This window comes from Eptatretus burgeri, chromosome 2 (assembly GCF_056783735.1).
Source record: "Eptatretus burgeri isolate ZD-2024b chromosome 2, Ebu_testis_v1, whole genome shotgun sequence".
NCBI lineage: Eukaryota > Metazoa > Chordata > Myxini > Myxiniformes > Myxinidae > Eptatretus > Eptatretus burgeri.
The window spans coordinates 58,485,184-58,557,272 of NC_140962.1; the positions used below are offsets into that span (position 1 = coordinate 58,485,184).

General features: G+C 41.3%; 1 long non-coding RNA gene and 1 pseudogene across 2 annotated transcripts; both read left to right on the plus strand.

Annotated features, from left to right (window-relative positions):
- Positions 1-11,030: 11,030 nt before the first annotated feature.
- Positions 11,031-58,956, plus strand: LOC147032118 (geranylgeranyl pyrophosphate synthase-like; annotated as a pseudogene). The gene is made up of 5 exons (XR_015055040.1): positions 11,031-11,237; positions 52,896-52,966; positions 53,169-53,468; positions 57,960-58,205; positions 58,304-58,956. The product of XR_015055040.1 is annotated as a geranylgeranyl pyrophosphate synthase-like (transcript).
- A 7,675-nt stretch (positions 58,957-66,631) lies between these two features.
- LOC147032119 (uncharacterized) lies at positions 66,632-67,743 on the plus strand. Its single transcript, XR_015051966.1, has 3 exons — positions 66,632-66,972; positions 67,224-67,281; positions 67,571-67,743. It is a non-coding gene; the product is annotated as an uncharacterized LOC147032119 (long non-coding RNA).
- The last annotated feature ends 4,346 nt before the right edge of the window (positions 67,744-72,089 follow it).

The following is a 72,089-nucleotide window of genomic DNA, read 5'->3' on the forward strand; positions in this document are numbered from 1 at the left end:
TTAAGGATTGTACGGACATTATTTATGGAAATGTTCTGAAACAAGCTCACTTACAAGTTCACTCGTATAGCACAGAAGCTGTTATGCACAATGTACTGACAAGGGCAAAATCGAGAGAGTGCAGAATGAGTTCCAAAGACAAGGATGCTCAAAAGAAGCAAGTACTTCTGCAGATACTGGTAAACGTTCCATGCCAGGTCGCAAATCTGTCACGCTGATGGACTGGAATCAGTGTCTGTTCGGTCAAATGTCTTCACAGAAACAGAGGATCATTTCTGTAATGGCGTTGAAGAAGAGCCAGGAGATTCTGCAGGTTGCAGGATCTGATCGAAATCTGTCTGTTCGTCTTGCAGGTGTGAACGATCTCATAGCAGCTGAAGGCAAATATCACTTAGCTTGTTACAGTGGTTTCTCAAAGTCAGTAGCTAAAGCTAAAAAGGTAGCAAAGACATTGTTGCGAATTCTCGCCCACCGGCGTGCGGATGGCCACGTCACTCGAATCGCGACCGCGTCGCCCACCGGACAGACAATTCAGTCGTGACCCTCCGGGAACTATCGCCCGGAGCCAGTCACGGGTGGGCCTTTCGACCTCACCACAAACGTGCCAATCGGCCACTCGGGTAGGATTGGGTTGTTCGCCAAACTCGACCTACCTAAGTACCCACGCGGATGGTAAACCGGGCAATCGTACCTCGCCGCAGTTCGACTCTGGACACGAACCGCTGAAGCGGTCCATTCCGTGCTACAGTGATAACTGAGCGGTGTTATCGTCAACCTCGACGGTTCAGATTATTTACTGGGAGTTTTGCACCCACTACGAACCCTTTAAGTGAAGCAGGATGGAGGGTCAATGAAGAAAAGACGAAGCGAAATGGGAAAACAGTTTACACAAAGCACATTTATTTCCCGGCACACGGAAAGCACACATATACAGCCATACACAATCAAAAATGCACATATAGCAATTAAAACAAAAGCAACGACGACGCAGAGTTACTACCGACTACGCGCACACACGGCAACACTTATACAGTTCTACTTTACAGACGGCGCCAACACACATTTACTCAAAAGCAAAGGAAAGAAGCCACCCTCATAGACAAGGGGGCAGATGGGCCTGTAGGCCAATATGCGCGCGTGACCTGAAGGAGCGGCCAGGCCCGTGAGACCGGGGGGGGTCCTACCCGCGTCCTCGTGACATGTTGGCAGACGAGCCGCAGATGTGGCCGCGTGGCTGTGCCCCGACTCCGTGCTCCTTGGCGGGTTTCGTTGGCATGACGTTTGGAGTGTGGTGGGAACGGGCCTTGTTGCACTATCTCAGCGTGGGGGAAAGGGGGAATTGTTGATGCCCTGGGGGAGGGAGAATGGCTGGCTGGCTTGGGTCCCGCGACGAGCGATCCCACACCACGACCTCGTCGCCGACCGCCGTCCTTCTCGCCTCGGACCCGAGCTCCTTGCCTCTTCTCGCAACTCTTCTCAGCCGACTCCAGAACCCAACTCAATGACACACCGATGACTTCACCACTCGACTCGACTCGACTCATTCTTTCTGCCCTGATTCGCCTTGCGCTCGCCATTTTATAGGCTGACAGGAGCAGCTAATATGCAAATATCCGGATCACGATGACCTCGGGGGCGGAGCCACGCTCTCCAATTGGTCGGAGGAAAGGGGGCGTGAATCTCCCCTGATCCTAGAATCTGCATATATTGATTTCCTACAGACGCGCCTGGAGGCGGGGCCAAGCCGCTCCGCGCTTGCTAATTGGACGGAGAAAAAGTGGGCGTGTAGCGTTCCTCATCGGAATTTTCCTCGAAAAGGCCGCTATTTGCACTCGCGGCTCGGTGTGTATCGCTGAACGGGCCCAAGACAGCCCGACGCTCAGTGTTCACAGGTGGTGCGGGAATGGCCGTAGAAGGAGAGAGGTGAGGGTGGTGGAGGGTTTTCGGTGGTGGTTTGATGGTTATGGTACCATTTGGGAATGGCGGTGATGCGATGATGTGGGATTGAGTTGTGAAGGTAAAGGTCGTGGCTGTTGGCGTTGTTGTTGTTGTCCGAGGGTTGGAGCGTGGTTGGTTCAAAATAAAGATAGAACAGAAAAACGGCTATCTCAAAGCGTCACAGCCCGAATTAATCACATAAATTCCCTCTATACAACAGGTTTGGGGCTAACTACACATGTACTGAGAGATATCTCACCTACGGGCCCTGAATGGTGGTTTGCGAATTTCCACAGCCGTAACAACATTGATATCACCATTGCATGGCTGTGCAACGAGTTGCAACATTTCCCTCCCAAAGGATGTGTTCTCGAACTAGCTAAAGTTTGGGATCGTTACTGCATATTAGTTGGGGAAGCTAATGTCACCATCCCCCAATCATATGTAAGTCGTCGATCTTCCTTCAAGGAAAGTCTTATTGCCCGTACAGGAGATGTGTTTGACTTCATCGTTTTGCCAGATCTAACAGTGACAAATGACAGATGTCTACTTTTCCCTTCCAAGTACAAGCATGCACCTTTATCAGAAATGCCTGTTGCGGAATCGGATGATGACTTGTTGAAAATACCTGTATTCAAACCCGAGAGTGATATTTTCATGTCATTGGTGCATGTGGCATTGAAACTCCGTGGAGATATCTTGGCGCACCCAGGAAATACAGGTTTTGATATCAGTGACGAGAAGGCTGCAGATTGTGTTCCCGACTCACTGTATATGTTCCTGAGACTGCTGTATGAAGGTCCTTCGGTACTGGACAGCGAACCAGACAGCATCGATATTATTCCAGTAATAATCAAGGTGCTCAGTGTTGGTCAAGATATGGTGTTCGGTGTCAGTGGCGGAAAGAAGTGGACACCAAAACATATTGGACTAGGCAGTATGCTGCATCAGGCAACCAGATCAAATGAACTTCTTCAACTTTTCCATAGTGCTGGACACACCATAAGTTATGAATCAGTTTTGAAGTTAGACACATCTCTTGCTGAAAGTACACTCTTAACTATGCATCCTCAGACTGGTGCTGTCATTCCACCTAACTTGCTGAGAGATGAGTTTGTGCATTTCACAGCAGATAATATTGATATAAACGATGCTACACTGGATGGGAAGAAAACTTTTCGTGCGACGCAAGCTGCAGCATGGCAGAGAGGGCCGGCTCCTGACTTACTGTTAAGCAATCTCAAGCCATCCAATAAAACCAAGCTTGATGTCCCCACAGTTATGGATGAGTTGATTCCTGTCAGCATCATTGAAGGACATGCAGATGTTGCATTCCAAGAAGCTGTACAGAAAGATTGGTACACTGTCACCGAGGGTAAAAGTGATGCCGCTATCAGAGCACGAGCAACTGATATGGCCTTTGTCATTGAAAGGCAGGACAAAGCTACCAAACCTGGTTGGAGCGTGTTCAATCAAGCAAACAGCTCTGATGTTCATGAAGTGACTTCCATAGGTTACATGCCAATAATACAAGCACCTGCCCATGAACTGGACACACTCAATACTGTTGTTCAGAGATTTATTAATGTATCTTCATCACTTGGACAGAAACATATTGTGCTGACCGTAGACCAGGCACTGTAATGTAAACTGAATGCTTGACAATCACATCTGAAAACGAAGAATATGTTGCTGAATAAATTTCTTCCAATCATTGTATTCCTTGAATATATAATTTTAGAAATATATACCGTACATCGGTTTCTTTGCCCGGGAAGTAAACATACAATAAACCACACTCTTAGGTTCAAGATATTTTTTACATTTTTTTATGGTGATCAAATATGGGTGGAGAGGCATAGGACGATTACCAGATATTCATCACTACTTCTATACTATTTTGCGTTTACATGCATAGCAACGAACAATGATATGACATCAGATATCTCAAAAATCCAAATCATGATCCGATCGAAATAGCGGCTATCTTGATTCGCATTTTTCATGCCTTCACACGCAAATTTCAGACTGGTAACGTATTTTTTCGGTCTCCTCATACCTCAAATAAGTTAAAAACTCATGTTACCAACTTTCCCCTCAAAATGCCTACAGGAGTCTTAAAAAGAGACTTTTTCGATTTTCCGTCTCGTCTAATTGACCGTATCTTTGCTCTCCGTATCCTCACCGAATGCAGAGGTGAGTTTCGGCAGGAGCTGCTCACTGCCTTTGTTGATGTCTGCAAAGCGTTCGATTCAGTGAATCGGAATGCCCTCTGGAGGATTCTTGGTCTTTGTGAGGTGCCACCAAAACTGATCAATCGGATGTCTAAACTCTACTCTGGTACTGAGAGTGCTGTGAGGTGTAGTGATACCATCTCTGACTTATTTCCAGCTGTTACTGAAGGTCATCAGGGGTGTGTATTGGCCCCCACACTTTTCAGTGCTTGTAAGGACTAGATTCTGGGGAGGATGTCAGAGAGATCAAGCTGCAATGCATCATTTGGGAAAGTCAAGATCTCTGATCTTGATTTCGCAGATGATTCAGTCATCTTCGCAGAGACTCTGGATATCCTTTTCGGGGTCCCTCAAGGCACTAAATGAAGAGTCAGAGCCATTGGAATTATGGGTTTCCTGTGTCAAACCTCGATCCAGGCTTTCAATGACATCTTGGAAACTGCTATCTTGTCTGTACCGATTGGTGGTGAGGATATCTAGGTCATGCAGAGATTCACTTACCTTGGTAGTGATAGTCATGTCTCTACATGTTGCGAGTCAGAGGTCAACAGACGTCTGGGTCAGCCCTGGGGAGTCCTGGATTCACTGGATCATAGGGTGTGTCACTGTTGGTACCTTTGCAGGAGGATGAAAGCCTGAGTCTTTAAGTCCTTGGTGCTTCCAGTCTTTACTCTGCAGATGTGAGACTTGGACTCTAACCAAGTACCTGAGATTGAGACTGAACCCCTTTGGGACCAGGTCTCTTCGGAGAATACTTGGCAATCGCTGGTCAGACTTTGTGTCTCACGAGCAGTTGCTCAGAGAAGCTCAGATGAGATTTGTTACTTGTTTTGTCCATGACCATCAGCTGCAGCTGTATGATCATGTGGCTCCTTTTCCTGACGCTGATCCTACTCACCAGATTCTCTCAGCAAGGGAGCCTCGTGAGTGGAAGAAGCCATCAGGGCGACCATGTTCCTCGTGGTTGCAGCAGTTTGATCGGCATCTCAAGGAGATAAGGATGGGCCAGGCATCTGCCTGGGGATGGCCAGATGGAGGCCCCTGGGGTACCAGTGGAAAGTGGACACAGCGATGCGCTTCTCCGGCGCATGTTCCCACACCTGACCTGACCTGACATGGGTGAGGATGGTTTTGACCTTGAGGATGATGAAGATCTTCATCTTCCATTTTCTTGACTCGTTTTCATTCTGTGATTCTGATAAACCAAAGAAGATTAGGTTGTTTTTTCCATATATCCTTCTCTTCCAAGTCTTCTAAAAATGCAACCGTTCTTTGGTTACTTGCTCATCAAACTTCACCAATGGTTCAATGAGCTCTTGAAGTGCATCTTATAGCAAATATGTCTTTATCTCTCCAAACTTAACATGGACAAACAGGCCAGGTCCTGAGACAACACCCCATATTTCTCAAATCTTGCTTTTAAACTTTCAATAGTTGTGTCTAATATCCTGGTACGCACACCCACTTCAAAGTCTTTTCAAACCTCAGCAATTTGTTCATTTCGCAAACTTTCGCAAAGTTTGCAAATTCGCAAACTTCAGGGATCCATTTTCTCTTGCGGTCTTTTCTCCAGAAAGAACTGCAAGACAATGCGTGTCCAGAGTACCAATCATGTACTTTTATCAGATCAATTCTGTTTGCACGTATTGAGATAAAGGTGTTGTTCATTTGAAGATTATGCTTATTTCTTAAACGCAGTCATGCTTATTTCATACTTGAACCCTAAAAGTGTGTCTTTGTGATTTCTAGCTTGTGCTCACAATTCAGTTTTTTCTGATTCTTCAATCATGCCTTGGGAGAGAATCACATCAACATACATGGAACTTTGTGGATTTTCCAATGAACCAAATATTTCAGTCAGTGCTACATCCTTTGTCGACCCTCTTTCGCCAATGGTTTGTAGTCGGTGTTCACTGCTTTTTGACTGATCTGATCTCGTACATCTGTTCCATGATATAGTTCTCTTTAAAAAAAAAGCAATCCAATTCAACAGAGAAAAGAGTGAGGTCACCGCAATGGGTGATAGAGTTGCATCAATAATCACAAGATTTAATATACGCTCATACGAGCGAAGAACCCTTCCTGAGGGATGGGATAATTCCCCCAGAATTAAGGACGGGATGACTTTTAATATTTACAGTCCATATTTACTAGGAGTAGTGGCATCACATGTCCCAAAAATTTCTGCATTCCTTCTTCAACTTTCTGCATTCTGTCACTTCCTGTGTGTTTCTTCAACTCACATAATCTGCACACCTCTAATTTGGCATTCAACATTGTGAACCTATACTCATGCATTACATTTCATTTTTGCACAGTTTCTGCTTTATGTTTTAAAGTTAAATCAATCCTGTCTGATTGGGCTTATTCTGATGCGTTGCAACAATAAATAAATAAAAAACATCATTAAGTAATATCTCTCTTTTGGGCACAGACAGACAGCTTTATGAGGAAACGGACACATTACATTTCACACACAATGGGCATGGGTTCGGTGTGCTGCGCTCGGTGGAAACAAAATGGTGTCAAATTGCCAGTTATGCTACGAGGGGGACAGTAGATAATATTCGGACTCGAGTAATACTCAATCACTCAATCAAGCACGATTTACAAGCACATGCATGTTTTCTCCAGAATCTGTTCTGCCCCTGTTTCCCAGCCCTTCTCTTCTCCCCCTGCTTTCCAGCCATTCTCTTCGCCCAATGGGTCCTGGCCCTTCTCTTCTCTTCTCCCCCTGCGTACTGTTACGGATTTGGAAGCCATTTACACACAAACAGACAGCAGTCCCCAAGTTTAGTTATCTCGATAAGTATGTGTTTATAGTTAGGATCCCCGACCTGTGTCTCATGGGAATTGCATGTGTGCGCTGCGAGTTACTTTTTTAAGTCAGGGTTTTTGCAATACAAATCGAGCCTCCAGCCAACCTAAACCATCACTTCGCACATCGCGCCATTACACACGCGTGTCCAGCCACGTCGCCATCGAGATTTCCATCGCCTCAGATCGCGACTCCGCCCAGAAAGGCAGGGGTGTGCCCCTTGTCCAATCATGCACAGAGGGTGACTTTCCCATGACACCCCGGCCAATGAGGGTTGAGATTCCTACAGAGAGCGACTTTCCCATGACACCCCGGCCAATGAGGGTTGAGATTGCCACAGAGAGCGAACTTCCCACAACAATCGGCCAATGAGGGTGGAGATTGCGACATAGAGCGACTTTCCCACGACACCCCGACCAATGAGGGTGGAGATCGCCTCAGATGGCGATTTTCTCACCCCGGACAAGAAAGGAATAAAGGAACGCCAGGCTGGGGAGCGTTGGTCGTCTTGGGGGTCGCGGGTCTTGGTGCTGGCTGGTTCGTCTGGTCCTGGGTCATCATCCTCTCTGGTCTTCTCCTTGGTCTTGGTTCGTTGGTGCATGGCTGGTTGGAGAGCGCGGTCCCTGGTGCTTGGTGCGGCGACGAAGGTGTGGGTTCGAGTCCCCCCCCCACCCCCCCGAACCAGCTCCTCTCGACCAGACCGCACGAGGCGGAAAGGTGCCCGACCGAATTCTTACCCTCAGCTCGCCTTCCCTCCCAAGCTGAAGGGTCAAATAAAGGCCGTGGCCACCATTTCTTTTGGGTGTGTGCGTGTGTGTCTGTGGGCCCAGTCTATAAGTAGCAGTTGTCTAAGTGCCTTGTACATTGTAAATTGCATTTCTGATAGTCGGTTTAACTCAGATCTTTTTGTGCTCCCCTGCCCCATTATAAATAAACCCCCAATTGTTCAATGTACCAGCTCGTTGTTGTGCTTTCTATTATTGACCCAGCACGGTTCATGCTTGAGAACCAGTAAGCCGTTGGTGCCGTAAGTTGTCATTGGGACTGGCGCGGCTCTAGTCACTCCGCTCAGTTACGCCGGATCCGAGTCGGTACCTGCGACTCGGTTCGGACAGAGTCGGCCGAGGGTGTGATTTCCCCGGTAATTTGATGACATGGGTATTTAGGTATATTGAAATTTGGCTATTGTCCCTATCCCACGCCGTCAGAGAATTGGCGATCACGGTCCGCGAAGGGACCCGTGAACTCTCGGACTTATCCGAGAGTCACAACCTAAATTCCGGGTGTTCGGTGGGAGACGGCTCTCCTGCTCCACCTGGCGGCCCTTCCTCGCCACCGACCCACGGCCCACAACAGTACCAGCCCTTCTCTTCTCCCCATGCTTTCCAGCCCTTAACTTCTCTTCTCCACCGGCGTCCCAGTCCTTCTCTTCTCCCCATGTTTCCCGGCCCTTCTCTTCTCCCCATGCTTCCAAGCCCTTCTCTTCTCCCACTGCGTCCCGACCCTTGTCTTCTCTTCTCCCACTGCGTCCCGGCTCTTCTCTTCTCTTCTCCCACTGCGTCCCGGCCCTTCTCTTCTCCCCCTGCGTCCCGGCTCTTCTCTTCTCTTCTCCCACTGCGTCCCGGCTCTTCTCTTCTCTTCTCCCACTGCGTCCCGGCCCTTCTCTTCTCCCACTGCGTCCCGGCCCTTCTCTTCTCCCCATGTTTCCCGGCCCTTCTCTTCTCCCCATGCTTCCCAGCCCTTCTCTTCTCCCAATGCGTCCCGACCCTTGTCTTCTCTTCTCCCACTGCGTCCCGGCCCTTCTCTTCTCCCCCTGCGTCCCGGCTCTTCTCTTCTCTTCTCCCACTGCGTCCCGGCCCTTCTCTTCTCCCACTGCGTCCCGGCCCTTCTCTTCTCCCACTGCGTCCCGGCCCTTCTCTTCTCCCCCTGCGTCCCGGCTCTTCTCTTCTCTTCTCCCACTGCGTCCCGGCCCTTCTCTTCTCCCACTGCGTCCCGGCCCTTCTCTTCTCCCACTGCGTCCCGGCCCTTCTCTTCTCCCACTGCGTCCCGGCTCTTCTCTTCTCTTCTCCCACTGCGTCCCGGTCCTTCTCTTCTCCCCATGTTTCCCGGCCCTTCTCTTCTCCCCATGCTTCCCAGCCCTTCTCTTCTCCCACTGCGTCCCGACCCTTGTCTTCTCTTCTCCCACTGCGTCCCGGCTCTTCTCTTCTCTTCTCCCACTGCGTCCCGGCCCTTCTCTTCTCCCCTTGCGTCCCGGCTCTTCTCTTCTCTTCTCCCACTGCGTCCCGGCCCTTCTCTTCTCCAACTGCGTCCCGGCCCTTCTCTTCTCCCACTGCGTCCCGGCCCTTCTCTTCTCCCACTGCGTCCCGGCTCTTCTCTTCTCCCACTGCGTCCCGGCTCTTCTCTTCTCTTCTCCCACTGCGTCCTGGCCCTTCTCTTCTCCCACTGCGTCCCGGCCCTTCTCTTCTCCCACTGCGTCCCGGCCCTTCTCTTCTCCCACTGCGTCCCGGCTCTTCTCTTCTCCCACTGCGTCCCGGCTCTTCTCTTCTCTTCTCCCACTGCGTCCTGGCCCTTATCTTCTCCCCCTGCGTCTCGGCCTTTTTCTTCCCCCCCTGCGTCTTGGCCTTTTTCTTCTCCCCCTGTGTCTCGGCCTTTTTCTTCTCCCCCTGCATCCCGGCCCTTATCTTCTCTTCTCCAACGGCGTTCTGGTCCTTCTCTTCTCTTCTCTCACTGCGTCTCGGCCTTTTTATTCTCCCCTGCATCCCGGCCCTTCTCTTCTCCCCCTTATGAATCCTGGTGGACAGGTTGGATGTGTGACGAGAATGAATCGATTCGATTTTGGTGAAGATCTGGATCCGCATCGGGATACGAGAATTTTTATTTATTTTTAAAGTGATTCTTCGATCACCATGGAGAGGAGAGATCTAGCCATGGGCCCAAAAGCCATGGGATACCAAATGTAAACTGTTCAACCAGGTGGAGGTATGCGCTCTCCCGAGTGCCGTTGTACAGTGGTAACTATCCTGGAATTCCTTTGACTCGTGAACAGTACACGTCCATAGTTTAATGGGTTAAATTAGGTAAAACTTGGTGTCCGATTTCGACGAGGTAAATGGTCAGACATTGTCATTGTGACGCAATTTCGGTTTGCAATGACCTGTTTGTTTGTTTGTTTGTTATTTTCCCATCGTTTTCATTTCCCTATTAAACGTCCTGTTGATCCCCAAAATGTTCTCACTTTTTTGGAGGTTTTTGCAGAGGTTGCCAAATCGAGGAACGCACACTCGCATCGAAGCGATATAGCTTGGGTTCGAATCCCGACGCAGCTATAAACTGTCATTCCGGCGTTTCACAGGCAGGGTGATTCATCAATGAGTGCACCTTCCCTCGGACGGACGTTAAGCCGGTTGTCCCGTCTGCCGGAATGAGTTGGTGGACATTATAGATCCCACAGTGTCCTTCGCGAAGAGTATCGGAAAGCTCTCGCCGGCGCCATGAAAAAAAATACAATTTCCTGCTACAACCTATAGAGGGCACTGCTTCAGCGGCACAGTCTTGATCCAGCAATGATGCCAAAGAGCAGCCACAGGAACGTGAGGCCACCCAGTCGGGTGGATCCTCACTTCCGGCAACACTTCAACGTGAAGGATTTCACGGAACCTTTCACACCGAAACGCTCCAGGATTCCGAACAAAAACAACAACAACACCTTGGGCTCACTGACAGCACGTGCTGTTAATTAAAAAAAAAAAATTATGATTAAAGCACAGCGGAGATAAGTGGCATATATAGATCGATTTGAAAATATAAAAACCAAACTAAACCTCGGCCAACTCAAGTTTCATTTCTTCGTATAACACCTTTTTTTTTTACTGAACGGTGAAAACACCTGAGTTTTTGGAGGTGGTGCGCATGCGAAGTTGAGCTGAACCTGCGTTCCAAAACAACAACAACAACAACAACAACAACAACAACAACAACAACAACAACAACAACAACAACAACAACAACAACAACAACAACAACCGAAGAACGACGAGCGGTTCCGTATTTAATTAATTAATTAATTAATTTTTTTTACGTAACGACAGATCTGCCCAGAGATCAAATGGCGGAGAACGATTTGTCGTGGGATGAAGAAGCCTTGGCTGCAGGAGGGGAACGATCGGAAGTGCTGGAGGAACCTGCGAGTGACGATCCCATGGAGAGAGTCTTACTTGAGCCGTACAACTACTTATTACAGCTACCCGGTAAAATTACACGCTGTCATATCTACCATTGAGTTGGCTGCTTTGAGTGAAAAACTACCATTGAGCGGCGGCTTTGAGTGAAAAACCACCAATGAGTGGCTGATTTGAGTGAAAAACTACCTTTGAGTGAAAACTACCATTGAGTGGCTGCTTTGAGTAAAAACTACCATTGAGTGGCTGCTTTGAGTAAAAACTACCATTGAGTGGCTGCTTTGAGTAAAAACTACCATTGAGTGGCTGCTTTGAGTAAAAACTACCATTGAGTGGCTGCTTTGAGTGAAAACTACCATTGAGCGGCTGATTTGAGTTAAAACTACCATTGAGCGGCTGATTTGAGTGAAAACTACCATTGAGCGGCTGATTTGAGTGAAAACTACCATTGAGCGGCTGATTTGAGTGAAAACTACCATTGAGTGGCTGCTTTGAGTGAAAAACTACCATTGAGTGAAAACTACCATTGAGCGGCTGATTTGAGTGAAAAATTACCATTGAGTGAAAACTACCATTGAGCGGCTGATTTGAGTGAAAAGCTACCATTGAGTGAAAACTACCATTGAGCGGCTGATTTGAGTGAAAAACTACCATTGAGTGGCTGCTTTGAGTGAAAACTACCATTGAGCGGCTGCTTTGAGTAAAAAACCAACATTGAGCGGCTGATTTGAGTGAAAACTACCAATGAGCGGCTGATTTGAGTGAAAAACTACCATTGAGTGGCTGCTTTGAGTGAAAACTGCCATTGAGCGGCTGATTTGAGTGAAAACTACCATTGAGTGGCTGCTTTGAGTGAAAACTACCATTGAGTGGCTGCTTTGAGTGAAAACTACCATTGAGTGGCTGCTTTGAGTGAAAACTACCATTGAGTGGCTGCTTTGAGTGAAAACTACCATTGAGTGGCTGCTTTGAGTGAAAACTACCATTGAGTGGCTGCTTTGAGTGAAAACTACCATTGAGTGGCTGCTTTGAGTGAAAACTACCATTGAGTGGCTGCTTTGAGTGAAAACTACCATTGAGCGGCTGCTTTGAGTGAAAACTACCATTGAGCGGCTGCTTTGAGTGAAAACTACCATTGAGCGGCTGCTTTGAATGAAAAACCACCATTGAGCGGCGGCTTTGAGTGAAAAACCACCAATGAGTGGCTGATTTGAGTGAAAAACTACCATTGAGTGGCTGCTTTGAGTAAAAACTACCATTGAGTGGCTGCTTTGAGTAAAAACTACCATTGAGTGGCTGCTTTGAGTAAAAACTACCATTGAGTGGCTGCTTTGAGTAAAAACTACCATTGAGTGGCTGCTTTGAGTAAAAACTACCATTGAGTGGCTGCTTTGAGTGAAAACCACCATTGAGCGGCTGCTTTGAGTGAAAACTACCATTTAGCGGCTGCTTTGAGTGAAACTACCATTTAGCGGCTGCTTTGAGTGAAAACTGCCATTGAGTGGCTGCTTTGAGTGAAAATTACCATTGAGTGGCTGCTTTGAGTGAAAACTACTATTGAGTGGCTGCTTTGAGTGAAAACTACCATTGAGTGGCTGCCTTGAGAGAGAACTGCCATTCAGTGGCTGCTTTGAGTGGAAAATAACTTGGTTTACACAAGTTGGATCAGTATACCAAAGGTGAATCTTTAATTTCGTATATCCAGAGGAAGAACTTTGAATGATTCACTGCATCTGATGCATCACTGCATCAGCGGCATAGCCGCGTCCCAACCAATGATGCAACCAGCAGCCACAGGCTGCACTGGAGAGAGAGAAAGACTGAGAGAGAGAGACTGAAACAGAAGCCCGAAGCAATTCTTCTTCTACACAACTTGACATTCCAAAGAATGGGAGGGTGAGACATTTGGCAATTCAACTACAGGAATAGCTGATAAGCATTCGGCGAAAGAACTCAGAAATGCGAAAACATGTCCACTTTGGGTGGAGGGAGAGAATGACATAATCATGGCAAAAGTTGTAGTGTTGTCAACTAGGTCACAGTGTTTCATAGTAAGACATTCCTTTTGTCAATATGAAGGTCAAAAGACTCTTGGGTAAAGGGAAACATTGCTGACAGCCAATTTGACTATTGCACAAAAATTAAATATATAAAGTACCAGCAACAATTATAATTGAGAGTACTTGAATATTATTATTTTTCTTCCAAATCCCCCCTGCCCCCTTTTCTTTCCATATCAGGAAAAATTTGAAAAATCATATTACACCTGATCAACATACCCCGTTCCTTGAGAAGAAAAGATATCTGTTCCACAAGTTCAATCAATAATGGAAGGGAGTGCTCATAGGAAAAGAATGCTGGATGACAGCCATTTCAATCGTGTCCCAGCCAGGTTAGTGAGTGCGTTTCCATTTAAGAGTGAATTTTTATAAGATAGGCCCAAAATGGTAACATTTGAACATTGATGTCTTCAGGTATTTTAACATTTTTTATCCCAGGTTGTGTGTGGTCTAAAACTCAGCAAGGCAAATTTTTGATGTAATTGACCCATTCCCCGTCGTTTGGGCCACACCCAAAGTTTGGAGATTTTGACACCTTTGAAATTTTTTTCCATTTTCAAAGTGAATTATTTCGAATAACCATCAGTTGCCCAAGGAAATTCCTTTACAAACTTATTTTATGGTTTGGGCACTAAAATATTTTGAACAAAAATCTTTCGGTTCTGGATGGTTATGGATAATTGTGCCACCGATAATCCCTTTCGTCAAACATTCACTTCAGACTTTCTCTGGCCATATTTTTAATAACCATCAAGGTCCCATGGATTTTATTAGTGCATAAGATAGTACACGTACTGTATTATCCTCTGAAAGTGAAACATTCATGGGACCTTGGTGGTTATGGCAGTCAGAGGGGTCTCAAGACCACTTTGGGCTATATGAAGCCCTTTTTCGAGCCACACCCACTCCCATAACCATCCTAATATTTTGAAACTAATATTATCAAATGAAAGTTCCATATCTACAATTACAAAACCAATAGTGAAATCCATGGGACTTTTTAAAAACAAAGAATAAAACAGGTCCATAGTTGCCTTGTTTGACAGATAATGTACATTGCGATGTACATATAATGTACAGGTATATGTACACGACATGTACATGGTCTGCCTCTATCACCAATTTCCATCACTGACTACAGAAGTCCACTATATTCCATTGCTGATTCTATTTGAAACTGTAAAATATGTATGTATCATGAAATAAATGCTGTTTTGAGCTAATTTTGTCTTTTGTATACATTTTTTATCTTGAAACCACATAATTATGAGATGCAAGGTGATTTCTTTCATTTGTATTTGCCACCTTACATGCCTTTTTTCCCATCATGCCATTTATAATTTCCTTTTCTTGTCTTGGCAAGATGAAAGAATATGTAACAAATGAAAGCTGAATTTATACCCCCCCAATCCTTATATATCATACCTGGTAAGTTACAATTTCCCACATTTGTCTGCTTATAAATTGGTAAAAGTTTATCTGGGATTAGCAGTTTTGAAATCCAGCATCAATTCAATCCAAGATACCATGTGTTTACTGTCTGTTCCTATGTGAAATCAGCATAGTTCTATCATTAGGCATTATGAATGTTGGTCATACTAATGCCATGGTGTCAGGGATAGCATGACTGAGTCGAGTTCATGTTTAGTTGATTTATTTATATTTTGGCTTGTTGAATGAAAGCCAGTAAAAAATGGGGTGATTTGAACATTGCTTCCTGCTGTTCATGTTCAGTCCATTCTGAAAAAACAGGCTAAATAAAAGGTTTCATTCCTTCATTTGTGTGGAAAGGAATTATTCATTTGGCCCAGTGCACCAGAGATCGAAGAACACCCAATTTCAACAGTTCTGTGCAAGATGCATCCGCCAACGGTTATCAACAATCGATGCCAGCTGATCTTCCAAAAGAAAGATAATGAAGATGCCAAGGCGTACATCAAACGTTTAGCATAGAAAAAATGTGGACAGATTCCCATGGACCATCCTAAAAATACTCTGTTTCTTATAAACCATCCCACCCAAGAGTTACAAAAATTGTATCTAAATATTTCATAGATTTTCTTCAAAGTTTTCAGGTAAATAAAAGATTCACATCGAGAAAACATTTTTCTACCTATACTATCTCGGCCACATTCAAAACAGCATGGGGTTAAAGGAAACAAACAGATTTTTAGTATGGATGGCCCAAAAACAGATGACATTTAGTGAAAGTACTTTACTCTTGAATCAGCAATGGAATATAGTGGACTTCTGTAGCAAGTGATGGAATTTGGTGACAGAAGCAGACCATGTACATGTCGTGTACATATACCTGTACATTATATGTACATCGATATGTACATTATCTGTCAAACAAGGCAACTTTGTACCTGTTTTATTCTTTGTTTTTAAAAGGTCCCATGGATTTTACGATTGGTTTTGTTATTGTAGATATGGAGCTTTCATTTGATAATATTAGTTTCAAAATATTAGGATGGTTATGGGAGTGGGTGTGGCTCGAAAAAGGGCTTCGTATAGCCCGAAGTGGTCTTGAGACCCCCTGTACTGCCATAACCACCAAGGTCCCGTGAATGTTTTACTTTTGGAGGATAGTACCGTACTTGTCCTATCTTATGCACTAATAAAATCCATGGGACCTTGATGGTTATTAAAAATATAGCCAGAGAAAATCTGAAGTGAATGTTTGCCGAAAGGGATGAGAGGTGGCGCCCACTCTCCATAACCATCCAGATCCCATGATTTTTGAACAAAATATTTTAGTACCCAAATCATATGATAAGTTTGTAAAGGAATTTCCTTGGGCAACTGATGGTTATTCTAAATAATTCACTTTGAAAATGGAAAAAAATTTCAAGGGTGTTAAAATCTCCAAACTTTGGGTGTGGCTCAAATGGTGGGGAATGGGTCAATCACATCAAGAATTTGGCTTTCTGAGTTTTAGACCATACACAACCGAGGATAAAAATTTGAAAAATATCTGAATACATCAATGTTCATGGGTGGGCCTATCTTGTAAAAATTCACTCTTAATTTATGACCTGTTCATTATCTGGTGTCACAAATCGAAAAGACGTGCTACCCGAGGCCAAAAGATAAGCAGGTCAGGGTGTAGATAGAGCTGCAACCAACGGGAAACACAGTTTTGACACTCCTTGAGCTGCAGAGAAGGTAGATCTTGGCAGGTACGAGCTTGGGCCTGACACTGGGTTGAAGGAGACTAAAAGGACTCAAGATGTGACTCAGAGATCCAGCCCCAGCAGAGTTTGGGGCCTCGTAGCAGCAGTTCGTGCAATCGGGTTTAATTCACCAAGCGAGCTGTGCACATTGGAGGCAGCCACGATGGCTGCACGAGCCCCACCCGCACCATTGTACACGTGTTGCAGATGACTCGCCGTGTGGACCTTCAGGGCCTTCGTTGTGTATTATGTGACCACAGCAAGTTCACGATGTATCTGCAGAGCAGCAATTTGCGAGTGTGGTTGGGGACATTCCTCTAGGCATGCAACGGCGACGTTAAGTCTTTGCCTTGCTCTGGTTTGGCTTGTCCAACCTTCTCTTCAGTCGGTTTTTTTTCTTTTTTTCTCTCTTTCTTTAACATGCTCATCTTATCACCTCAGGAAAGGGGACGTGTCATGATCACGTGTTGAATGGCCAATCACTCAAATGTGGGTTCTCCCCATCGTCCAATCTTTCGGTGGAAGTTCTTCCAAAGCTTCATTGGACGAAATCGTACGCTGCATAATTCAACTGCTCTCAACACTCCGAAACAAACAAAAATCAAGGTTAAGCATCTAACGTACATTTCTTGTTATATCAAAATTTTACCCTTTCCTTTCCTTACCCCCCCCCAACCTAAACGACATGCTAAAACATATGTATATATATATATATATATATATATATATATATATATATATATATATACATATATATATATATACATATATATATATATATATCTCAGTTGTATGTACACTCAAAAACATTCATCTCATTTGCTATTTCCATGTAGAAAGGGCAGCAGTATTTATCATGGTTCCAATTTGCAATCAAGAATTATTTTCACCATCCTTCAAAAATCCCTTCTTGTCAAGAAAAATATTCCATCATCTGTACAATAATTATGAAAGTTAGCTCCTTCTTCTACAATTTTCATTCACAAGCAGTTCCAGAGCTACTATCATTATTTATTTATTTATTTCCAGCTAACTTAGCACTTCTGTGCTAATGAAAGATGGTCAAGTCAGTGTTAGAAATACCTCAACTTACTGAAGTAAATGTGCAAGAAGTACCACTTAATCAAAAACCATGCACCTGTCCAATTAATCAGGAAACAAATAAAATGGATAATATTTTAATTGGCTTGTGGCATCATCACAGTATTTTCAACTCGAGGGGGAGCACTCAGGAGAGTGCAAAACCTCCGCCGCCAATACTGCTGGGTCACTCAAGTGAACCTTATATCTTATTCATTAAATATGATGTCAATAGTGCTGACAGAGTTATAGTTCTTTTCTCCAACATTTTTTTTTTGGGGGGGGGGGGGGTTTGGAAATCACTTAAAACATGTAGAAATGCAAAAACAAGAAATCGAAATTTTGTTGAAAAAAGTTTCAAAAAATTTTTTTTTTCTCTAACAATTTTTTTGGGGGGGGGGTTGGTAATCACTTAAAACGTGTAGAAATGCAAAAAAAAAAATTTCTCTAAATTTTCTTTTTGGGGAGGGGGTGAGAAATCACTTAAAACATGTAGAAAAGCAAAAAAAATTTTTCTCTAACAATTTTTTTTTTTGGGGGGGGTGTAACAACTTTTTGGGGGGGGTTGGAAATCACTTAAAACGTAGAAATGCAAAAAAAAAATTCTTTTTTTGGGGGGAGGGTAACAATTTTTTGGGGGGGGTTGGAAATCACTTAAAACATGTAGAAATGCCAAAAAAAAATTTTCTCCAACAATTTTTTTTTGGGGGGGGGGTCCAAGTCCAAAATTTAATGGCATGATCCTTGGACCATACCTAACCCCCCCCCCCCACCAAGTTTCGTCGAAATCCGTCGAGGAGTTTTTCCGTAATCCTGTTCACAAACAAACAAACAAACTAGCCAGAATTTCGTTCATAGAACGAAAAATCTTGCCGAACAGAAGCACGTGAAGCGCAAACTGAAACAAATACTTGTGACACATTGATCAGAGTCTATCGCTCGGCCTATAGAGACTTGTGGAAAGTCTATTGATAATGATCTAAAGATTAATCTTAAGATTGAAAAACTACCAATAATATATGGATGCTAGAGAACGTTCTGTTATCGCAGGAAGCATTTTTGGTTCCTTGACAAATTACAGATCTGGAAAGCGCTCATCAAGGGCTTTCATATGAAGTATTACTCGATATGGTACCTAACAATTGAAAAATTGACCTTGGGGTCAAAACATTTCGACCTCAGGAGCTAACCATGAAGGTCAAGGCCGATCTCCACCAAAAACTTATCAGCTGAGCACTAAACCATATGCTACATTCCTACAAAGATTTGAGAAGATGCGATCAAAATTACTCCCAAAATTAGGGTTTCGTTGAACTCCATGATTTACCACAAAGTGACCTTGACCTTGACGATTATGTGTGCTGAAGGGTATTCCAATAATACTATGATATGTGTAACCACAAGAGATTTCAATGAGAATTGTCTAAGAACTGAGGAAATAAAATGTTCATGAAAAATCCGTTTTTTCGTCATGACGTCATCAAATGACGTCATAGCGTCAACCTTGTTACAGATCTGGAAAGCGCTCATCAAGGGCTTTCATATGAGGTATTACTCGATTATGGTAACTAAGATTTGAAAAATTGACCTTGGGGTCAAAACATTTCGACCTCAGGCGCTAACCATGAAGGTCAAGGCCGATCTCCACCAAAAACTTATCAGCTGAGCGCTAAACCATATGCTACATTCCTACAAAGTTTTGAGAAGATTCAATCAAAATTACTCCCAAAATTAGGGTTTCGTTGAACTCCATGATTTACCACAAAGTGACCTTGACCTTGACCTTGACCATTATGTGTGCTGAAGGGTATTCCAATAATACTATGATATGTGTAACCACAAGAAATTTCAATGAGAATTGCGCTCTACAGAGTGATTTAAAGGCGAAAAATAGGCGACGACAAACACTTTTATGAAACAAGGTGACAAACAAACAAATAAATAAACAAACAAACTAACTTACCGACCGATACAATCTTTCCGAAAATTTCGGCAAGATTAACAAACAGAAAGGGGTGAAAACAGTAACCTCCATCCATCTTCGAAGATGGCGGAGGTTAATAATATAATTCTTACACTCTGATCAATTTAACATTCATTTCACATTCTCATGCCTTCTGTACTCGGCATGATTCTTGTTTATCCTTTTTTCTTTTCTGTTTTTTGTCTTTCCACAAAATATGGAGGCATTTACAATACATGGTACAATCCCTAATTCCATTAAATACCATGCTGATTTCCTCATATATTGATTTTCCATTTCAGTTAACTTATGATTCCTAATATATAATGTTGACCAATCTGTCGATCAATTTAATAACAGAGACCCTCTTTCAATATTACGTTTCAGTACCTCAACTTAATATATTATCTTGATTCAATTTCCAGCAACTTTTTTCTCCCCTCAATTAATAGATCAACAAGGTCCATAGCTGCAGTGATTAATAATATATCAATCAATCAATACAAGTTCTCAATAACCAATGGTGTACCTTACTTTGATATAACCAATCATTCACATGTGTCCCAAGTTACTGGTTTTTAATCATATTGCTGTTCCAAAAGTGCATACACTACGAGACTGATTTGATAAAGGTTTCTCAATTTGTAATTCCAAAACAAAACTTGATACTAATCATAACCAAAAGAAACATGATGGTTCGAATACCATTATGAATTGTAATGGAGAAAAAGACACAATGAACACAAAAATCTTGTGCCTTCAGTGCTCTCAATGAGTTCCTTTTCTTTTTCTTTTTTTATGAGATGAGTCTGAAAGTAATTAACGAAGTTACCATGCACAACTTCCATTGGTTACAAACTGTTCCCCATGTTAATGCATGTGACAACAAACCCAGTGCATGCAAACATTATCACGAGTATCACTTGTTGGTCCTATTGACCATAAGAGTATCCCCATCATTACTATGCAGGTCAAAGCACACTGGTAATTCAAAGCGAGGTTGTTATAATTACATTAATTAACAGGAGTAATTAAAAAAGTAGCATGGCTATCATTGTAGTCATAGGGTGATTCTTTTGGAAGTCTTTCTCGGGCTCTCAGCTCTGCAAACTCCCTCATAGTAAGAGTTCCACGCTGCTCAGCCTTGACATCGAGTTGCCGAGCTGCGGACCACACTTTGGCTGCAGGGTGTCCATTTGGAAACATTTGGGAACAAAACTTGCCAATATGGTTAAGAAATACAAAATTTCTCCAAACAGTTTAAACACTATCAAATGCTAATATTGTTTCATCGATCTGATGAGCATCCATTTCTTTCATGGTCAATGGAGCTGAAGAATCTCAAAAAAAAAAACCTGCAACCAACGTTTCTCATCATTATTCTGAATTCCATTAACATTTTAAATCTCTGACATTGTCCATCTTTTATTCTTTTCTTTCTCACCAATACAGTAAAATGCTGTGATATCACAACACACATACTCTAGCCATCTTCTCACTTGCTCTGACCTTTTTAAATACAAATCCATTCCTTTATCAAAACAAATAAATACAGTTTAAACCTCTGTTTTTAAACAGGTGTACAAAAATTGTCAAATAATTTGTCAAGGTTGAGTCACCAGGTGAATGGCACTCCAAATTGCCTCTCAAAACACTCCATCCATACATGTAGCTATCTTGGTGGAACCTTCACCATCTTTTCCCCAAATAATGTTTAACCTTGCTGTGGGGAAAGCATGGCAGGATTTCAACCTGCTGTTAGCACCCAAGTCATGACACCTGCTGTTAGCACTCAACTGGTCCCTCTTTTCCTGATTGGCTACTCCAGATGACCATTATGTTCAAACTCCACTTTTGGAGTGCATTATTTATCCAATTTCGCTTAAACAGCTTTATGGTTTATCAGTGTGACAATAAACAAAATTGTTGTCCAATTAAGTCTGATCCATGAATTAACCTTGTGAATAGAGGCACATATAAAGCCACCAGAGATGTTTTTCTTTCTACTCTTCGTGCAGGCAATTGACCTTGGCAGAAAAGCTTGCAGATCAAAAGGCTTTTTTTATTTTGCTAAGTGTGCAGCTTAGTAGTATAGGGTGAATATACTGATTCTGGCTCACTTTCCCCCATGTTAATGAATGGGGGATTCTCAGCGATTCATATTTTTTTCCCAACCTGTTGAATTCTCTGCTGTTGAAATATCTAAAACATGTAAGTGAATGGAGATTTTTCAAAGAAAAAGAAGCACTTTTTTCAAATAACCAATGCATATTATTTAGCTCACTCATTGAACCTATAAAGATTTGTTCATTTTCAAATTCCTTCAATAGTTTACTTTTCTTTGCACAATAATCCCCATCTAAAATATTTAAAAATAAAACATTTGAATCTTTATATTTTTCAAGATACCCCTTTTGTGTCATTATGAAATGATATACTTCTCTTAATGCTCTCATCTGACTACCTCCTGAGTTGCATATAATTTTGAGATTGTAGTAAATTATTTTTCCATTGTTCAATTGATAACCATCAAAGTTTTCAGTCCATTAAAGGATTTTTTTTCTTTACATCCTCTAACTTACTAGTTTTTTCTTGATGAAAATTTCGTTTAATTCATATGTGAATCTGTGCTTAAAACCATTTTATCCTCCAACTTTTTTCACTTAATAAATACAATGTTTCAAGACACAAAAGACAAGTTTCAATCAATCTCTTCATTTGTTAAAGATACTGAGAAATATGTCAAGGATGTAAAATTAAACAAAGATAAATATAACAACTATTGGATAAAAACAATTATGGCGAATAATATGAGTTCTTCAATTTCCTTCAGTGGAAGGGCTTTTTTAGTATACCTGGAAGAACCTCAATTAAAGTATCTCTAACAAAAGTTTCTCCTCTCCTTCTGGCAATATATTCAAAACTAGAAAAAGCAATGAAACAAGAAAAAGTTTCAAAAAATAAAAACCTTATGGATGAAGCTTTAGAAAGAAAAGATAAGACCATCTGTAATATGCAAGGAGAAATTTGTATTTTTATCAACAACCCTAAAGATGTAAATCCTGATGAAATAAAGGATGTTAATATTCAGGTGAAATGGCATTTCGTTCAATAGTAGTTAAGGATCATTTTTAAATTACCTTTAATATAAAAAAATGTTGTAGTTGAATCTGGTAATGAAAAAAAAGTATATAGATATCACTGGTAATGTTGTTTCTACGAATTCAATATGAGTCAATATTGAACTGAAGATTATGAGAGTGATTTATGATAGTTATGAAAGTAATTTTATAGATGATTCCGAAGATGAATTTTAGTTTGAGTAAAGTTTTACTTTATAAATATGCTAGATTTTGAGCCTCTTGAATTCTCTGATTCTCCATATGACAAATTTGAGAATTGTCCTGCATGTGATAGAGTGGGATTAAACACAGAGTCAAAAGCCTATAAACAATGTTTATTCTGTGATTATCTTGTAATTAACGATAATATAAAAATATAAAAAGGAAAATAATTCTTTTAGATTTACACCAAAAATGAATTACTTTACAAGACTGATTAGAGAAATGAATGTAAAGTATGAGGGCGATCACACACCTTTGCTTACAAGGGAAGAAATTGAACGCATGAAAGAAATGTTCAAAGGATTGTTGTTATATATTATTCACGATTGTCATTTTCAGGGAAATATCAACACAAGATATTGCATAAATAAAATAATGGATTATCTTGAAATTAAAACTGAACTTAGGATAAAATATAGAGTTTCTAAAAAAGCCAATATTAAATTAAATAACCTGTTTTCCAAATATATAAATGAATCATTTTTTACCCATTTGGGAAAATAAGATAAAATTTAACAACCATCAAAATCTTCCAAATTCATTAAGATGTCTCATAGTTGGTTCAAGCAGATGTGGAAAAACGTGCTTACTTTTAAAGATGCTCCTGACTCCCAACTTTTTAGATTATGATAATTTAATAATTTTCACAAAGTCGAGTTTTCAACCAGAGTATCAACTACTCTTTCAAGGTTTTAATGCTCGTCTTCAAAAAGAAGATATAATCGATTTATTTAAACTTCAAAAAAACCTAAATGATAATAACATTGAAGATATAATACAACTATTTTGTGATACACAGAGATGTAAAAAGAAATCAAAACCGATAACTTGTATTCTTAGTGATAATACGGATGATATACCGTCTGACCAAGATTTGGATAAATCAAAAAAGAACGTCATTATCTTTGATGATTGTGTTAATGAGAGAAACCAAACGGTAATGGACAGCTACTACACAAGAGGGAGACATTCTTTTTGTAATTGTATTTATCTTAGTCAATCATACTTTCAACTTCCTCGTCGTTCCATCAGAAACAATGCTAATACTTTTATTTTATTCAAGTTAAATTCAATAGATATAAACAATTTTTTGAGAGATAATTGTTCTACATTATGTAGTAAAAAGGAATTTGGGGATTACATGACGCACACGACTGAAAAATATAAATATATTGTTGTGAAACAAGATGAGATATTAAATGATATTTTCCAATAAATAAATGGATGTGAAAGAAAGAGCAAGAAGATTTAAGGAACATCAAGAGTTGGTTTCAAAAGTTGTAAAACAACAGGAAGACTTCTTCTTCCTCTTTCGGCTTGCTCCCGTTTGGGGTCGCCACAGCGGATCAACCGTCTCCATTTCGCTCTATCCTCCACATCTTCCATTGACACTCCAACCACCTGCATGTCCGCCCTCACCATATCCATGAACCTCTTCTTTGGACTTCCTCTTCTCCTCCTGCCTGGCGGCTCCATCTTCAACATCCTTCTCCCGATATACTCCGCTTCCCTCCTGTGCACATGTCCAAACCATCTCAATCTCGCCTCTCTCACTTTGTCTCCAAACCGTCCTACCAGCGCTGTCCCTCTAATGTACTCATTTCTTATCCTATCCATCCTCGTCACTTCCAACGAGAATCGCAGCATCTTTAACTCTGCCACCTCCAGCTCTGCTTCCTGTCTTTTTGTTAGTGCCACCGCCTCCAAACCATACAACATAGCTGGTCTCACTACCGTCTTATATACTTTCCCCTTCACTCTTGCAGCTATCCTTCTGTCACAAATCACTGCTGCAACTCTTCTCCACCCACTCCATCCTGCCTGCACTCTCTTTTTCACTTCTCTCCCACACTCTCCGTTACTTTGGACAGTTGATCCCAAGTATTTAAACCCATCCACCTTCCCCACCTCAACTCCTTGCAATCGCACCATACCACCACCCTCCCTCTCATTTACGCACATGTACTCCGTCTTACTCCGACTGACTATCATTCCCCTTCTCTCCAGTGCGTACCTCCACCGCTTGAGGCTCGCCTCAGCCTGCTCCCTACTCTCCCTACAGATCATGATGTCATCCGCGAACATCATAGTCCATGGGGACTCCAGTCTGATCTCGTCCGTCAACCTGTCCATCACCATTGCAAACAGGAAAGGGCTCAGAGTCGATCCTTGGTGCAATCCCACTTTTACCTTAAACCGGTCCGTCATTCCTACCACACACCTCACCGCTGTCACACTGTCCTCATACATATCCTGCACAATCCTCACATACTTCTCCACCACTCCCGACTTCCTCATACAATGCCACAACTCCTTTCTTGGCACCCTATCATAAGCTTTCTCTAAATCCACAAACACACAATGTAACTCCTTCTGGCCTTCCCTATACTTCTCCATCAACATTCTCAAAGCAAACATTGCATCAGTAGTGCTCTTTCCTGGCATAAACCCATATTTCTGCTCACAGATCGTCACCTCTCCTCTCAACCTAGCTTCCACTACTCTTTCCCACAACTTCATGGTGTGGCTTAACAACTTTATCCCTCTATAATTTCCACAGCTCTGCACATCACCCTTATTCTTGAAAATCGGAACCAGTACATTTAATCTCCACTCCTCCGGCATCCTCTCACTTTCCAAGACTTTATTAAACAATCTGGTTAACAACCCCACTGCCATCTCTCCTAAGCACTTCCATGCCTCCACTGGTATACCATCTGGGCCAACCGCCTTTCCACTTTTCATCTTCTTCATAGCAGTCCTCACTTCATCCTTACTGATCCACCCCACTTCCAGATTCACTATCTCCACCTCTTCCAACCTTCTCTCTCTCTCATTTTCTTCATTCATCAGCTCCTCAAAGTACTCCATCCACCTCCTCAACACACTCTCCTCGCTCGTCAGCACATTCCCATTTGCGTCCTTTATCACCCTAACCTGCAGCACATCCTTCCCAGCTCGGTCCCTCTGTCTTGCCAATCGGTATAAATCCTTTTCCCCTTCTTTTGTATCCAACTTCTCATACAGCTCGTCATATGCCTTTTCCTTGGCCTTTGCCACCTCTTTTTTTTTGCCTTTCGCCGCCACTCCTTGTACTTCTGCCTACTTTCTTCATCTCTCTGACTATCTCACTTCTTTTTCGCCAACCCCTTCTTCCTTATACTTTCCTGTACTTCCTCATTCCACCACCAAGTCTCCTTATCTTCCTTCCTCTGTCCAGATGTCACACCAAGTACCTTCCTAGCTATCTCCCTCACAACTTCTGCTGTCGTTGCCCAATCATCCCACCCATCTTTACCACCATCCAACGCCTGTCTCACCTCCTCCCTAAATTTCACGCAACAGTCTTCCTCCTTCAGCTTCCACCATCTGGTCCTTGGTTCAGCCCTCACTCTCTTCCTCAACCTCACCTCTAAAGTCATCCTACAGACCACCAATCGATGCTGTCGAGCTACACTCTCCCCTGCCACCACCTTACAGTCACTAATCTCTTTCAGGTTACATCTCCTGCTTAAGATGTAATTCACCTGTGTGCACTTTCCTCCACTCTTGTATGTCACCCTGTGTTCCTCCTTCTTCTTGAAATACGTATTTACCACTGCCATTTCCATTCTTTTTGCAAACTCTACCACCATTTGCCCTTCCACATTTCTCTTGTTGAGACCGTACCTACCTATCACCTCCTCATCCTCTTTATTCCCTTCCCCAACAAACAACAGGAAGATTACAACAGAATGTAAAACAACAGGAAGACATCAAGAAGAAACGCAGACAGAAACTAACGGGTGAAGAAGCATTTGAAAGAAAACTAGAAATTTTTTAAACCACTTTTAAAAACTTCCAAAGAAAAAATTATAGATGTTTCCACAGTTCCCACAATACTTCTAAGAAACTTCAAATGATAAAAGATTTCAGTCAAATGAGGGAGGAAGAATTAGAGCATATAGGAGAATTAGAATATGATGATGAAGGATTATTTCAACAACTGGAAGAGATTAATCGACCCCCTGATTATATTGTGAATGCTCTTTAAAACAATGAATATTCAGTGGAATCAAAATCCAAAGCAGGACTCATTCCAACAGAACAACCAGCAATATTTCATCTTGTTCAAGAAAAGGTATTGATATTTAATGATGAATTAAGGTTCTTAGGGTCTGCTCAACCCCCTGTTAAAATAACTCTGAGATTAATGTTTCTTCTCACAAAAGATGGAAGACAAACTTCAACTGTGAGGGATGAATCAAAGTATTTTGATAAACCATTGGATATGAAAAATATTGATGATAGAGTATATATTGATCTGCTGAACTCTGTTAATTATAGGGTTAGTCTTTCTGGTAAATGTAGCAAGAATGAGAAGGAGAAACACATTATTCAGGCTTCAAGTAGGCTTGGTTTTCTTCCAAATGACCCATCACAATTAGTTAATAGACTGCTATTGTTGTTAGGTAGTAAGAAGGCTGGAAATAACAATTGTTTTAATGAAGCATCAGCCATTTTAGATCAGTTGATGAACATGAAAATAAGTAATAAATATCAATATAAAGACATTTATCTCATATTAAATAAGATGAGAAGCACAATCCTGAGTTTTAATTTCACAACAAGCGACCACACATCTTCATTCCCATACCCACTACAACTTGACCCAACAAAAGAATATGAGACATCTTTATTGTCCATGGAAACTTATAATACCTTATTTAATATAACTGAGAAAAATGACAAGGTTAGTTATAATCCGGGAAGTGGATACAAAACGATAAGTTTCACCCGGAGCATATGAGATTTCCCAAATATCTTCCGAAATTGCTCGTCTTATGAAAGAACAGGGTGATGAACCAAAAAATATTGTCATAGATATTCAAAAACATATTTCAAAATCAACGATTAAACTTAAAAATAACTGCAAGGTTGATTTCACAATTGACAATTCATTTAGAGAGTTATTGGGTTTCTCCTCAAAAAAGATTGAAACTAATGGGACGTTTTGCAGTGATAATGTCATTCAAATATCCTCAGGAATAAATTCGGTATAACTTCACTGTGATTTGATTGATGGTGCTTATAATGATGGAATAAAAACAAATACAATATTTTCATTCAGCGCAAACTCAACCCCAATTGGTTACAAATTCAATATGGAACCCAAAAAATTTGGTTTATCTCCCTGTGTCAGGAAAAACCATACACAGAGTAAATTTTAGGATAACCGACCAAGATAATCGTATGACTTATCTTAATGGAGAAGTTCTATCCATCAGAATTCACCTACGTGAAGTTTTCCAATAAATAAATACGATGATTGTGAGTAAACATGAGTTGGGAAAATATAAAATAATTACAGGTGATGGGATGTTCCTTTCCCCATACTACAAGGGTGAAGGTATGTATCTTGGTAGAGGATACTATAAACCTAAGAGACAAAGGGGTGTCGGACATCAATTAGAGGAGATGGGATAATTGATACTCTAATGGGTATCGGTTCAACTATTCTTAAACATAAAGACCTAATTGGTTCAACTGCTTCTGCTGTTGGAAATGTAGCAGGTGCTGTAAAGAGCATAAAAGATGCCCAAAAGGAATCTCATAAATTACAAGCAATAAAAGAAATTAAGAAAGGCAAAACTCATTTGTCTCCCCAAGAACGACATAAAATAATTCAAATACTTGGGTCAGGGTTTCAAAAGTTTTAACATCTTTTTTCCAAAATAAATTCAAGTATGGAAGCAATTGATAGTATCTATGATTTGGATGATACTATTATCATCTCAAACTCCACCAAAAAGAAGATTTCTTCAAGGTAAATGCAATAACTGGAACAGACTGGAATGCAAATGGTACAAAACGTTTTGAAATAAATAATCAACAAACCTATTTGAATCTATCCGAAAGTTTCTTGTTGTGTAAATTTAAATTCACGAAGGCTGGGAATAACACAAACGCTACACTAGTAAATGATTTCTTCTGGAAAATGTTTGATAGTGTTCGTTTGTACATTGGAACACAAGAAGTTGAAGTGGTTGATTATGTCTCTGCTGTATCTGAAATGATGAAATTTACACGATATACATTCAGTGATAGAATGGTAAAGGGGGCTGTCGAAGGTTTTATTCCTGATATGTCAACGGGAACAACTACAGACCCTGGATATACTCAAAGGAAAGGAACGTATACTGATGATACAAAAGCAGTTAATAGTTTTACTGTGGCAGTTCCTCTTAAAGGTATATTTGGATTCTGTGATCATGATAAAGTTCTGTATGGTCTTAAAATTATATTTCAACTACAAAGGAATGATAATGAAAATAGATTACTTTTTGGTGTTGGTAGTACTTTTGGTGATCAGAATAAATTTGTAATTGATGAAATGAGTTGGTATATTAGTGAATATACTCCGAATCTTAAAACAGGAGAGATGTTGAATAGAAGACTTAGCTCAAAGAAACCACTCAGTGTATCATACCTCAAAAGAAGATGTCAACACATTAAAATAAACCAAACCACTTACACGTAGAATTTGGGTGTTCTGGAAGGAAAGCCACGATATCTGTGGATCATTTTTTTAAAAACCAGATGGTGATACTGCGACTGATAAGAATAATGCATTGAGTGATAATGCTAAGGTGAAACAACTTCGTGTTTCTCTGGATGGAGCATTTTATCCATGAGATAGATTGGAAATTAATTGGGAAAAAATGATTATGCTGAAGCATGCAAGTCTTACCAAAAGGTGTGTGAAAGTAATGGAAATAAAGAACCTATTTTGGATATGACAGCATTTAAAAGTTTGTATACAATCTTTGCGTTTGTCCTGAGTGCTCAAAAGGAAACTATAAAGTCTAATCGAGTGTATACTTCCCTATATATTGAAAGAGGAGAGAGTGAAGAAGTTGATGCATATTGTTTGCTTTTGGAAGAAACAGAATTGCAGATTAATACAGATAATGGTGTGATGATTAGTCTCACATAATTTTTTGTTAAATAAATGAGTGGCAAAGTATCAACTGGGGTATATGTTAATCAAATAAATCTTCATAAACAATCATCTTGTGTTCAAAATCAAAAGCCTTGTACGATTAACGTTAATACAATTCAGAGAAAAGGAGCATTAAGAATTGATGTTTTGTTCACAAGAGAACAGGTTAAAATCTTGAACGATACTGACTCACTTAAAATTAAAATGACAAAACCAATGTTGAAAAAAATATTCAATAAGAGAGACGAGTGGAGGATTTCTCCCATTTCTAATTCCTTTATTTGCTGGTTTAAGTGCGGTTGGAGCATTGACGGGTGGTATTTCAACAGCGGTGAAAACTGCCAATGAAAGGAAGGCTCAAATCCGGGCTCAAAAAGAATTGGAAAGATATAACCAAGAGTTGGAGAAACAAATTAGTGGAAGTGATGTAATTGTAGATTTTGCTGAAAAACTTGAAAGTCTGCCTGATAAAGTGAGATTGTTAGTTTGAGATATGCTTTCTTCTTTTGCACAAGCAGGTGTAAAATTAACTAAAAGGAGTAATGGATTATATCTTTCTAATAAATAAATGGGCATTGATGAGTGGTTGAAGGAATTTGGAAAGAATACAACATCAAATTTACAACTTATCAAATATTGTAAGAAATTAAAAATTCATAATGTGGTTATATGTATGAGAGATGAATTAACAAATGTGCCTAAACATTCAAAGAATATTATTATGAACTTAGTAGATAATAATGCGAACGGTTCTCATTGGGTTTGTATTTTTAATAGTCAAGACAAATATTATTTTGATAGTTTTGGTCTTCTACCACCTGTTGAAGTCATAAAATTCTTTCAGAATGGTGTTTATCAAATATTTCAAGTCCAATAATTAAATTCCAAGTGTTGTGGTCAATTATGTCTGTATGTGTTATTTCAACTCAACAAAAATAAAAAAATTATGACATTTTAATATAATATAAATGACTTATGTTGGTAAAGATGGTTCTATTTTTGGTGTATCCCATGAACTGTATATTGATTTATCAAATTATTACACAAAGGCACAGGCTGAACGACAGAAATATAGTATAACAAAAAATATTAATATGAAAAACGCTTATAAATTAAAAAATTATCCAAGCCCAACTCACGCAAATGACTTGGTGGGATTAAGCGATTTATCACAATATGTATCCTCAAATATAACGGCTGTGTATTCCAAAGATACAGGTGTTGATTTTATTTCCAGCTCATACAGAATTCACAGTTTGAATTAAAATAAATTTTTATAAAGAAGGGTGTATCGTTTGTATGAGAATAGAACAATGGGGGTATGATATGAATGATTTAGGGTATAATTGGTCATTTAAAATTGACCCAGAAGACCTGGAACAATTAAATCAGTCTCCTAAGGAGGAATATTATCCACTTGGTATAGAGAATGAGTTTTGTGGAAGCAAGATTAGTAAACAACAAATAAAAGAATTTAATAAGGGTAAATATAATAATGGTTTTGCCTTAGTTTATATCATGAAAACAGAAAAAACAGGATTATCTATATTATTTCGGCATGCCCCTTTCTTTGTTCCACCATCAGATTTTTGTTACTGCATTAAATGAAACAAGATTTGGCACATATACTAATGATATTATTGTCTTCCTTAAGAGGCCACTCAAAATTCGTTTTGATGCATTTTCACAAACTCCAACGGATTCCATTCAAATTCGGTACGATTATGGCTTTTGGTCCAACTTAGGTCATTGGCGATAAATTTTTTCAATAACACTTCCGATATTCGAAAAAAATCGATAAATCGATATCCCTTATGGGATTTTCCATTCAAATCCACTCAAGTTTAAGGCCTACGGGGGACGCAAATTTCCACTTTGCCCTGGGCACTGTTTACCTCCGCTACGCCAAGCTGTTAGGGTTTGGGTTAGGGTTAGCTACCCTAACCCTAACGCTAACCCGAACCGCTAACCCTAACCTTAACTGCAACCCTAACCCTAACCGCTAACCCCTAACCGCTAACAGCTATTCAGGAAATTTGCAAGAAAGCCCGGGCAACACCGGGCTTTATTGCTAGCCCGAGCAACGCCGGGCATTACTACTAGTATATAATAAGTAAGGAAATACAAAATGATTTAACTATGGGAAGATGGGGAGGTGTTTCGTGTCATAATATTATTCTGTCATATATTTCTAATACATTAGCCTGGTGTTGGCGCAGTGGTTCGGGCAGCGGCTTGGGATCCAAAAGGTCCTGAGTTCAAGCCCCGTTGGGCCACTGAATTAATACACCAGGGGGTTGACTCAGCCTGTCATCCTTCCGAGGTCGGCGAAATGAGTACCAGTATACTGGGCCGGTGTATACCCCGGTTAAAATAGGTGTACCATATCCCTGTGTCGTAAGAGGCGACCAGGGTTGCATCAGAAAGGGCATCCGGCGTAAAACATGTGCCAAATCATTATGCGGATCATAACGGATGATCCGCTGTGGCGACCCCTAACGGGAGCAGGCGAAAGAAGAAGAAGAAGATATTTCTAATACATAAATGACAGCAAGAAGGCTTCAAGAAAATTATCATTTCTGCGTCCAAGCATACCTTCAAGAAAAAGGGTATTAGGTATTTTAATAAATATGTTCTACAACATAAGAATGAGGTATTTTCAATAAAAGATTGGCATTATACTGATGTTGATAAACCGACACTTTGGATATAATTAAAATGTTAAATAATGAAAAAATTATAAAGTTAAGAAAACGTAAGGCTCTTTTAGAAATTCAGAAGAAATTTCATTGGTTTCCTGTTGTAAAAAAAATGATTTTGGATACAGGAATAACAAGAAATCCCGATGAATATATGTATGATATTCTATGGGGTGTAAGCTATTCACGGATAGTAATGGAAGAGGGAGAAGAGAGAGAAGGAGGAGAGGGAGGAAAGAGCGAGAATGAATAAATATGGAAACCAGTGAGATTAAAAAAAGATTGGGGGTATTGCAGAAAATAAATGAATCTCAACGCACCAAGGAGGAAAACAAAGAATTGACAAGTCTATTTGCAATATTTTCGACAAGACTATTATCGCTTTCAAGGGGAAGATATTGACGATAGAAGGCATTTCTAAGGATTCTTTATGTTTTAAAAATTAAGATTCAAATGTGGTGTTGGAAACTAAAAAGGTTTTCGCACTCTAGGAATTTTTCTCATAAATAAATGAGTTATTGTCTCAAATGTAAAAAGAAAACTAATACTAAAAATATTTCATATTTTAAAAGTAAAAATAATAGGGTTATACAAAAAGGTATATGTTCGGTGTGTGGTTCAAAAAAAAATCAATTTATCTCCAAACACAAACGAGGAGGAGATATACAAAAGTTTTTATCAGGAAGTAAATTTACAACTACTGGAATACCAGGGGAATTACATCTACCAGGGTACTCTTTCTGTGGTCCAGGCACAAACTTGGATAAAAGATTAGATGAGGCAGACAATCCTAAACCATGGAGTAAACCCATCAATAGGGTTGATGAAGTGTGCATGAGATACGATATTGATTATGGGAATACCACAACGTTGGAAGAAAAACATGAAGCCGATAGAGAAATGTTGTATAATTTGTCTCTGATACAAAATCCAACCTTGAGAGAAAAAGTTGATAGGTTCATCATGAAGAAGATTATCAGTGCTAAATTGAAACTTGGACTTGGAAATTCAAAAAACTTATAGACTCTAATGATGTCATTAAGATTGAAAAGCAATTAGCTGATGAATTACATAAACCAATATTCACAAAGTTTCAGAGAAGGAAAGTTTATTCCAAGTAAGTTGATTATATCTGGTCCGCTGATTTGATTGAACTCAATAATGATAAGGGGTACAAGTATGCTTTAACCGTTATTGATTTGAGGAGTAGATATGCGTGGGTTGTCCCTTTAAAAAACAAAACAGGTAATACTCTTATGTTAGCCTTTCAACAGATATTTAATAAAAGTAAGAGAAAACCTAAAAAATTTTGGACTGATGAGGGTAGAGTTTTATAACAAGACATTCATGAATTTTCTAAAAAAATAACAGTATTACATTATACAGTACTTTTAATGAAGGAAAAGCTGTTGTTATTGAACGTTTTAATCGTACCTTAAAAGAGAGACTATATAAAAAATTCACACAACTCGGTTCTCAACAATGGTCATCTTTTATTCAAGATATTGTGGATAAGTATAATGACACAATTCACACGTCAACTCATATGAAACCATCAGAAACATTTACAAAATTAAAATATGAAAAAGAGATTAATGTCAAAAAGCCCAAGTTCAAAGTTGGTGATATAGTCAGAAATATAGATGGAAATTTCATTTTGAAAAGGGTTATACAAAGCGGTGGACAAATGGGCTTTTTAAAATTGTTGATGACATAGATACAGTTCCTTGGACTTATAAGGTATATGATTTTGAAGGGGAAGAGATTTTAGGTTCATTTTATTCACAGGAATTACAAAAGACAAAACTAAGCAAATAATACTCATGGGAGCAATAGGTTGGCGCTTCACTCCCCTCTACTATACACCATTATGGACACTCGAGGACCAAGTCCGAGGTGTATAACAGGGTTAAATTAAAAAAATATATATAATGTGTGTCAAGGGGGACGTTCTTAGATCTGTGAACCCCAAACACAGAATCCTCAACTACATAGTCAAGGCTTAACATTTGTTTGTTGGTGTGTGTGTGCAGTGGGAGACGTTCTTAGATCTGTGAACCCCAAACACAGAATCCTCAACTGAATAGTCAAGGCTTAACGTATGTGTGTGTGTGTGTGTGTGTGTGTGTGTGTGTGTGTGTGTGTGTGTGTGTGTGTGTGTGTGTGTGTGTGTGTGTGTGTGTGTGTGTGTGTGTGTGTGTGTGTGTGTGTGTGTGTGTGTGTGTGTGTGTGTGTGTGAGAGATATATATAACAGGGAGCATAATCAACCCCAACCCTCACATTCAAAATCTCAACCTCAACGCAAACCCGCACTTTCAAAATCTCAACCCCAACCCTCACATTGAAAATCTCAACCCCAACGCAACCCTCGCCCAACACAATGTCTTTTTTAAAATACGTATTTTAACAATATATATTTTTTATGTTTTTTTCTCTTCTTCCAATTCTGTCTTTTAAAGCTTTCAGGTTTGATGAAGTAGAAAGGGGAAGTAAGAACCTTCCTGCATCTTCTTCCCAGAACTAACAATATATATTTTTTATGTTTTTTTCTCTTCTTCCAATTCTGTCTTTAAGGCTTTCAGGTTTGATAAAGTAGAAAGGGGGAGTAAGAACTTTCCTGCACTGCACTTTCTTCCCAGAACTTTCTTGATATTGCTCTCCTCAAGCACCATCCAACAAAGAACCACATCGATAGGTTGAGATCCCCAAGAGTCTTGGGAGAAACCACATTTCAAGTCTCCAAAATAAACCCAACTTTCCAAGTCTCCAAGGTATAACCACATTCCTGTTGAGTTTCCAAGATATGTATCACATTGTGAGTTATCAAGCCAGAACCCACATTTCAAGTCTCCAAAAATATAACCATCTATCCAAGACTCCAAGGTAGAACCACAATTTCCAGAAATATTGTGGGTTTCAGTGATAGATCTCACATAGTATAACTGTGGATCATCAAGGAAAACTCCATTTTTCGAATTTTTATGGGTTTCAGTAATAGATCTCACATAGTATAACTGTGGATCATCAAGGAAATCTCCATTTTTCCAATTTTTATGGGTTTTAGTAATAGATCTCACATAATATAACTGTGGATCGTCAAGGAAATCTCCATTTTTCAAAATGTCTGAAATTTGTGAGTCTCCAAGGTAGGTTCCATATTTAGAACCATCTTGGCAGAACCCTTTTCCCAAGTCTGCAAGGTAGTTATTTAAACCATCAAGGCAGAACTCATTTACTGATTTTTTTTCAAAATTTGTGAGTCTTCAAGGTAAAACTTGTATTCTGGCTCATCAAGGTATAACTTGTTCAGTGGGTATTGTCTTGATAACTCGCAATGAGTACTATTGTTGTAAAACTTTTTTTCAGGATTTTGCTGGTCTCCAAGGTATAACTCTTTGGTTGGGTCATCAAGGACGAGCTCATTCTGAGAGCTTGGTTGCTCACAAGGTCTTCAACCAAACCGACAATTTCGTCCCAAGTTGTGGCAAAAGCAGTATTTTCATTTTGTATTTCAGATACAATTTCCTGTGAGAGAAAATAATAATGTATTAATTGTGATTTAATTATTAAATGATTTATATGTTTAAATCAAACTCTGTAAATAGGAAAATAAAATCTTACCTCAAAAGATAAGAGGTTTGAATCCAGTTCATAAACTTGAAGGTTTAGTTCCATACAAGTAGTAGAACTCCAAGGAACTCTAAAGTCATCCCACTCAAGCCCAGCACAGCACTCCATTGTCAGTAAAAGCAAAAAATGTTTAAAATGGAGTCTGGGTTTGAAGCTTTTATAGAGGAAGACTGGTTGCTATGGTTTCCTTTGGAAATTCCCTGGGCAAGCCCAGGCAAGCCTTCGTTGGGAAATTTTTCAATAACATAACATTCTAGAATTTTCTAGTGAATTCCTTGTGAGTCATAGATTAACTGAAAATGATGTAAAAGTGGGCGGGGTTTAAGAAAGTGGGCGTGGCTTATAAAAATACCTCGTGAAAGTGGGCGGGCTTATTAAAATGGGTGTGGCTCAGCAGAAAATAATCTGAGGCTCAGGAGGTAGTCAGATGAGAGCATTGGGAGAGGTATATCATTTCATAATGACACAAAAGGGGTATCTTGAAAAATATAAAGATTCAAATGTTTTATTTTTAAATATTTTAGATGGGGATTATTGTGCAAAGAAAATTAAACGATTGAAGGAATTTGAGAATGAACAAATCTTTGTAGGTTCAATGAGTGAGCTAAACAATATGCATTGGTTATTTGAAAAAAAGTGCTCCTTGGCTAAAAGGGGAGGCTATTAAAATCTCCATTCACTTACATGTTTTAGATATTTCAACAGGTTGGGATAAAAAGGGGGTTTATTTTTAGGGAAAAAATATGAATCGCTGAGAATCCCCCATTCATTAACATGGGGGAAATTGAGCCAGAATCAGTATATTCACCCTACTCAGCTTGTAACATGTCTCTTGTCTTTGTCCTGTATTTTAACCCAATTTTCTTCACCACTTGATGTACTTGGTTCACAGATCAATCATGACAAGAGGTAACATTATTTCATTCATATATGCAATTAATTTTGCCTGCCTGTACATTGGGTTGTTTGCCATTGCCTTCCCAGCAGTAGTTTGGGCAGGAATTTGTCTTTAACATCCTTCAACTAATGTCATCCATTAACTTTAACATTCACAGACTAATGAAGACAGCACGCCTAGTTTAACGTCCATCCGAGGGATCATGCATCATCTGTGAATCGCCCTACGTGCTAAACACCAATCGGGAGTTTGGGAGATGGTTGTGACTACTTTAAACTTCACATTTATCTGAGAATAATCTGTGTGGTATAAATCCTTGTTCATCACAAGGTACCAAAATCATACACAGCTACTTGACAAATCACTTTAAAATCATTCCAAATCACATTTCTACATTTTGATCACATTTTAAGTACAATGGTTACGAATCAAATCAAAATTTTGGAAACATTTCTCACACGTCACCGAGCACGGCATGTGTATTCCAACACAGTAGCCCACACCCTCCCAACTGTGCCATGGGTGAAACAAATACGCACACGCGAGGTTTTTTTTATGACAACGGCACTCGGACACAGAACGAAGCCTCGTATTTTGGGGCCATTTGTGGAGCTGGTGCATTACTTCCCCCCACCCTCCCCACCTCCCCCCTTTGGTTCCGCATTTGAATTGAATGGGGGGTTTTCAGTCCCCATAAATCTCTTCTTGCAGGACGAATAGCTGCTTGTAAGACCTCAGCTTGCTGGGCTGAGCAATTGGAGACAAATTGCTACTTTTCATCAATTTAAAATCATTATTTCATTAGTTTTGTCTCACAATGCCGGCAATAGCCAGTCTCCTAAATGGACTGCCGTTGAGAATATATTTTGCATTCACAATTTATCCAAGATCCCTATGGCTCTTAAATAAAGCTTCAACACTTGCTTCAGCATCTATCTCAGGCACGGCACACACATTTATGTCTTTTCCTGCCAGAAAAAACACAGATTCCAGTTTGGTGTTGGCCTGTGCAGGGAAATAATTTGTGACCTTTGCGTTATCAAAGTGGTGAAGCAAGTGGCCCCAAGCCAAAGTGGTCTCATTGCCTACCCAGTTGTGGGAATATTCAAAACTGCACCAAAACGCGTGCGCATATCTAAGGGATCATTTTAAATAATGATCATGATGTAAGGGGTCAACAACACACACAACAAACGTCCCTCTGTTATAAGTCATGAGCCAGCAACCAAACCACTAACAGAAAAGTTCAAATACAGGCTGCTTTAACTCTCTGCCTGAAATTTCACATTCAATTGATTCATTCTTTAGTTGTTGCAATATCATTTCTCACAAGACATTCAGGTATGACATCGTGCAGTAATGTTCAGTTCCTTATCAAACTCATCTCTTCTTATTCAGATTTTCACCAAGATCGAATTCACAGACACACCACCTCTCTATCTGATCTTAAAACACTCTCAACGGCATCCACCCTGCACTCCAAATAGACTGCACCACAATGCCAGGGCTCTGTCTTTCAATAAAAACTTACATATACCCAGTTATTTGTGTCCATGCCAAAGATGCAACAACGTGTGAAGAGTCAGTCGTCATCGTTTTTCCCCTGGAATCGGTGTGTGCACTTCACATCATCCAGAGTCTTCACAGTGCACGGTGACGACCAATCCTTATCTCCACTTTCTGTACTTATTCATTCCCATAAACGTCACAGTTCACAATACACAACAGAGCACGTTTTATTCCAGTGAAATATACTGGACTCGCACACACTCCATTTCAACATTCACTTAGTACTACATGCAGATCAATGCAAATCAGTGCGCATACAAATCAGATATAAATAGAAACATACAAGAGTTCCAGGTTGGAACACTCAACTTACGTCCTTAACACAAAACTTAACATTCCCAATCACATAGGATTCACAAATCCTTCCAAAGAGGTAACTCCTTAATACAAAACTAACTGGGATTTACGAATCCATTACACCTCCACACAATAACAATGCAACAGTTTCACAGCAAGCACACTTCCAGTGAGCACAACGAACAAACAGAAATCCAAAGAGGTAACTCAACAAACGTTCATAAAACTTATTCGTTCTCCCCCTTTGGGACTTGAACTTTTTAATGGGCTGGGGCATTAACCCTTTCTGAGCATGGCAGAGACTTCAACTCTCTGTTAAGAGATCCCTGACCTCTATAAAAACACTCAAATGCCCAGGGTGAACCCTGTAATCTTGAACGGTCTCCAACCGCTTAATTTTCTTCGGCCTGTCACGAACGGGTCTCCTTTGTATACCTCTCCTATCAATGGAGTACCACATTACCCGATTGGCTGAGAGATGCAGCATCCGATCTGAAGTAAGAGCAAACATCTTAAGTGGCCACTTGCTTGCTGTTTTTCCAGAGGATACTGTTCCCAGTCCTGCCGGGGTTTCAGGTCCGATCTGGGTCGCCAAAATTATGGTGGAAAATAACTCAATTTCCACAAGTTGGATCAGCATCCCAAAGGAGAATCTTTAATTTCGTATATACGGAGGAAGAACATTGAATGATTCACTGAAACATTCGAATGGAGTTCACTGAAACAGAAAACCAAAGCAATTCTTCATATATACAATTTGACATTCCAAAGAATGGGAGGGGAGATATTTGGCAACTCAACTACAGGGTTAGCTGATTAGCTAGCATTCTGCAAAAAAAAGCTGCCATTGAGTGGCTGCTTTGAGTGAAAACTGCTACTGTACGCCTGCTTTGAGTGAAAACTGCCATTGAGCGGCTGCTTTGAGTGAAAACTGCCATTGAGTGGCTGCTTTGAGTGAAAACTACCATTGGGGGGGCTGCGTTGAGTGAAAACTACCATTGAGCGGCTGCTTTGAGTGAAAACTACCATTTGGGGGGGCTGCTTTGAGTGAAAACTACCATTGAGCGGCTGCTTTGAGTGAAAACTGCCATTGAATGGCTGCTTTGAGTGAAAACTGCCATTGAGTGGCTGCTTTGAGTGAAAACTATCATTGGGGGGGCTGCGTTGAGTGAAAACTACCATTGAGCGGCTGCTTTGAGTGAAAACTACCATTGGGGGGCTGCTTTGAGTGAAAACTGCCATTGAGTGGCTGCTTTGAGTGAAAACTACCATTGAATGGCTGCTTCGTGTGAAAACTGCCATTGAGTGGCTGCTTCGTGTGAAAACTGCCATTGAGTGGCTGCTTCGAGTGAAAACTGCCATTGAGTGGCTGCTTTGAGTGAAAACTGCCATTGAGTCGCTGCTTTGAGTGAAAACTACCATTGAATGGCTGCTTCGAGTGAAAACTGCCATTGAGTGGCTGCTTCGAGTGAAAACTGCCATTGAGCGGCTGCTTTGAGTGAAAACTACCATTGAATGGCTGCTTTGAGTGAAAACTGCCATTGAGTGGCTGCTTCGAGTGAAAACTGCCATTGAATGGCTGCTTTGAGTGAAAACTGCCATTGAGTGGCTGCTTCGAGTGAAACTGCCATTGAGTGGCTGCTTCGAGTGAAAACTGCCATTGAGTGGCTGCTTTGAGTGAAAACTGCCATTGAGCGGCTGCTTTGAGTGAAAACTACCATTGGGGGGCTGCTTTGAGTGAAAACTGCCATTGAGTGGCTGCTTTGAGTGAAAACTACCATTGAATGGCTGCTTTGAGTGAAAACTGCCATTGAGTGGCTGCTTCGAGTGAAAACTGCCATTGAGCGGCTGCTTTGAGTGAAAACTACCATTGAATGGCTGCTTCGAGTGAAAACTGCCATTGAGTGGCTGCTTTGAGTGAAAACTACCATTGGGGGGGGGGGGCTGCGTTGAGTGAAAACTACCATTGAGCGGCTGCTTTGAGTGAAAACTGCCATTGATTGGCTGCTTCGAGTGAAAACTGCCATTGAGTGGCTGCTTTGAGTGAAAACTGCCATTGAGCGGCTGCTTCGAGTGAAAACTGCCATTGAATGGCTGCTTCGAGTGAAAACTGCCATTGAGTGGCTGCTTTGAGTGAAAACTGCCATTGAGCGGCTGCTTCGAGTGAAAACTGCCATTGAATGGCTGCTTTGAGTCAAAACTGCCATTGAGTGGCTGCTTTGAGTGTAAACTGCCATTGAGTGGCTGCTTTGAGTCAAAACTGCCATTGAGTGGCTGCTTCGAGTGAAACTGCCATTGAGTGGCTGCTTCGAGTGAAAACTGCCATTGAGTGGCTGCTTTGAGTGAAAACTGCCATTGAGCGGCTGCTTTGAGTGAAAACTACCATTGGGGGGCTGCTTTGAGTGAAAACTGCCATTGAGTGGCTGCTTTGAGTGAAAACTACCATTGAATGGCTGCTTTGAGTGAAAACTGCCATTGAGTGGCTGCTTCGAGTGAAAACTGCCATTGAGCGGCTGCTTTGAGTGAAAACTACCATTGAATGGCTGCTTCGAGTGAAAACTGCCATTGAGTGGCTGCTTTGAGTGAAAACTACCATTGGGGGGGGGGGGGCTGCGTTGAGTGAAAACTACCATTGAGCGGCTGCTTTGAGTGAAAACTGCCATTGATTGGCTGCTTCGAGTGAAAACTGCCATTGAGTGGCTGCTTTGAGTGAAAACTGCCATTGAGCGGCTGCTTCGAGTGAAAACTGCCATTGAATGGCTGCTTCGAGTGAAAACTGCCATTGAGTGGCTGCTTTGAGTGAAAACTGCCATTGAGCGGCTGCTTCGAGTGAAAACTGCCATTGAATGGCTGCTTTGAGTCAAAACTGCCATTGAGTGGCTGCTTTGAGTGTAAACTGCCATTGAGTGGCTGCTTTGAGTCAAAACTGCCATTGAGTGGCTGCTTTGAGTGTAAACTGCCATTGCGTGCCTGCTTTGAGTGAAAACTGCCATTGTGTGGCTGCTTTGAGTGTAAACTGCCATTGCGTGCCTGCTTTGAGTGAAAACTGCCATTGCGTGCCTGCTTTGAGTGTAAACTGCCATTGAGTGGCTGCTTTGAGTGAAAACTGCCATTGTGTGGCTGCTTTGAGTGAAAACTGCCATTGCGTGCCTGCTTTGAGTGAAAACTACTATTGTGTGGCTGCTTTGAGTGAAAACTGCCATTGTGCGGCTGCTTTGAGTGAAAACCGCCATTGAGTGGCTACTTTGAGTGAAAACTGCCATTGCGTGCCTGCTTTGAGTGAAAACTACTATTGTGTGGCTGCTTTGAGTGAAAACTGCCATTGTGCGGCTGCTTTGAGTGAAAACCGCCATTGAGTGGCAAGTGACACACACACACACATTTATGATAGATTGGAGTGATATGTTTGGATTTATGAGTTGGAACTACAAGCATGGCTGTCACATTTGGCACACATTGTAGTAGCTTGAGAGAACAGGCAGGTACACTTGTTCAGTCAATTGCAGACTGCAGTATTATGCGAGTGTAACGTGATGATGGCATGAATCAGGGTTTCAGTTGTCTTCCAGTTTATATGCCTGCATCCTCTCCTACACACCCGCATCATCTCCTACACACCCGCATCATCTCGCGTCATCTCCTGCAACCAAAAGTATATTTGAACAATGAACATTATATAATAACGATAAAGACGGTTTACTGATTTTGACAGTATGTGGGATATATATGAGTGTTGAGTCCATGGTGACACCAAGATTAACAAGTGTAGACGAAGGAGTTCGATTGTGATTGTCAAACTTCACAAAATGAAGTTAGTTTTTTGATAACCGATATGGGGGCAAGAATCAGGATGTCATTTTGACAGTATTGTTTATAAATAATTTTGGACATTTACATTTGGAGTTTAAGCAGGCAGGATGTCAGAGTTATGGAAGATGAAAAAAATCATCAGGTTCAATATGTAGGTAGATCTGGGTATCATCAGTGTAGCAATGAAAACTGACACTAAATTGATTAATACCAAGAGGTGATATTTGATCCCATCCTGAAGATGAAAAGGAAAGAAGGTGTGTTGTTGCACACTATAACTAGAAAGGCACTTGGTAGAGCACATACCTCCACCACGTAATGCCTGATCCACGAGAACATATCGGACCCAATACATTTTTGAAATATCATGCCATACAGTACTATATCGTTTTGGCCCTATCTCTCAATGGTGAAGAATCACTTAAAAATTCTAGTAGTCTGATCCGGATTCGGATCTTCACCAAAATCTCATCAGTTCGTCCTTGTCACACACCGAACCTGTCCACCAAGTTTCATCCAGATCCGTCCCAAATGTTTTGAGATATCCTGTACCCAAACAGACAGAAAGGGGTGAAAACGTAACAACCTTCACTTTCGGTGTTGGGGTTTAACATCAACTAAGTGGTAAAGCGTTTGTGAATATGCAGCATCTACAGCATTTTACCTGGATGATACTCATGTAAAACGTTTGTGAATATGCAGCATCTACAAGAATATGCAGCATCGCCAACAATCAACAAGGGGGTCATCAACAAGAATGATATCGATCAGAACCAATAATTAGGAAAGGGGTGTGCTTGTGTGTGCGTGAGTGTGCATATGTACAATCACAACCGTGTCTGTGTGTTTGTGTGTCATTGGTTGCTATCTCCATTCGTGGGTTTCAGAAGCTGGAACAGAGTCCACTTGAGTCTCGAAGTACCCACATCCGTCATCCGTTTCAGTAAGGGACCATGGTTCATGGACCAAGTTGTAAAGTTTTCTTGATCTCAAAGGTTTTGGTCCGAGGGCTCTTTTGAGGATCGTCACCAAGCCCCGGACAGCTTCCAACTGCAGTTTGTTTGTCGTAATATTTCCAGAGATTGTATTTACCATCTCCATGAGGATCTTTTTTTTAATCATTCCCATTGCTCCATTTATCACTGGTACAGTTTTGGTGCTCTTCAGCTTCCAGGCTCTTTTTACTTCATTTTTGATGTCCTGGTATTTTCTGCGTTGTTTAGGCCAAAATTGTTTGCCAAAAAAATCTCAATCAGCAGTGCTGTCTTTTCCTTTTAGTTCCTGAGAACAATGTCTGGTCACAATGCTTTGTTTTCTATGTTCAGGCTTGATGGGATCATTAGGTCGTATGTGAGGAGCATTACTCCCTTGTTTTCAGTGATTGTTTTTGGTTTATGTTTCCATGAGTTTTCTTGAAATAGGATATTGAGACTTTTGCAGATGTGCCAGTGGATTACTATGCATACCTTGTTGTGCCTTTGTATGTACTGTTACGATTGTGGGGGGTAGATGGAAGAATTTAATAGGAACATCGCATTGTGTTGAGTTGCTCGGTCCGTGGATGAGTAGGAGGCATCTCGATGTGAGTAAGTAGGTAACCTGTGAGCTTAAGTGTTACGTGTCACCACGTGAGGGGTGGTGGGGTGTTAATTAGCTAAGGGGTAAGAATAAGTTCCCCAGTATATGATTGCCCTTTGTGATTTTTTTTCCCTATGTTTTTATATTTCAAGATCGGCAATAAAGGTGGGGAACACATCTCTGAAACCACAACAAAAGGGCAGAAAGCCCCGCCTTCAAAGGTTGACAACAAGCGAAGTCACGCCCCCAAGGGACGATTGATGGGCGTGGTGTCAGAAGCTAGCCGAGTCGGAGAAGCCCCGCCTTCTCGGGTTTGGTGCGTGCAGGCCACGCTCCAGAGGCGGAGGATATAGATTGGGCGTGATCGAAGTCAAAGGAAGGCAAGTTGTGCATTTTAAGAGGAAGGAGGAGTTGGCTCGCATTTTGGGAGAGCTGTGATCAGTAGGTTGGACATTTTGAGAGGCATCAGACTCTGTAGGCTTGTGCACTTTTGTGGAGAGCCGTGATCAGAGTGGAGGGACGAGGCGCATTGTACTGGAGAGGCGAGAGCGGAGGGTGAGTGCACGCCGAGGACAACGACACGGTCATTGAATTCATGTTGAGGCGATTTTGCTCGCATGGTGAAGTAAGACGCTGGCCTTTTGCTCTTGGTCGGGTCGGTGAGGACGATCTGAACACACGAAGTGGTTATGCTGGGGCTTTGAGCTTTGATGTGGCGTGCCGTTCGCGGATTGCCTGATGTGCGGTGAGAAGTGCCTCGATTCCAGTTCCACAAGGATCAGCTCTGGGCCAAGCTAAGTGCAGGAGTGGTTAAGAAGGAAGATTTTTTTTTCTTTTCTTTTCATTTTGTGTTCCCTTTGTCAGTATTTGAGTCTGTGTGAGAGGTGCCTCAACTGTAGGATTTATTAACTTTACCATTATTATTGTCATTACCTTCTTAATTATTGTGTGTTGTAAATTTTCATTAAATGTATTCCTTTTAACAAACTGTAGCGGTGTGCTCTCATGGTGCAGCGCCGGTGTGCTGTGCTCCTCCTGGGTGGATCGTCTCTCCGCCACGACGCCCCGTTAACGTGTGCGCATTAATCTCCGAGTCTCAGTTGTAGCCTTCAAGGAAGAAGCTTTGCCATCCGTCCAGGTAGGGTTTAAACTCCCCTGGACACGACAGTGCAGTTGTTCTCAAATGAGGTTTTACATCCCGATAGGAGGTGACTCGTGTTTTCTGTTTAGACCTTGCAAAACCTACACTTGTCCGATTGACTCGGTCTTGCCATCTTCTTAAAAATCCATTGGTGTAGTGTCCTATGGTCTTGGGTATTTATGATGATTTGTTCTTCATCCCAGTTGAGCTGACCTCTTCTTAGCCATTACAAAGAGCGTTCTTTGTTTATTCCCAATCCTTTCAACTTTTTGTTTTTTTTAATCCCTTCTCTTTTAGCATTTTCCCAGTTGTCAGTGTATATCTGTTGAGATATCTTTTTATATTTTTCTTTTGTCTTTTTTGCAATCATTGGGCTGTATTGGATCACGAGCGCCAGTCAGAGTGACCACGATATTCGTTATGTCTGTGTCTGTGTGTCTGTCTGTCCAGAGCATAACTCCGTGGACTTTGATCCGATCTTGATGAAACTTGGTTATGTGTTCGATAACAATGTCTCGTTGTGTTTTCCTGGATGAAGGCGTGCTACGCCCATTGTGGGTGGAGCCACACCCAAAAAATAGCCATTTTTAGGGGGTAGTCAGATTAAAAATCTATCTTCTCCTCTGGAATTGACTGAATGGAATGGGTTCTTCGGTATTTGAATAGCAAAATGAATTATCAAAAACTTGTCGTTGTCCGATTTTTCATTTTCGTCCCAAGGTCAAGGTCACAAGGTCAAAAACTTAGAAAATTGCGAATTTTGACATAAAAATCATACGACCGCCCAAACTTTGAGAGCTAGGATGACAATATTTTTTTATGCATAATCTTGAGGTCATTCCCCACCGAAATTCTTCAAACCATTTTGCTCTATCTTGAACACCTTGCCCGTGGCGCCCCCTTCAAGTTTGTTTTTCCGTTGATTTCATCAAAGTATGGATAATCCGAGGAGTGTGAAATCCCATATAGCCTATATGATGTTATATTGTTCCTGAAATGTTCCAGAGGAAGTTTTACACTAAAGGTCATAGTCCTTGACCTTTGAACTTTAAAGGCCACAAAGGTAAAAATTTTCAAAGTTGTGAGAATCGAACCGGGCTTTCAACCTTCTTCGACGAACTAACTCCAATAAGCTAAAGCACGTATCCTGCTTCCTTATTTTAATGTCCACAACATTGTTTTGTGACCTTTAAAAGTTATGCAAAGGTCAAATTTTGAAAGTTGAACGAAACGGGGTTTTCGACATTTTGCAACTAATAACCTGTCACTCGTACCACATCATGAACATTTTTATAACTTGGTCAAAAATTATCACATTGTGTCATCCTTGACTTCTGAAACAATTTACATCGTCAAATACCGCTCGTGAACCATTGTCGTCTTCAGACTTGTTAACCTCCGCCATCGAAGATCGGAGGTTACTGTTTTCACCCCTTTCTGTTTGTTTGTTTGTTTGTTTGTGAACAGTATTGCGGAAAAAACTCTTCAACGGATTTCGACGAAACTTGGTGGGGGAATTAGGTATGGTCCAAGGATCATGCCATTATATTTTGGACTCGGTCCAAAATTAAATATGGCCGCTATGGCGGCCATTTAAAAAAAAAAATTGAATTTTTTTTTTGCATTTCTACATGTTTTAAGTGATTTCCAACCCCCCCCCTCAAAAAAAAATGTTGGAGAAAAGAACTAGAACTGTCAGCACTGTTGACATCATATTTAATGAATAAGATATAAGATTCACTTGAGTGACCCAGCAGTATTGGCGGCGGAGGTTTTGCACTCTACCGAGTGCTCCCCCTCTAGTTTGTTGTTGTTTTGGTTTATTTTGTGACATCTTCCATTCGCACCTGTCTGGAAATTTTTTGCTCTGAGGGCTAGGGATACCTTCTCTGTTTTGTTGTCTTCGTGTTTGCTTGAAAATTGGATTTTGTAGTCTGTTGCACTTTTCACATACTCAAGCCAATCTTGCTGTTGTTAATCTGTGCACTTGGTTGAGTTCCTTCGGGCCACTACCTCCTCCTCGTCTCGGCAGGTACACTTTTGGGATGTAGTTTTTTTTTTTTCTTTCTTTTAAAGATTTTGTGGATGGGGATGAGTTTCCTTGTTTGGATGTCTAATTTATTGATTTCCACTTGTGGCCAGTTTATTATTCCGCAGCTGTACTGGAATACCACTTGGTATTGTGAGTTGGTTTATGGCTTTGATTTTGTTCCTTAGAGAAAGGGTATATATTTTAAGAATCAGCCTCGTTCTACACAGGTATTGTTTGGTAATTGTTTTGTGTATTTGTTTGTGACATATATTTGGTGTTGCTCTTCTACGCCGAGGTATTTGTATAATGCTTCATTGTCTCGCTCCTGTATTCTGTTGAGGTCGATTTTTATGTTGTCCACTTTTGTTGGTCTATCTTGTATGAATGTGTATTTGGCACACTTATCTCGGCCAAATTCCATTTGAATGTTGCCAGAGTATCGTTTCACTAATTTCAGTTGTTTTGCCAATTTTTCATCGTTTGGTGCAAAGAGTTTTAAATCGTCCATGTAAAGTAGATGTGTCACCTTTCTTGTCTCTTTGGACATTCTCTTATTTGACGTCAGGGTGTATCCAGGTCCTTGCTCATGAATGAGGTTGCTCAGTGGGTCCAGTGCCAGTCAAAATAGGAGGGGTGAAAAGCCATCTCCCTGGAAGATCCCACGACGTATCTTCACTCCTGATATTTCGATATTTCCTTCCAAGTGCTGTTATATCAATGTGCTATTCCAAAGCTTCATTGTTTTCTTTATCAGTTTGATTATTTGGCGGTTCATCTTGTACAATTGCATGCATTTTGTCATCCATGAATGTGGAACACGATCCAAAGATTATTTTTGTGGTCTATCCATACTGTGGATAATTTGATGAACTCTTCTTGTATTGCAATTTTCCAGTACAGCCTTGTTTAGTAGTAGGTGGTCTGTTGTTCCATAGCATCCTCTCTTGCATCCCTTCTGTTCTGCCTTTAGGTTTTCTTCTTGTTCGGTGGTGATACATCATTTCTGTGATGATTCCTATCAGAAGTTTGTACATTGTTGGTAGACAGGTCATTGGTCTATACTTGTGAGTTAGTTGGGTTTCTTGAGATTTTGGGATGAGGAAGGTGTTACCTTCTGTAAGCCACTCATCTGAGGTCTCCACTTGGATTAGTTTGTTGAATGTTCCGCTGTCTGGGTCCCAGGCTTAGTTCTTTGATTCTTTGTCCTTCCGCTTTCTGGTCCGAGAAGAATTTATGCTTTTTATGGTGGTGGCTGTTCCATTAATGCAAAGTGTAATTTGTGCCATTTGAAATGAAAGGTTTTTAGGTGCTGAAAATAAAAAAATAATGTAACCCCCTTCTGTCCATCAATTATGTTCCACTCCAACCATGATTCATTCAGGTTTACAGGGCTATTTGTGTCGGGGCATATTTACAATAATGACGATGACGATGAATGAAGGTTTTCTCTGGGAGTCGAATGATGAAGAAGATGAAAGGATGAGCAGGTGATGTTAAATTACGAGAGGTGAAAGGGTGAAGCATTACCGAAAGAAGCATGAAATATAGAAATGAATAACAGCAGGGAACAAGTTTCTTGTTGAAATACTGGATAGATAGATGAAGAAGGGGAGCTCCAAGCTAAACCCACACAACACATGTATTACTCAAACCTTTAAGACACAGGGAGAGCAATCTAAACTTTGAATCTAATTTATGACGTAACTCACTCTGGTCAGGTTTTTGTCAGGTCAGGTTCGATCTGTGACCTGCTACAGGTACCATGTAAACCTGTACTAACCTGTTCCATGGTCGGGTTGTCGGCGACTAAACCGTCTCCCCCACCAGGTTTTCTGGTGAGGGGGGTGTTTGGATATGGACACCCAGCAGGATTAAAAACAAAACCTGTCAAAGGGCGGAGGAGCTCCTTGTGAGCCAACGGCCATCCATATCTTGTGCCCAACTGTGTCTGCGGACGTCCTCCTGCAGTTGGGTTACTTCTTATTAGGAGGTTGGTGGCAGGATTTGCACTCCGGCCACCGTAAAACCCTTCATTCCGCAAAACGCAAAAACGCAAAAAAATCTGAAAACCCACTCCGTGGGAGTACCTCCTGTGCAGCTTCCCTTCGCAGGGCAGCTCACCGGATGACGGGATTGGGGCAAAGCCTTCGGGACCCCCGATCTTTGATGATAGGAGGGAAACCACGGGGTAACATCCCTGGGTCAGATTGCGGGAGAGTGTGTCGGAGTGGTGCTGAGGTGTCGTCCACCAGACGGCGGTCTCCTTGGGTTAACCTGAGGCGGTCCCTTTGGGTGGGTGCCTGGAATGTCCTATCCCTAAGAAAGGATGATCACCTGTCTCTGTTATCATCTGAGCTCAAGCGTTTGGACATCGGGATTGCAGCTCTCTCTGAGGTTCGGAGACCGGATTGCGGCGAGATAATGGTGGGTGGTTACACCTACTATTGGTCTGGTCGCCCTGATGGTTACCATACCCAAGGAGTTGCTGTAGCTGTGTCCAATCAGCTGACCCCAATGATAATTGAGGTAACACCGGTCAACGAGCGTATTATGAGATTAAGGATTCGTCACTCCTTAGGTGTCATTTCCCTGGTCTCTGTTTATGCTCCGACTGAGGCGAGTGACCTCACCGTGAAGGATGCATTCTACGCCACACTCGAGTCTGTGGTTGATCAGTGTCCCAGACGAGATACACTTCTAGTCTTGGGGGATTTCAATGCATCGACTGGAACGGATAGGGATGGTTATGAGGTGTGTGTTGGTCCCCATGGGTCAGGAACGATGAACCAGAATAGCACTAAGTTCCTTGACTTTGCAAGAAGTCATGGACTAAGGGTGGCTGGTTCATGGTTTCAGCACCCAGAAGCTCATCGCTGGACTTGGTATTCCAACGCTGGCGGTGTGGCAAAGGAGATTGAGCATGTCCTCATTGACGGTCGTTGGAGGATGATCCAGAACTGCAGTGTCTACCGGAGTGCTCAGTTCCTCAATACTGACCACAGGCTTGTTGTAGCAACTCTAAAGCTGCACCTTAAATCCTGGAGAATGGTACCATCCCAGCCTAGGCTGGATGCTGCCAAGCTCAGGGATGAGAGAGTAGCTGAGGAGTTTGCGAACAGGCTGAGTGGACACTTGGGGGGTCTGGGTGCTTTGGGGGGTCCTGAAGAGTTGTGGAGCGCCTTCAAGACCACCGTCCTTGATGTTGCCGGTGGATGTCTTGGAGCTCACCGCAGGGCAAAGAAGAATTTTGTCTCTCAAGGGACACTGGATACCATTGACCAGAGTCGCAGGGCCAGGCTGAATGGCAGAGCTGAGCTGTTCAGGGAGCTGAGGCGTAAAACTGTACGTGCACTGAGGGTGGACAAGGAGGCCTATGTGCGAGGAATCTGTGAGGGGGTAGAGCATCACCTCTGGTCAAGTGATTCTCGTCCCGCTTACAGGGGAATTCGCGCATTACGTTCATCCAAGCCCATCCCTCGGAGCACTGCAGTTCGAGCAGAGAGTGGTAGGCTCTTGACAGAGGAGTCTGAAGTGAAGGCCCGCTGGGCCGGTTACTTTGAGCGGTTGTACCAGGCTGATCCCCCAGCTGTCGAGTTGGACGTCAAGGGTGTTACAATCCCTGTTGCTGACCCTCGAATCAACTGTGGTCCACCTTCGCTTGTGGAAACACGGGCTGCGGTGAACCAGTTGAAACGGGGCAAAGCTCCAGGGATCTGTGGCATCCATGCCGAACTTCTCAAGGCTGGTGGAAATGCTGCACTCGTGTCGTTGCATGCAGTTTTGTGCTCTGCCTGGAACACAGGCATCATCCCAACTGACTGGAAGAGGGGCCTTGTTGTCCCTCTCTGGAAAGAGAAGGGTGATCGCCAAGACTGCAACAACTACCGAGGGGTGACGCTGCTCTCAGTGCCGGGCAAGGTCTTTGCTCGGATAATTCTTGATAGGGTTCGCCACCATCTGCTTGAGCACCAGCGTCTAGAGCAGTCAGGCTTTACACCAAAGAGGTCAACGATTGACCGTATCCTTGCCCTTCGTGTCCTCACCGAACGCAGACGAGAGTTTCGGCAGGGGCTGCTTGCAGCCTATGTTGATCTCTGTAAAGCGTTCGATTCAGTGAATCGGGATGTCCTCTGGAGGATTCTTGGTCTTCGTGGGGTGCCACCAAAACTGATCGATCTGATGTTTGAACTCTACTCTGGTACTGAGAGTGCTGTGAAGTGTGGTGGTACCATCTCTGACTTATTTCCAGTTGTTACTGGAGTTCGTCAGGGATGTGTACTTGCCCCCACACTTTTCAGCACTTGTATGGACTGGATTCTAGGGAGGATGTCGGAGAGATCAAGTTGCGGTGCATCGTTTGGGAATGTCAAGATCTCGGACCTTGATTTTGCAGATGATGCAGTCATCTTTGCGGAGAATTTAGACATCCTTTTGGGGGCCCTCGAGGTGCTGAATAAGGAGTCGGAGCCGCTGGGATTACGGGCTTCTTGGGTCAAAACTAAGATCCAGGCTTTCGGTGACATCTTGGATGCTGCTGTCCTGTCTGTGTCTGTTTGTGGTGAGGATGTTGAGGTCGTGGAGAGATTCACTTACCTTGGCAGTGATATTCATGTCTCTGCTGGCTGCGAGTCAGAGGTCAATAGACGTCTGGGTCGGGCCTGGGGAGTCATGAATTCACTGGATCATGGGGTGTGGCGCTGCCGGTACCTGTGCGGGAGGACGAAAGTCCAAGTCTTCAGGTCCTTGGTACTTCCAGTCTTGCTCTATGGGTGCGAGACTTGGACTCTGATCAAGGATCTGAGAAGGAGGCTTAATTCCTTTGGTACCAGGTGTCTTCGGAGAATCCTTGGCTATCGCTGGTCGGATTTTGTGTCCAACGAGCGGTTGCTGAGAGAGACTCGGATGAGATTTGTTACCTGCATAGTCCGTGAGCGTCAGTTGCGGTTGTATGGACATGTGGCTCGTTTTCCTGACGCTGATCCTGCTCACCAGATTCTCTCAGCGAGGGAGTCTCGTGAGTGGAGGAGGCCAGTGGGCCGACCACGTGCCTCATGGTTGCAGCAGGTTGACCATCATCTCAAGGAGATGGGGATGGGCCTGGCATCTGCCTGGGGGATGGCCAGACGGAGGCCCCTGGAGTACCGGCGGAAAGTGGACGCAGCGACGCGCTGTTCTGGCACATGCTCCCATACCTGACCTGACCTCACTCTGGGAACCTACGTGTGTCTGGTATGCTTGGAGGTGTACTTGCAAAACCGCAACCGCTTGGGGAAGGTTTACTATGAGAAATGACACATGGCAGCTGACTTCCTGTTCCTTCATTGGATGGCAAATGTGCAAAACTCTACCAATGTCACACAGAATGGTGATTTGTACTTGGAATACGTTTCCTCAGGAATTCATTCTGAATTATTATATTCGACATGTTTTGTGTATTCATGCAAAGATTAGCATTGACTTTTTGCAGGTATGCAAATCTGGAGTAAACTGGCTGAGGCATTTAACTACTGGCTGAAGATTCCTGATGAAAAATTTCAGGTGAGATGTTAGTCCACCATCCTTGTAGAACCAGAAGGGGCATTTTTGTGAACATGAAAATTTTGAGGCTCAAGGAAAGAGAATTGTTTTTTCCAGAGGTGGATCTATCTGCACAATGTTTGAGATCGTGCTTTTACCTTTGCTGCAATTTGAACAATTGATTGATGACAGTGATACGTGCACCTCACGACCTTCTCCTCAGGTCATAATTGAGGTGATTGAGATGCTCCAGAATGCAAGCCTGTTGATTGACGACATTGAGGACAGCTCACGACTACGACATGGACATCCTGTTGCACACAGCATCTATGGCGTCCCTTCGGTCATCAACTCTGCAAATTATGTCTACTTTCTTGGGCTCCACAAGGTGCTCACTCTCGAACACCCCCAGGCCGTCCCGATCTTCTGCCAGCAGCTGCTGGAGCTGCATTGTGGCCAAGGGATGGACATTTTCTGGCGTGATAGCTTTCAGTGCCCCAGTGAGGCGGATTACCTTGTCATGGTAAGGCTCTACAAATTGCCTGTAATGCAAGTTATTCATGAAGGCACATTAAGTGCAGTGCACTACTTTACCTAATTTTCACCCAATTAGAATGCAGTAAAAATTAAACTGTCATTATGCAGACACCAGTTTATGTGCAAGCATTTCTTACATGGCCCAAATTCAAGAGACAATATTTTCTAACATGAGACACCTAAAGGATGCACCATGTTTTTCAGCGTATCCTACAAGTTGATGTGGAGTACAGGTTGAATTGGCTAATTTCCCCATTTTTGGCTTACGAGCGCCAGCCAGAGTGACCTCTATGTTCGTTATGTCTGTGTGTCTGTCTGTTGGGTAGTCGATCTCGTCGAAGAAAAAAAAAAGTTTTTTTTTTCGAACCCTTATTATCAGTATTTCCATCGATATGTTTGTCTGTTGGCTGCTCTTAGAGCACCCTTATTCTGAACATTTCCATCTGTCTGTCTGTCCGCGAAACTTTGGTCAAGCCTCGGGGCTAAACCACTCAACCGATTCCAATGAAATTTGGTAGGTAGGACCAATATTTGTGGGAATCGTGTGCTTTCGAATATGGGACCCCGGGCCCAAGCAACGGCATAGCAACGGCCCTTTGAAGTGGTCAAAAATCGAAAAATCGAAGCTTTGAGTTGGTCATAGTTCATGAACTGGTCACCCTAAAAAGGTGGAGTTGTTACATGTTTTTCAAAACATCCACTTTCCACTTTGACTGCAGACCAGAAAACCACAGATATCTAGATATCTAGATATCTAGATATCTTAGTATGAGAAGAAAGGTAATTTTGTCGAGTTTAATGTGGAACAAACAGAAATAAAAAATATGCAATCGTTTTTGTGTAACAGGCAAATAAATGATACAAGTCAGGGGTGGAGTAAACAGGCGGAGGCGGCGGATGTGGCAGAGGCGGCGGATGTGGTGAGTCAAATTTGGAATAAACTGAATTTATTTCAATCAATAAGCTTTAATCTAATCTATTTTGTTATTTTTTAGGTGAGTCACACTAGGGGCTTGTTGTTGCATGATGCAAAATTGATTATTCTACTCGTTATTATTCAGCAAACCCTGACCAATATGTACAAACTCCTAAAAGAGATCGAGTAAATAGCTTTACATAGGTATGTATCCAGCAGATTCTCAGGATTAATTTGGCACTTGAATTGTCCAAAACGGCCAAAGGATAACTGATCCACATCCAATTTACTCAGGGTGAATTCGAGATCAACGCGAAAATGTGTTTTCCTTGTAATGCATTATCCATTAAAGTTCATAATTAAAAATACCATATTCGCCGTTAATTAATGGTTTTTGCTAATTTTTTTTCACACAAGTGCATGTAGCTTGGTGATGTCTATCAACACAGAGAAAACTGAAAAATTGAATATTTTGACCCTGTAACGCAAATGATGACCAGTTCATGAACTACGACCAGTTCTGTGCGCAATCTATTGAGCTCCCTTCATGCCAATTTGCAGCCCTAACAAAAAATATTTGTAGAAGGAGATAGATTTTGGGCGAGTACATGTCGAACATTTCAGAAACGGTTAATTGTGAATATCTCTAAGAGAAAGAGTCTGATTTTGATGAAACTTGGGTGAAATGTGTACAATGTGGCTAGCATGTACACAAAAATGAATGGTTGCTATGCACACCTCCGTTGCTGAGCAACAGCTAAAATACTTTATCATACATCGTACACTTATTGTGGACTGTACAAAAAAATCAATACCTCCGAAACTGGACCTCCGAGGGACCTGTTTTTTTTGTGCCCAAGGAGAATGTCTTACAGCATCATATAAAAAAAATAAAATCTTTAGCGAATAGATAAATGGAATTACCAGGACTGCCATTTGTTAGAGTCTCTTTGGAAACATGCCTGAAATTTCACAAGGCGGGTTTCTGGGCGTAAACTTAGAGCGCTGTGATAATCATATTTATTGTGCTAAATTGATTGATAGCATGTACATGAATATCGGCCAGTCGCGCCGGCCAGCTTTCCATCTAGAGCGAGCAGCCATGCCGCCTACCGGCTTGTCTATCTGTCTGTCTGTCCCTCTGTTCAGTCCAGTGCTCCGTTAATACAATGTCCATTTCGATGAAACTTGATTGGTAGGTTCATACCATGACCAAGTTGTGTGCAAATGAGAACCGTTGCTATGGACACCACCGTTGCTTAGCAACGGGACTTTGAAATTTTTGAAAAATCATTAAAAAAAATTTTTTTTCGAAAATCAAAAATCGGGCCAGGAGCAACTGTGGGCAGTACATTGAGCCATATTGTCAAAAATTTCCAGCCGGATCCTATGAAAACTGTTGAAGAACATAGACTTTGAATGAACCCTGGTCGAAAACAATAAAAAAATGAAGTTCGTTATATCTCAGAGATGATGAGTCAGATATACATGAAACTGGTATGGTAGGTTCTTGGTATGTCCTAGTTATGTGTGAGAAAGAAGCGTTGCTATGGACCCCTCCGTTGCCTAGCAACGGCCAAAAAACCTCTAAATGTGGGGGTATTTTAACAAAAAAACAATCTGCAGCATTAACCCTTGATGCTAGGATCATGAATTTCCTTGTGCTTAATCCTCAGGTCATTCCCCATCGAACGGGCCCATCGCGTCAGGTTTTATTGGGTCGTCGACAACCCATATCCGCCTACCGGCTTGTCTGTCTGTCCAGAGCATAACTCCGTATACTTTGATCCGATCTTGATGAAACTTGGTAATGTGTTCGATATCAATGTCTCGTTGTGTTTTCCTGGATGAGGGCATGCTACGTCCATTGTTGGCGCAGCCACGCCCAAAAAATAGCTATTTTTAGGGGGTAGTCGGATTAAAAATCTGTGTTCTTCTAGGGAATTGACTGAATGGAATGGGTTCTTCAGTATTTGAATAGCAAAATGAATTATCTAAAACTTGTCGTCCGATTTTTCATTTTCGTCCCAAAGTCAAAAACTTAGAAAATTGCGAATCTTGACATAATTAAACGACCGCCCAAACTTTGAGAGCTGGGATGACAATATTTTTTATGCATAATCTTGAGGTCATTCCCCACCTAATGTCTTGAAACCATTTTGCTCTATCTCGAACACCTTGCCCGTGGCGCCCCCTTCAAGCTTGTTTTTACGTTGATTTCATCAAAGTATGGATAATCCGAGGAGTGCGAAATGCCATATAGCGTATATGACGTTATATTGTTCCTGGAATGTTCCAGAGGAAGTTTTGCACCAAAGGTCATAATCCTTGACCCTTGACCTTTAAAGGCCACAAAGGTCAAATTTTCAAAGTTGTGGGAATCGAACCGGGTTTTCGACCTTCTTCGACGAAATAACTCCAATAAGTTGTAGCACGTATCCTGTTTCCTTATTTTAATGTCCACAACATTGTTTTGTGACCTTTAAAGGTAATGCAGAGGTCAAATTTTGAAGGTTGTTGAATGAAACCGGGTTTTCCGCATTTTGCAGCTAATAACCTGTCACCCGTACCACATCATGTTGATCATTTTTATAACTTGGTCAAAAATTATCACATTGTCTCATCCTTGACTTCTGAAACATTCTACATCGTCAAATACCGCTCGTGAACCATTGTCGTCTTCAGACTTGTTCTTTCCTTCATTCACAGATGAATCTATTTGGAGTAAAACATGAAGCTTGATCAACTACAGTCGTTAGCAAAACTGTCAGTCAGTCAGAACATTAGAGGTGTTGATTCCTTTTTGTACATTTTATTTGAATTACTTTGTGGATGACCTTTCGGATGAATTAGGAATCTAAATAGTTTTTTAACTTGTTTGTTATCACATAGCTGTACACTATTTAAAACAAGCTACATAATCATCAGCAGCACTTTCTTAAACGATACATAAGTCAATTCTGAGTACAAGTCAAGGCCCGGACTTCTGGGGGAAAAAATATTGACTTGTACGCCGAAAAATCCAGTTGCTCTATGTGATTGTAATGAATGCGAGGGAAAAACCTTCAGAGTGTAGGCTTTATTTCACTTGATTGAAGCCGCTTCTACGGGCACATCAGGGAATACATGTGCAGCAAGGAGTACATGTGTAGCAAGGAGTACATGTGCAGCAAGGTATACATGTGCAGTAGATCACCGCAAAATAAATCAGCAATTAGCACGGAGTCCGGTATACTCTCAATTCTTACCATTCAACGAGCACCAAGTGAACCACCGCCGTAAATGACAATGCCCCAGGGACAATCCCACCGACCGCGCGGAATCTCGGTTTTATCTGTCCCGTGTGCGAGCCGCGCGACATGTGATCACGCGTCACATCCTTCAATTCATCACATTCTCCAGATCAGCAGAATATGTTGTTGCATAATCTAAGTTTTACTCTGAAGCAACCGATCATTTTCTTTACCCGGTGAAGGCTAAATAAAATGAGGATGACTCTTGTAATCAATCTAAAACCTGAACTCTTCTTTGCATTTGTTCCCATCCTGTGTTCTTGGCCAGGTGCAGAGGAAAACGGGTGGTCTTTTTCGACTTGCCGTGGGACTGATGCAGCTCTTTAGCACCCAACACCTGCAGCTGAAAGGATTGTTAGACTCTCTGGGCCTTTTGTTCCAAATCCGTGACGATTATGCCAATCTGTGTTCACAGAAACCCTTAATGTCAGTATAATCACGTGAAGACTTGACAGAAGGAAAGTTTAGTTTCCCACTCATCCATGCCATCCACACCAGGCCAGAATGTACCCAGGTACCCTCACGCGTACTTTCGGTTTTTGATGGAGTTTCTACAGAAGGTGGTGTTGTAGAATCAACTCGCTAATTGTGTAACCCCTTCTTATTGCTTAGGTACAGAGTATTCTTCGGCAGCGGACACAGGATGAAAATGTGAAGCGTTGCTGCCTGGAGTTTCTCGAGGGCACTGGATCCTTTGCTTACACACGACGACGTTTGTGTGAACTCGAGGAAGATATCAGGAACAAAGTGGCTTCACTTGGTGGCAATCCCTATCTTGAAACCCTCATTCGCTTTTTTGCGAAGGTTTACCATGAAGAATGACCATCAAACATCTCCATGACTTTTATTTTTTGTTTCTTTTTTTAGCCGCGTCTCTTGTAGCGAACGTGGCTCAAAGAGAGCTCTGCTTATTGTTGTTGTTGTTGTTCCTCTTCTTCTTCTGTTGAAGACAAGACCTTTAGGACACGGCTCTTTTATATACAGGATCCGGATCTCCTTAAATACTAAACACCTGTACACATCCTCGCATTCAGGGTGCCTTTTGAGAGCGTCTATCATCAACTTTTAAATATATTTGGACATTTGCTTTAAAGTTTCGAAAAGTTCACGTTACTATTTAAAGATTATTCCATTTAATGTGTTGTAATTTCGTAAATACACTATTTTCTCGTCATGAACGAGGAGCCTCCATGACGGGTCTTGCTATTAGCTCCATCAAGGCACGTGACGAAATATCGGAAGTTGTTGTTATTTATATATATATATATATATATATATATATATATATATATATATATATATATATATATATATATATACATATACATATATATATATATACACATATATATATATATATATATATATATATATATATATATATATATATATATATATATATTTTTTTTTTAGCAGCGTCGCGTTGCCAATGCTGGCTCGAAGAGAGCTCCGCGTTGTTGTTGTTGTTGTTGTTCTTCTTCTTCTTCTGGTGAAGACAAAACCTTTATGACACGGCTCTTGGACACATTTGTCTTTGTTTTTTTGAAGACCTATATTTTTACCAAATGTGATGATGCTTCCTTTGTAATTTCCATTCAGGTTTGTTTATCTTGAGCAAACTGCTTCAAAAGGTCAAAAACAGTTCTGGTAAAAGGATTAACTGTCAATAATAATTAACAAGCCCTCAACCTTGACGTGAGCAATAATTATTTAAAATACCTGCTCTCTTTTTTTATTCCAACGAATTAAAAAAAAAAACCCTCCAAAGTTACAATGGTCTATGACCTCCCCCAATATCTGATTTTGGCCATTTTTAGTTTTTGTCACGTCAAGGTACCAGGGCTGAGTTCACTCCACCACTCTCCCTCCACTCCTCAACACTTCAGATCGTATTGTTCATGATGTTGTCCTGTGATCTCCAGTCGCACTGAACAAACAACCCCTGCCTTTTCCTCTACATCATCTCCACAATAACGATAATAATTAATACAATGTATTACAAAACGTTTGCACATTCATGACAGCCGGTATAAGATTTTTGACGTTCTGTTGAAGGTACGTAACTTCTCAGACCAGATCTGTACAAGATTATCTTTCTCCATTATGGCTCCATCAAAAACCGAAAAGCCTTGCTCATGGTAAGAGACAGTGATGCTGTGAGGTCCCCGCCCCCCAACCCAACTCCATTTGGTTATTGCCTCGACCAAGCGAGTTCAAAAATGCATAAGTAGCAAATGTGTGCAATGAAATCTTACATAATATGTGCAATGAAATCTTACATAATTTGTGTGAAACTACGAGCACCGTAATTATTGAGCATCTCCATGACTTATATTATTTATTTATTTTTTTAGCTACGTCTCACGTAGCGAACGTGGCTTAAGAGAGCTCCGCTTGTTCTTGTTCTTCCTCTTCTTCTTCTTCTTCTTCTTCTTCTTCTTCTTCTTCTTCTTCTAGTGAAGAGAACACCTTTAGGACACGGCTCTTTTATATACAGGATCTGGATCTCCTTAAATACTGTTACGTCTGAGGGGGGGGTATGCATTCAAAGGGTAATTAGGATGTTTAATTAGGTATGCTATGCTGTTCGAGTTGTACCAGGATCTCGATGTAATAAGTAGCAATTCAGTGGTGATAAGTTGTCTGGTAAATGTCCATTTCTTTAAGGGGGAAATGATAATTGTCACGTAATTAGATAGGGAGACGGGTTAGGGTAAGTGTGTCTGCGTAAACCCTTTTAGTATTCCCTGTAGGCTTACCGTGACGTAACAGGACAGTGCTGCGGATGGCTCCGCCCCTTGATCACGATTGGCGGAAGGTGACGGCGGAGGGCCAATAAAACGGCTCGATTGGAAGTGACGAGGACTCGAGTATAAAAAGGTTCTGTTCGGGAAAAGAAGTGGAAGAAGAGTCATAAAAAGAAAGCGTCTGGTCGAGGCTGTTGGTCTCGGAGCGTGCTCTCTTGTTGCGCTGGTTCGTTCCTCGATTCGTCGTGTCTCGTGGCCTAGCTGTGCCTCGTTCCTCACCTCGGTTGGCTCTGGAGTTCTGCTGGCTCGGAGTATGGGACCGAACGGCGGGCGGACCTGCCTCCCTCTCCTGCTCGCATCTTGGCGCCAGAACTGGCTCCCTGGCGGCTGTGAGCGGTCTTGGCCTTACACCAGGATGTCGACACCAGACGAGCGCAACGCCAGCTCGTCCGGCGCCAATCCAGTGACTGTTGCGTCGACACCACCGGCAAGCCTGACCACCAGCTACGTTGTGTGTGTGTGTGTGTGTGTGTGTGTGTGTGTGTGTGTGTGTGTGTGTGTGTGTGTGTGTGTGTGTGTGTGTGTGTGTGTGTGTGTGTGTGTGTGTGTGTGTGTGTGTGTGTGTACCTGGCGCCTTAGAGGGTTTGAGATTTGTATATCCATTGGAATTGTTTGTGTTTTCCCCACGCCCGAACCCACACCACCATCCGGTCGAATCGCCCCGGATCCCTCCTCTTGCCGAGTCTTATTATTTCTGGTTAAAGAAATAAACATTATTAACTCAGTGAAAAGCGACTCATGCCACCTTCCTCGTCCCGTTTGCTGTAGAGCGATTAAAACCGCCATCTTTGGGTTATAAAAAAATAAACCGCCTCCATCGTTTCGGCTCATTCTACGTTGGTGGGACTGTTCAAGTCCCGTGGACGTCACAATACTAAACACCTGTACACATCCACCTACCCACACGGTCGAATTATTGTCGATTCATGGTCCAGTAAGGGACCCGTGCCTTTCGGACTTATCCAAAAGGCACGACCTCAATTCCGGTGTGTTCGGTGGAGCCGACTCTACTGTTCCCTCTAGCGGTCGTGCTCGCCACCGATACCCGGCCCACAACAACAGTTCCTGTCCCCTCGTTTTCCAGTGCAGAGACCTTTTGAATTACCAGTGAGCCCATTGGTCCATCGGACCAAATTTTAATTTGGCTTCACAGCCATGCAGCATACCAGATGAGCTTGGGTCAGGGTAGGGATTATACTTTTGTAATTATTATTATTATTATTATTATTATTGCCAAATGATATGAAGACTATTTTTGTAAATATTTTTTGTATTAATTAAATATGGTTTGTTACAATGCTATCATTCTTTTTCTGATTTATTTTGTAATTTGAATGCCATGCCATGGAAGGACCTTTAAACTGCTCTGTACACTTTCACACACACACACAACTCTTGCTCTTACATACACATCTCATCCATTTATAGCAGACAAGTAGTAGGTATGGTTTTTTTTTTTTTTTTGCTTCATGCATGTCTTCTTCTTCTTTCGGCTGCTCCCGTTAGGGGTCGCCACAGCGGATCATCCGTATGATCTGCATCGTGATTTGGCACATGTTTTTTACGCCGGATGCCCTTCCTGACGCAACCCTGGTCGCCTCTTACGACACAGGGATATGGTACACCTATTTTTTAACCAGGGTATACACCGGCCCAGTATTACTGGTACTTATTTCGCCGACCTCGGAAGGATGACAGGCTGAGTCAACCCCCTGGTGTATTAATTCAGTGGCTCAACGGGGCTTGAACTCAGGACCTTTTGGATCCCAAGCCGCTGCCCTAACCACTGCGCCAACACCAGGCTTGCTTCATGCATGTAACCTTGGTTATTTATATTTTCTGGATCGATTCTGACAGCTGGTAATTGCCTATACACCGCCCAAGTGAAGGAATGTATCAGAAGGGCGTGTTGCACGCTTGGAACAAGTTCGCCTATGGGACGAGTGTCTGCTAGTACATTATATGTATGTGGTTTAAAAAGCAGGGTTCCCACTTATTTTGAGATGTCTTTTTTAAGGACTTTTAAGGGCTAAAATAACCCCTTTTTAAGGACCACATCCTAGAAATTCCAGGGGTAAATTGAGGTGAGTCACCTTGAAATTAACAAAGATAGTAAGTTTACAAAAAATCTATTTTTATAATGAACATACAGAACACAGCAGGAGCTTATTCAGTCGACAAGGCACAACGCGCAACACAGCCAATTGGCAAATTCACTTCACAGTTACTGTAGAATCAGCCAGGAGCAGTCACAAGTTTCCAGATGGCAGCACTCTCAATGTTAATGTGTTGTTATGTTAAAATGTTATTGGAGGTGCTGCCACCTGCAAAGTTGTAGCAGCTCCTGACTGCTTCTACACTACAGAACAGTACATTTTGTAAGCTGCATGTTATTGTAATATCCAATTAGGACATAGCAGGCAAGGATTTAGCCTTCTCCTCAATTTCTCTTTCTAGAACTTTGAGTTCCCCCCGTTTTTGCTTGGCAGAGTGCCTGAGGGCATTTGATTTTACCAGAAGACTGTGACTAGTTTTGCCACCTTTTGCCTCAGCCTCATCTGCATATTTTTCTGACAATGTGGTCAGACCCATGTCAGTTTCCAACACCTTTCTCTTTTTCAAACCATCCACTTCATCTTCAACCATTTTTCGTTTTCTTTGGATGGCTTCTTGCCCTTTCTTTATTTTCTCTTCTTCAAGATATTGATGGTATTTATGTCGAGAACTGGAGGCTGAGGATAGCAGTTCCTTTGTGATTTCAACTTTGAGCATTCCACCTACCAGTACAAAATAATCAATAATCTGCCTCAGTGCCACAAGCATGCCTTCACCCAGGTTGTCCTTCTCTATTTGTCTGTTGAGGGAAAAACCCCTCTCAACAGACGCCTGACCATGGGAAACTAGCAACACTTTACGAACTACCCCCCACAACTTCTCAAACTTCTTGTTTTTACCCACACATTCAGAGAGTAACACATCTACCCTGTCATCTTCAACTTTGAAGTCCTTGAACCTAGACTTCAGTTCACACCTTGCTACATCCTGCAGTAATTCTTTGTAACTCGCAACCAACATATCTACATTATCACCATCAACTCTGTTCAGAGTCAGCAAATTTTCCAACAGGCATTTGAATTTGGAAGTTGAGTGTTCTTGATCGGTCACCATCAACCTGGGATCCAGAGAAACCATATTTCTGGCTAAACTATACTTAAGAGGAGACCTTTCAAAGATTTTGTTGACACATTTCACCACAAATAGCCTACATTCTTCTTTGAACTGAAAGACCTGGCATTTACTGATGGCCTTGGTTCTCAGGAGGGACTTCAGTTCACTTTCAGCCTTGAAACCAACTTCAATCTTTTTGTTTTCTACCCTTTCCTTTTCAAGATCCAGCTTTAACAAGTCATATGCAGGAGAAGCATTTTGTAATGCAACTGGCTTAACACACCTCTCGAACAAATTTCTGACAAGTCTCTCAATATCATGAACAAGAAAGGGACCCATTGGCTTGTCTGTTTGGTACAAGGCTAAAAATGGTTCAACTGCACTGGCTACTGACCTGAAAAAAGACAGTTTTGCGACAGATAGCTTATCATTCATTGCACCATGCAGAGTTTTGTAAGAGTTGTTGGTTGGTTTCGGCTTCTTCTTGCTTTCACATGCCTCAACAAATAACTTCAGGTGAGGCCACAATAGAATAACTCTGCTGCAGACAGGACCATTCTCAACCCACCTGTGCTTAGAAATTTTTAAGGGGAAGTCTTTACACCCAGTTACATCAGTAAAATCATTGCACCTGGCAGAGGTATCTTTACGATCGTCCATGACGTCCATGAATGACGATCGTCCATGACGGGTCTCGCTATTGGCTCCGTCAAGGCACGTGACGAAATATCGGAAGTTGTTTTTTTTATTTTGTTTTTTTTCTTCTTATGGTGAAGACAAAACCTTTAGCACGCGACTCTTGGACACATTTTCCTTGTTTAGAATGAAACACAGGGAGAATGTTTAGAATACTCGTGCGAGGAAAATGAAACACCCTTCACCAAATAACAGGAAAATCTGATTTTTATTGACTTTTGAACATTTTCCTGAAATTTAAGGACATTTAAGTACTTAAATTGTACAACTCAGAAAATGTTGGACTTTTATGGGTTTTAATGACCCGTACGAACCGTGTAAAGTAGTATTGTACTGGCAAATGGTGATGCCAGACTCCATGGTATACGATAGTTAGAGCACCCGCTCGAAGTTTGGGAGGTCGGTGGTTCAAACCCTGTCCGAGTCGGTGTGTCATACCGAAGACGTTAAAAATGGTATGTGCTGCTTCCGTGCTTCATGCTCAGCATTTACAGGATCGAGCAGGGACACACAATGCTGGGAACGTAATGGCAAACCACCTAATGTAACGCTTGCCAAGAAACCGCTCCGGCAGCACCAACGCCATGTGAAGAGTCAAATCCGTACATGGTGGATCTACCTCCAACGTTTATATCATCTGCACATTTAGAAAGCCTGCTCCTTATCACCCTCTGTCCAAATCATCGATGTAAATCGAGTGCTCATCCTTAATATGTACTTAAGGATTGAAAGGTATTGGGTTTTAATTGAGTGGTATACATATTAATATAATCCATAACGCAGACAACATTCGAATTGCTAAGTTCAAAGTAAAAACAACTAGCATCCGTTGAAGACAAAGTCTTCGATATCCCCCGCCATAGTAAATGAGGATTAACAAACTTGTATTCCCTAAGCGTGTGCAATATGTATGTGAAGTTTCCCCGTTAATCTGACCAGCCGTTCTGGAGAAGAAGATGTTTGGAGGTTTTAGGGTAAATTCAATATGGCCACCAAACCATGTGACCTATCAATTAGAAATTAACAAACTTCTGAAAGGATGTCTTGGAAAGTGTAAGTGAAATTTTTCCTCAATCTGTCCAGCCGAGTAGGGAAAGAATACTGGTTCTGGCTCACTTTTCCCCATGTAAATGAATGGGGGATTTTCAGCCATGAAATTTTTCTTTTTTTTTTCCCCTGAAAAAATAAATCCCCTTTTTAGCCCAAGGTATATTTATTTGTCTCCCCTTTTAACCTGGAGCCTGGTGTTGGCTTAGTGGTTAGGGTGGCGGCTTGGGATCCCAGGGCCCTGAGTTCAAATCCCGTTGGCTGCTGAATTAACACCAGGGGGTTGACTCAGCCTGCCATCCTTCCGAGGTCGGCGAAATGAGTGCCAGTGTACTGGTCCCGGTGTATGCCCCGGTTAGAATAGGTGTACCATATCCCTGTGTGTCGTAAGAGGCGACCAGGGTTGGTGTCAGGAAGGGCATCCGGCCATAAAACATTGCCTCAAGAAAAAGCCAAACCCCTGCACAACAGGGAAAAATGGCTGTAAAAACGGTCATTTTTTTATTTCCCCTTTTTAACCTAGGGCTCTCTATTCAAATAGCCCATACAACAAGATAAAGATTTGTTAAAGGTGATTCGAAAGAAATATCTGAAACGTCTAAGCCTCTGGGCACTCTTTATCAAATAACCAATGCATATTGTTTAGCTCACTCATTGAACCTATAAACATTTGTTCATTCTCAAATTCCTTCAATAGTTTAATTTTCTTTGCACAATAATCCCCATCTAAAATATTGAAAAACAAAACATTTGAATCTTTATATTTTTAAGATACCCCTTTTGTGCCATTACGAAATGATAAACTTTTCTTAATGATCTCATCTGGCCACCGCCCGAGTTGCAAATCATTTTTGTACATAAACCATGCCAGAAAAAAGTTTTGTTTCAAATGTTTTCAGTTCATGCCGTGAAAATGAGGAAGTGTTTTTTGACACGGCCGTGCTGTGTGAATGAGGAAGTGGTTTTGGACTGTCATGCTGTGAAAAAAAATAGGAACTATTCTGTGAGACAAGGTCTCGTGTTTATATTTTATCTCAGAACACGAACTGAAAACATTTGAATCAAAACTTTTATGGCGTGGTTTATGTCCAAAAACGATTTGCAACTTTCGGGCGGTGGCCAGATGAGATCATTAAGAGAAGCTTGTCATTTCCTGTGCCCACACCCAATGATTAAGCAATTTCCTCATCGTTGCTTTATAAAGCGGTTAAGCCAGACAAAGTTTCTGCCAGACAGGATTTTCATTTTTACAACTGAGGCATGGACGATATTTCTTCCGATGAAGCCAACAGCCCACTACAGAGTTGGTAAGTTTGTGTATGCTTTTCTCTTTGAACGATGAAGCAAATGATTATTAATTAAATCATGATAATTCTGATATATATATATTTTTTTCCCTGACAGGGCATTGGAAGAAATTGAGTTCACATATCACGGCGTGGTTCATGAAATTAATACTCTTATTGAAGAGATCAATGATTTTAGAAGAGAATTGAAAGACATTTTCAATGAGTGGCATGAAGTCTTATCACGTCCTCTCATCTCGAAGGAATTAAACCAATGGTGAGACACGTGTGTGTGCCTCTCTCTCTGTCTGTCTTTCTACCTACCTCTCTCTGCTCTTATTGAAGAGGCCAATGATTTATAATGACTGGTCTCTGATCTCGAATGAATTAAACCAATGGTGAGGCACGTGTGTGTGTGTCTATGTGTGTGTGTATGTGTGTGTGTGCGTGTGTGTGTGTGTGTGTGTGTGTGTTGCTTTCCCTGTCTGTCTCTTCATCTATACCCTTGACTTATTTTTTTTTTTTCAGCACTATCGCACAACATCAGCTGTTGAAGCAATCTTGTACAACACATGATTTTCTGGAGGTAAATATTTCTGAATTATTATTAATATCACTCGTACAACACATGATTTTCTGGAGGTAAATATTTCTGAATTATTATTAATATCACTCTCTCTTTAGAATGTCGCCTTATGTTGGTTGCATCATTAGTTTGGACGTGGTTTTGTCAGTACACTGGAATTCATTTTATTGACCTTGAAAGGATGACAGGCTCCTGGTGTGTTAATTCAGTGGTCAACGAGGCTTATTCATATTACCATGTAATTATCTTTATAGAACCTAATTATTATCCACTTTTTGTTTCAAAACAGAATATGGTGTCTGAGTTTCGAAATCACAAGGCATCTGAAGAAGATTGCTGGGAAAGATTGTACATTCTCGCAAATGAATATTTAATATTTTCAATATTAATAAATTATATTTGTTTTGTTTACAATTACTTGATTCTGAATTACAAGAAAAGAATAAAAGAGATGTAAAGGGGGGGGGGTTGGGGGGGGAGGGGGAGGGTAGGTGCGCTCCCCCAATGACCCATCACCCCCTCATCCCATCCCTCCCCTCCCCATGTGTGTGGGGAAGGGGGGGTGGGATGAGGAGGTGGTGGGTCAAAGGTGGGGGCGCACAGGGGGATGAGGGGGGTGGGGCTTGTGTGGGCGGGGCTTGTGTGGGCGGGGCTTCGGTGGGGGCTTGTGTGGGTGGGGTGTGTGTGGGAGGGGCTTGTGTGGCGGGGTGTGTGTGTGTGGGTGGGGCTTGTATGGGTGGGGCTTGTGTGGGCGGGGGTTTATGTGGGTGGAGCTTGTGTGGGAGGGGGTTTATGTGTGTGGAGTTTTTGTGTGGAGCTTGTGTAGGCAGGGCTTATGTGGGAGGGGTTTATGTGGGCAGGGTTTATATGGGCAGGGGTTTATGTGGGTGGAGCTTGTGTGGGAGGGGTGAATGTGGATGAGGCTTCTGTGGATGAGGTTTGTGTGGATAAGTGGATGGGTGGAGAGATGGGGGGATGGGTGGATGAGTGGAGCTTGTGTGGATGGGTGGATAATTTTTAATTAAATAAACATGTTGTGTGTGTGGGGAACTAATTAACTAATCACTAATTATGTGAATATGATGAATATGGGTGGAGCTTGTGTGGGGTTTGTGTGTGTGGAGCTTGTGTGGAGTTTTTGTGTGGAGGTTGTGTGGAGCTTGTGTGGGGTTTGTGTGGGGTTTGTGTGGGCGGGGCTTCGGTGGGAGGGGCGTGTGTGGGCGGAGTCAAAAAGGGCGGAGTCAAAAATTTCAATTTATTGGAGCTTGTGGGGGGGGTGTGTGGTGGGGATTGTGTGGGGTTTGTGTGGGCGGGGCTTGTGTGGGCAGGGGCTTGTGTGGGTGGAGCCAAAAAAGGGCGGAGTCAAAAAATTTCAATTTATCTTTGTCTTTTGTAATTCCTGTGAATAAAATGAACCTAAAATCTCTTCCCCTTCCAAATCATATATCTTATAAGTCCAAGGAACCGTATCTATTACATCAACAATTTTAAAAAGCTCGTTGGTCCATCTTTTCGTATAACCTTTTTCAAAATGAGATTTCCACTTATATATTCTTACGATATCACCAACTTTGAACTTAGGTTTTCTGGCATTAATCTCTTTTTCATATTTTAATTTTGTAAATGTTTCTGATGGCTTCATATTTGTTGACGTGTGAATCGTGTCATTGTACTTATCCACAATATCTTGAATAAAAGATGACCATTGTTGTGAACCGAGTTGTGTGAATTTTTTATATAGTCTCTCTTTTAAGGTACGATTAAAACGTTCAAGCAACAACTGCCTTCCCTTCATTAAAGGTACTGTATAATGTAATACTGTTATTTTTTAGAAAATTCATAAATGTCTTGTTATAAAACTCCCTACCCTCATCAGTCCACAATTTTTTAGGTTTTCTCTTACTTTTATTAAATATCTGTTGGAAGGCTAACAGAAGAGTATTACCTGTTTTGTTTTTTAATGGTACAACCCACTGATATCTACTCCTCAAATCAATAACGGTTAAAGCATACTTGTACCCCTTATCATTATTGAGTTCAATCAAATCAGCAGACCAGATATAATCAACTTCCTTGGAATAAACTTTCCTTCTCTGAAACTTTGTGAATATTGGTTTATGTAATTCATCAGCTAATTGCTCTTCAGTCTTAATGGCATCATTAGAGCCTATAAGTTTTTTGAATTTCCAAGTCCAAGTTTCAATTTAGCACTAATCATCTTCTTCACGATGAACCTATCAACTTTTTCTCTCAAGGTTGGATTTTGTATCAGAGACAAATTATACAACATTTCTCTATCGGCTTCATGCTTTTCTTCCAACGTTGTGGTATTCCCATAATCAATATCGTGTCTCATGCACACTTCATCAACTCTATTGATTGGTTTACTCCAGGATTTAGGATTGTCTGCCTCATCTAATCTTTTATCCAAGTTTGTGCCTGGACCACAGAAAGAATACCCTGGAAGATGTAATTCCCCTGGTATTCCAGTAGTTGTAAATTTACTTCCTGATAAAAACTTTTGTATATCTCCTCCTAGTTTGTGTTGGGAGATAAATTGATTTTTTTTTTGAACCACACACCGAACATATACCTTTTTGTATAACCCTGTTATTTTTACTTTTAATATATGAAATATTTTTAGTATTAGTTTTCTTTTTACATTTGAGACAATAACTCATTTATTTATGAAAAAATTCCTGCAGAGTGCAAAAACCTTTTTAGTTTCCAACATGCACATTTGAATCTTAATTTTTAAAACATAAAGAATCCTTAGAAATGCCTTCACTCTCTCCCCCATTTATTTAAGAAAAAAAAATAAAAATGAAAAACTTGAATTAAAATACCTGTCTTCTCGATGTCAATAGTCTTGTCGAAAGTATTGTAAATAGACTTATCAATTCTTTGTTTTCCTCCTCGGTGGGTTGAGTTATTTTCTGTAATACCCCTAATCTTTTTTTAATCTCACTGGTTTCCATATTTTGATATTTATTTTGTCTCGCTCTTTCCTCCCTCTCCTCCTTCTCTTTCTTCTCCCTCTCCTCCCTCTCCTTCTCTTTCTTCTCCCTCTCCTCCCTCTCTCTCTTCTCTCTCTCCTCCCTCTCTCTCTTCTCTCTTTCCTCCCTCTCTCTCTTCTCCCTCTCCTCCTTCTCTCTCTTCTCTTTTTCCTCCTTCTCTTTCTTCTCCCTCTTCTCCTTTTCCTCCTCTTCCCTCTCTTCTTCAACTCCTTCCTCATCCCTTACTATCCTTGAATAAACGCTTACACCCCATAGAATATTATACATATATTCATCAGGATTTCTTGTTATTCCTGTATCCAAAATAATTTTTTTTACAACAGGAAACCAATAAAATTTCTTTTGAATTTCTAAAAGAGCCTTACCTTTTCTTAACTTTATAATTTTTTCATTATTTAACATTCTAATTAAATCTAAAGTTGTCGGTTTATCAACATCAGCATAATGCCAATCTTTTATTGAAAATACCTCATTCTTATGTTGTAGAACATATTTATTAAAATACCGAATACCCTTTTCTTGAAGGTATGCTTGGACACAGAAATGATAATTTTTCTTGAAGCCTTCTTGCTGTCATTTATGTATTAGAAATATATGTTAGAACAATATTATGTACGAAACACCTCCCCATCTTCCCATAGTTAAATCATTTTGTATTTCCTTACTTATTATATATAATCCTGTTTTTCTGTTTTCATGAGATAAACAAGGGCAAAACCATTATTATATTTACCCTTATTAAATTCTTTTATTTGTTGTTTACTAATCGTAGCCCCACAAAACTCATTCTCGATACCAAGTGGATAATATTCTTCCTTCTGAGACTGATTTAATTGTTCCAGGTCTTCGAGGTTAATTTTAAATGACCAATTATACCTAAATCATTCATATCATACCCCCATTGTTCTATTCTCATACAAACGATACGCCCTTCTTTATAAAAATTTATTTTAATTAGACTGTGAATTCTGTATGACCTGGAGATAATATCAACACTTCTGTATCTTTGGAATACACGGCTGTTTTATTTAAGGATATATATTGTGATAAATCGCTTAATCTCACCAAGTCATTCGCGTCAGTCGGGCTTGGATAATTTTTTAATTTATAAGCATTTTTCATGTTAATATTTTTGGTTATATTATATTTATGTCGTTCAGCCTGTGCCTTTGTGTAATAATTTGATAAATCAATATCCAGTTCTTGAGATACACAAAGATAGAACCATCTTTACCAACATAAGTCATTTATATTAGATTAAAAATAATATCATAAAATTTTTTATTTTTGTTGAGTTGAAATAACACATATAGGCATAATTGGCCACAACACTTGGAATTTAATTCTTGGACTTGAAATGTTTGATAAACACCATTCTGTAAGAATTTTATGACTTCAACAGGTGGTGGAAGACCAAAACTATCAAAATAATATTTGTCTTGACTATTAAAAATACAAACCCAATGAGAACCGTTCCCATTATTATCTTCTAAGTTCATAATAATATTCTTTGTATGTTTCGGCACATTTGTTAATTCATCTCTCATACAAATAACCACATTATGAATTTTTAATTTCTTACAATATTTGACAAGTTGTAAATTTGATGTTGTATTCTTTCCAAATTCTTTCAACCACTCATCAATGCTCATTTATTTATTAGAAAGATATAATCCATTACCTCTTTTCGTTAATTTTACACCTGCTTGTGCTATAGAAGAAAGCATATCTCCAACTAGCAATCTCGCTTTATCAGGCAGACCTTCAAGTTTTTCAGCAAAATCGACAATT